The 71,008-nt window shown below is 38.3% G+C and overlaps 6 protein-coding genes, 1 long non-coding RNA gene and 1 pseudogene across 12 annotated transcripts in view; 5 read left to right on the top strand and 3 right to left on the bottom strand.

Moving 5' to 3' along the window:
* The first annotated feature begins 13,870 nt into the window (after positions 1 to 13,870).
* Positions 13,871 to 19,716, top strand: LOC145479605 (uncharacterized). The gene is made up of 5 exons (XM_081458014.1): positions 13,871 to 14,805; positions 16,755 to 16,834; positions 17,314 to 17,654; positions 18,773 to 18,895; positions 19,337 to 19,716. The coding sequence occupies exons 2-5, from the start codon at positions 16,807 to 16,809 to the stop codon at positions 19,472 to 19,474; spliced, it is 630 nt and encodes a 209-aa protein (XP_081314140.1). The 5' UTR covers positions 13,871 to 14,805; positions 16,755 to 16,806; the 3' UTR covers positions 19,475 to 19,716.
* Positions 19,717 to 21,736: 2,020 nt separating this feature from the next.
* On the top strand, positions 21,737 to 24,579 carry LOC145479608 (uncharacterized). Its single transcript, XR_014048436.1, has 3 exons — positions 21,737 to 21,957; positions 23,669 to 23,789; positions 24,489 to 24,579. It is a non-coding gene; the product is annotated as an uncharacterized LOC145479608 (long non-coding RNA).
* Positions 24,580 to 34,318: 9,739 nt separating this feature from the next.
* Positions 34,319 to 39,047, bottom strand: LOC145479590 (uncharacterized). Of its 2 annotated transcripts, none has more exons than XM_081457992.1 (3): positions 37,757 to 39,047; positions 36,144 to 36,514; positions 34,319 to 34,493 (listed from the first exon to the last, which is right to left on the bottom strand). In XM_081457992.1, the coding sequence occupies exons 2-3, from the start codon at positions 36,476 to 36,478 to the stop codon at positions 34,319 to 34,321; spliced, it is 510 nt and encodes a 169-aa protein (XP_081314118.1). In that variant the 5' UTR covers positions 36,479 to 36,514; positions 37,757 to 39,047. The 2 variants fall into 2 exon arrangements, with proteins under 2 accessions (XP_081314118.1, XP_081314117.1); XM_081457991.1 differs by having other exon boundaries at positions 37,828 to 39,047.
* A 6,325-nt stretch (positions 39,048 to 45,372) lies between these two features.
* LOC145473746 (uncharacterized) lies at positions 45,373 to 47,379 on the top strand (annotated as a pseudogene).
* Positions 47,380 to 52,242: 4,863 nt separating this feature from the next.
* On the top strand, positions 52,243 to 58,888 carry LOC145479589 (uncharacterized). Its single transcript, XM_081457990.1, has 5 exons — positions 52,243 to 52,332; positions 54,248 to 54,327; positions 54,803 to 55,134; positions 56,326 to 56,448; positions 56,892 to 58,888. The coding sequence occupies exons 2-5, from the start codon at positions 54,300 to 54,302 to the stop codon at positions 57,027 to 57,029; spliced, it is 621 nt and encodes a 206-aa protein (XP_081314116.1). The 5' UTR covers positions 52,243 to 52,332; positions 54,248 to 54,299; the 3' UTR covers positions 57,030 to 58,888.
* A 123-nt stretch (positions 58,889 to 59,011) lies between these two features.
* On the top strand, positions 59,012 to 63,462 carry LOC145479588 (proline-rich transmembrane protein 1-like). Its single transcript, XM_081457989.1, has 5 exons — positions 59,012 to 59,253; positions 60,964 to 61,084; positions 61,782 to 61,903; positions 62,628 to 62,741; positions 63,294 to 63,462. Exons 2-5 carry the CDS (start codon positions 61,060 to 61,062, stop codon positions 63,444 to 63,446), a joined length of 414 nt encoding a protein of 137 aa, XP_081314115.1. The 5' UTR covers positions 59,012 to 59,253; positions 60,964 to 61,059; the 3' UTR covers positions 63,447 to 63,462.
* Positions 63,463 to 65,470: 2,008 nt separating this feature from the next.
* On the bottom strand, positions 65,471 to 70,314 carry LOC145479587 (uncharacterized). Of its 2 annotated transcripts, none has more exons than XM_081457988.1 (3): positions 69,410 to 70,314; positions 67,811 to 68,181; positions 65,471 to 66,161 (listed from the first exon to the last, which is right to left on the bottom strand). In XM_081457988.1, exons 2-3 carry the CDS (start codon positions 68,143 to 68,145, stop codon positions 65,987 to 65,989), a joined length of 510 nt encoding a protein of 169 aa, XP_081314114.1. In that variant the 5' UTR covers positions 68,146 to 68,181; positions 69,410 to 70,314; the 3' UTR covers positions 65,471 to 65,986. The 2 variants fall into 2 exon arrangements, with proteins under 2 accessions (XP_081314114.1, XP_081314113.1); XM_081457987.1 differs by having other exon boundaries at positions 69,481 to 70,314.
* A 256-nt stretch (positions 70,315 to 70,570) lies between these two features.
* The window catches only part of LOC145479584 (uncharacterized), a 14,214-nt gene continuing 13,776 nt past the window's right edge, over positions 70,571 to 71,008 (bottom strand). For all 4 annotated transcript variants that reach the window (XM_081457984.1, XM_081457983.1, XM_081457982.1 and 1 more), the window contains one exon: positions 70,571 to 71,008. This exon is cut by the window's right edge and continues 2,335 nt beyond it. The gene's annotated coding sequence lies outside the window, so the exon portion shown is untranslated.

Below are 71,008 nucleotides of genomic sequence, written 5' to 3'. Positions count from 1 at the left end.
CTCAGCTGCCGTCTGGGCCACCTATGGCAAGCCGTTTGTAGCAAAATTTAATCCTTGCAATATATGTTTAATCCTTTAAATAACGGTTTTATTTAAAGATAGAAAAAGGCATTCAATCCAATGGTAAATAAAATTTTTGGTTCAATTCAATCTTTTAATTTTCACGATTCAATCCAATACCTGGAATATTGATTCAATCCAATACCTAAAATATTGATTCAATCCAATACCTAAAATATTGATTCAATCCAATACCTGAAATATTGATTCAATCCAATACCTGGAATATTGATTCAATCCAATACGTAAAATATTGATTCAATCCAATACCTGGAATATTGATTCAATCCAATACCTCGAATATTGGTGTAATCCAATACCTGAAATATTGATTCAATCCAATACCTGAAATATTGATTCAATCCAATACCTCAAATATTGATGCAATCTTCCTGGGCCGAGCGCGGCCAACAGGAACGAGAGTAACTAAGCACTAGAGAGCACTGAAAACATGGCGGGCGAAGGAGAACTAGATTTAGAAGTTGAGTTTCCTAAGTTTCTTGCAGACATCTTGGATAAAACGGAAATAATTTTTGAGAATTTTGACTCAGAAGTTGCAGAAGCGCACGCCGAAGTTCTTGATCAAACCATTAGTCTGCTTAGGTAAATGAGGCGTTGCTACAACCGAGACACAAGGGACACGGAAAATTTAGATTCTATTACTGCCGCTTTTGTAGATGTAAGTTAACCAATTTTTATGAGACAAACATATTTGTTTATTAAAAGCTGTGTGTGCTAGCTTTTTGTGGCAAATAACATAAACTGTGGCAAATTTTGCTACCACATTGGTCTTTGGTATTGTGCATATTTCTGCTGTCCAATCATTACTGGCACACTAAACTTTGAACTGTAAACAAAATTTTTGCTGTGCCGTGTGCACAGTCAAACATGTTTCTCACAAAAACTGCTTGTGTAAACCTGGCTTTAAGTTATTTTTGAAATAAGAACCTTTACATTTTACAAGACAGCAATCATTGAACATTGGGATGTGTTTTAAGTTTTTCAATGTTGTTGTCTCATGTTTTGCATTATTTAACCCACATGTGGTACTTCTTTCCTAAAAACGATGTTTTTCTTGATATTCTATTACAAACATGGCACCAATTTGTTGTGAATATTATCGGGTACCCAGGGCTCAAGGCTAACACTACTGCCAACTAGCCACACATTTCAGTTTTGAATAGTAGATTTTGCACTTTCACTAGCCATTGTGACAATCATGATGGAATGGAGTACTGGTCTACTGGATGAAGACAAAATTGAGAATTATCCTGACAAAGTAAAACTGAAGAGAATAGAAACTAATGAAAACAGGGAAACTATGAGTGAATTTCATGGAAATAATTGCCTTAATAAGCATATGATAAATATTTAACTATTAAAGGGAGATAAAAGAAAATGGCAACACTGATAAAAGTACATCAGAGATTGAACATAAGCATATTGAAGAAAAACAGGATTCGTGTTTGTGGGAGTGAAATTTTCTTAGTGATTATTATTAACATTTTAGATGCAACAAGAAATGTTCAAGATTGACCACTCTTATAAAAAAGTCAGTGAAGCTGTGTATGAAAAAGGCTGGCTGGTGCAAGGTTAGTTTTGGCTAGTGACATGAGTCCTGTTAGTAGCCATTACGCCAGTGCACCAAGAGGTTAGTCTTGTCTCCTGGGTACTTTTGAAAATAAGATAACAAATTAACCTTGCCACATTTTAACATCTGTTTTGATAAGCACCTGAAAAATCTACAAGGCAGAGTAGTGCACATGGCAGTTATCAAATGCCCTGATTTCTCTTCAGTTTAGTTGTGTTGCTAGAAGTTAGGCATTCTGTAATTCAAGCAGTTTCTGAGTTTTGTATATCAATGAAAAGGAAGATGAGAAAATAATTTACTTGATACAGGGTGAGGTTTTCTGTTGTGAATTGAGTTGCCAAAATACTTTAAGGGCCATAATCTCCTTTACCCAGCCCACACACATGTAGTATTATACAATTGTCAGTTGCCCAAGTTTAACTGTCACTAGTTCTAGAGCCTCTTGGAAGATGTCTACTCCCATTTGACTTGATTATCTTAAGGGATCTACCCTTTCCAATACAAATGACTGCAATGAATCATGTTGTCCCAGGTCAATTTCTTCAACTATAACATTGTTATCACTGTCCAATGGAGTTGGACCATCAGGATCATCACCATAGTATTCAAAATCATATGACTTTCCATTTGAAAGGGGGTTTTCAGGCTGCATCATATGATTAAGCCACATTTGGTATGGCAACCAGTTTTTTTTCTGTTCTTACATTTTGGTGGTTGAAAGCTTCAGTGAACTGGCAAAGAGCAAGGTTTATCCTTGGTTGAAAAACTAAGTGTAAGGTGGAAAGATGCACTGGATTATCAGTGTCCAGGATGCCTGATAATTCCATACTACAAAAAGTGTAAAAGTACAAGTGGGAAGCACAACGGAAACATCCCTCCACAATCTTTCAATTCGTTGGTTGTGTTGATGGCCCTGCAGTGAAGCTGCCCCTCTTCTCTCTTCTAACCTGCTCCATTGTATCGCACACACCAACGTTTTCAGCACCATGATCTACTCGTACTCTCGAAGGCCAAAATTTTCCGTCTCTCTTAACGGCATCCAGAAAGAATTCAAGAACTGTTTCTGCTTTATTGCTGGCACTACATTTCAAAAACATTATTCTCCGTGAAAATCCGTCTATACAGCCGAATTAATATTTTCCATCGGATCAGAGAGTGATGTCCATCCAGATGCCAAAGCGAATTTACGCACCCCATCTCAAAACAGTATTTTGGGGATCTAATTTTGCTAACCTTTCTCTTATTCTTCTCCGTTGAACCCGTAACCCAATGGACTTAAAGAAACCTGCAATGAAATTATATCCATACTCTTGGATGATTTCGGTTCCTTATCAGGTAAGTTGTTGAAACCCCTCATATCTTCTCAGCCATACTCTGTCAATCTTCTGTGAATTGTCCATCTCCAAACTCCAATCATCTTTGTTATCGTTGTCCAGATGAATCCTAGTCCTCAAAGTTCCTCGAGCACCTCAACAGGAATTTTAAGAAATGGTCTTCCATGATTCCAACTTCTGAGTCAAAGTTCTCAAAAATTATTTCCGTTTTATCCAAGATGTCTGCAAGAAACTTAGGAAACTCAACTTCTAACTCTAGTTCTCCTTCGCCCGCCATGTTTTCAGTGCTCTCTAGTGCTTAGTTACTCTCGTTCCTGTTGGCCGCGCTCGGCCCAGGAAGATTGCATCAATATTTGAGGTATTGGATTGAATCAATATTTCAGGTATTGGATTGAATCAATATTTCAGGTATTGGATTGCACCAATATTCGAGGTATTGGATTGAATCAATATTCCAGGTATTGGATTGAATCAATATTTTACGTATTGGATTGAATCAATATTCCAGGTATTGGATTGAATCAATATTTTAGGTATTGGATTGAATCAATATTTTAGGTATTGGATTGAATCAATATTCCAGGTATTGGATTGAATCAATATTCCAGGTATTGGATTGAATCGTGAAAATTAAAAGATTGAATTGAACCAAAAATTTTATTTACCATTGGATTGAATGCCTTTTTCTATCTTTAGATAAAACCGTTATTTAAAGGATTAAACATATATTGCAAGGATTTAATTTTGCTACAAACGGCTTGCCATAGCCACCTCCGTTTTCTGCTTTAATGTGTTCGTTTCGGATTGACGGCCGCTATTCTTGCCTTTTTTTCCCCTCTGCTCTGCAATGAAGCAATTGAAGCTAAATATTTTTATAAATAGCGATAGAATTAACATTGTTTTTCATTAATCAATTGATCGGGAGTGTATTCTTTTGTAAAGAATAAAGAGCAGTATGTAGGCAATGCGGTAGTGAAGTGTATCGAGCGTGATCTGTAGCTTCAAATCAATTCAGTGTAAACTTTAAGTTACCTCTTCAAAAAGCACACTAACAAGCTATTATGCAAGCATTTCATACATAGGAAATGTGTGTGAATAGTTTCCTCGTTACGGGTGCTAATAAAATCACGAGAACAAACGTTTTTCTTGTGTTTCAGTGATCGCGAAATAAATATAACAACGAAATTTCTTCAGCCACAACATTGATTTCGATTCAAAGATTGAGCAGCTAACTTTAATGTTGAGCAACAATTATGATATACTTACTTTTCTGCGACTTTCCTTTCTTTCACCGAAGCAATCAAGATACTCATTTGAACTTGGACGAATCATTCCATGTTTCTTGCTGCTATTGACAATGTTGGATTCGAAATTGCGCGCAAATAACTGACTCCTTTGGAAAGGGAATCTGCTGGTCAAAAGTATTCATTTATCAGATTCACCGAAGGATTATGGGATCGGATGGAAACAGCAAAATGGCGGGCAAAGATCGTGGTGAATGTTGTTAGGATTCGATAACAAAGCTCTCTGTTATTTTATAGCCTTGCTCTACGTTGGAAAGCAGTCACAAATTGTTTACAGATGTCCGTTGTTATTCCAGTTGAGTCAAATCCCAGTAAAGGTGGAAAAGTATGAAGTTTCGTCGGCAAAACAGTGTGGCAATCAAACTATTTGCCAGCAGCTGGCGGTTTCTCTTACACTCGTCAGGTTTACAGAAAGCTTGTGGTCCCTGCAGCTTTCCAAGGTAAACTGATTTTCTTGCATAATTTGTGAAGGTTCTTGAAATACTGGAAACGTTCTGGCCGGTTAAATTGATCGTGGAAGATTACAGAAGATGCAGATGCTTTAACACACTGTTAAGTCTTGTTGATTTCGTGAATGCAAATGTTCATTTCCTAAAGGAGTTATGAAAGCAACTGTATTCAACACAACAATATACAAACAATTTCGCGTTGGGAAAATCATTCATTGTAAAAGTACAATAAGTGCAATAAATGCGAGCTCTCTCATGTAGTTTACATATACTTCATATAGCTAGTGTATATCTTGTCTAGGATCAAGTGGGCATACATGTATTTATTATACAACAACTAAAACACAAGATATCGAAAAGCAACACCCTTCACCTTTTTGATTTTCAGGTTGATGGTGGTACTCTTGAGGTTATGTTAGATGTGCATATTACATTATCAAGACCTTTTGTTTCCCACTTATTACTTGAGTTGCAAAAGACTGATGTTATTTTCATTAGGGTGGTTGAAGTTCTCTTTAATTGGGCAGTATTTCAAAGGTTTTTTTATAATTTGGCATTTCGTTATGCAAATAGAGGTTATTTAGAACAGCAGATATAATTCACAGCTAGGTTACGGAAGATTACTTTTAACCACTTCCAGAAATTTGTACATAAAGCTTACCATAATTTGAAAAACACATGATTCATGGATAAAATTAATTGAAAAAAATACTTTCATGAAGAAATTAATGTAATTGAAATTTGAAATTCATTTCAAGAATATTTTGTGCTTTTCCGGTCACGAAATCTGTTTACATTTCATGAAAATTTACTGAAGAATGTAAACATTTACTAGACTCCAATTTAAGTAGCTGAGAAGTGTTTCAAACAGGATTTTTGAAAGATATATGTTAAATTTAAGTAAGTTTTGTGATAAATCACAACATAATGGAAACTCATTTCCAGCCAGATTTTGTCCTCCTTTTGCATCTGGATGTGCCTGGTTTTTGGTATTAAATTTTAATGTACAACTGTAGCAGGTTTAAATAAAACTATGAGTTATTTATACATTTTCCTATGTAAATACAGAGATTTCACTTAGGTTTAGGATTTGAAGAGCAGGTATCAAAGTTCAATATAAATGAGTAATGAAGAGTTTTCAATAGTTAGCTATATTTTCACCACCTGTGTCTAAGAAAGCTTTTGGCTAGGTTAATATTAAAGTGCTACGTGTACATGAGTGATGGATAATTTTTAGATTGGCTGCTATCTTTTTACTATCTCTGGCTTTTGGGTAGGTTATCACAGTGCGATATGAGTGATGGGTAGTTTTCAGATAGGCTATCTTTGTACTAACTACAGCAGAGGTAGGTTTCAGATAGGATAATGTTTTATTGTTCAATATAAGGACTAGTCTTCAGATAGCCTAGTTTTTGGCTTACTACAGTAGTGGTGGCTTTTGGATAGACAAGTTAGTGGATAGCTAGGCCATCTAAGTATCTGTTGAATATCTATACAGGAAGCTAGTTTTTAGCTAGTCTATCCATTTCCTAACTATCTGATGGATAGATATTAGTTAACTTTAAGCCATGCCAAAGATAGCTATCCTCTATCTACAAAACCTCTTGGATAGAAAAAAGATAGAGATTTTCATCCGTCAACCAGGAATGAGATAGTTGCAAGTAGCATGAAGTTAGTAATAAACTAGTAATAAGATATGATCGTTTTTGGGAGGGCTTCTTTAACTGAGGACAGCAAACTATTGCCAGCTAGCAGGAAACATCTCCAAGATGAGTGTGCCAAATTAAAGAAGAAAGAATAGAATTGCTTGTAGCATTAGCTACAATACTTGCATCCATATCTGTCAGGTCTTTATAAAAACAATTTTACCCACACCCTTCTCCTTTGAGCATGGTTAAACTGGTTATGTAACTGAAGTCTGAATGAACTGGTAGCCCACTCAAAAAGTTAGATTGAAGATGTAAAAACATGTTGGGCAAAGCTAAAGTCCATGGCCGCTGCTATATGACAACAGGTTTTTGGAGGATACTGTATACATGTATGTAGAGTACATCGACCCACTTAAATGTATCAACTGCAAATTTAAATGTACATGTAAATTGCAGTCCTTAATTGTCATCCCTGTAATGTACTGTAGTGTTCCTGAATGCTCTTTTTGTTTGATAACAGTGAGGTACCTTGTTTCCATGTTAAACAGAAATTGTTAGAAATTTTTCCTTCACACAAGGTGAGCTAACTCCGACAGAGAAAGTGGAGTCTGCATTTATGCCTACAGTTGTGCAGTTTGAGTAATCTCACTTTTTTGGTCAATTCTGAACTTTCCTATCCTCTTAGGTACTGTTTGATATTGTTTTTTTAGACTTACAGCTACTGTAATTTTGAAGTGCATAGATCATTGTAATACAATGTGTGATGTTTACAGTTACTTATATTAATAGACTGCTGTGAAGAAACTTGTTCTTCATCACTCTCTCAGTATAATCTGAGTGTATGGAATCTGTTAAGAATTATGCTATATTTGTATAAAATTTCTAATTGAATATTGTTATCAAGAAAAAATATTTTGATTAGACATTGTTCAGGCAGGCAGCGAGATCTAAACCCTGTCTTCAATGTTATGATTTAATGTGGCTACATTGGATGTAACACTGGTTTTGCAGGGGATCAGAAATTCTGAATCTTCTCCTGTGTTCTTTGGGGGATCAGAAATTCTGAACCCTTTCTAGAGTTCTTTAGGGGATCAGAAATTCTGAACTCTTTCTAGTGTTCTTCGGGGGATCAGAAATTCCGAACCCTTTCTAGTGTTCTTTGGGGGATCAGAAATTCTGAACCCTTTCTAGTGTTCTTTGGGGGATCAGAAATTCTGAACCCTTTCTAGAGTTCTTTAGGGGATCAGAAATTCTGAACCCTTTCTAGAGTTCTTTAGGGGATCAGAAATTCTGAACCCTTTCTAGTGTTCTTTGGGGGATCAGAAATTCTGAACCCTTTCTAGTGTTCTTTGGGGGATCAGAAATTCTGAACCCTTTTTAGTGTTCTTCGGGGGATCAGAAATTCTGAACCTTTTCTAATGTTCTTTGGGAGATCAGAAATTCTGAACCCTTTCTAGTGTTCTTTGGGGGATTTGAAATTTTGAATCCTCTCTTGTGTTGTTTGGGGATCAGAAATTTTGAATCGTTTTCTATGGAGGTACCTCTCGAGACAAGAAATTCAAAAAAATCATTTGGTGTCTTATGCGTGACTTAAACATTACATTTCAATTCAAATAAAGAATAGGAAATTGCTTGGAAGAATTTTTTAATTCCTTGCAAACAGGGAAACTTTTCCTCTGAGTTTTAACACCAGTTTAAGATTCTTAGTATATTGCAAAAATCGTCTTTGGAATTAAATGGCAATCATAGACTTCCGTCTAAGCTCCACGTTTCACTTTAGGCCAATTTTGCACTCATTTCCAACGGAACTTCCAAGCCTGCAACGTAAAAATAACTTTTCTCCGAGACAGGTTTCTATTTTACACCGAAAAAGTAGCCATTTTTGAAGTGGTTCTTAGTATTTACTCTGAATTTTATCAAATTGGAACACCACATTTTAGTTTGGAAGGCGTTTGTTGTTTAATTATTGTTCAATTGTTTGCAACTCTGATGAAAGTGGACAAAAGCCACCAAAAATTCGTTATAGCAAAAAACAGATTGGCTGACGAAAAACCTTAACGAACGTTTAATTAGAGTTCACCACTAAATTTTCCCCGATTCTTATTGGTTTAAATTGTTCACGTGACGCGATAGTGTTCATCGGCGGAGAGGCGCTACCAGCCCATCGTGCCCTTCCGAGGAAAATACCCGGATGAATATTACTCGCCCTTGAAAATTTTTCTGTAATAAATATTTGATTCATAAACATTTAGTGGGTCTTTGTTTTCTTTTTCAAATTTTACATTTGGCTTTCACGCCTTTGATCTAAAATAGTTTTTGAACTGCTGCGCGGAAGTAATTTTGATGGTGAACAATAAAGACAATAGAGTTTTTAAGCAATTCCGAAACTGCCGAGAAGTGGAAAAATATCTACATTGCTGACGAAGAAAGACTTCAATAAAACACATATGTGCAATCTACAACGGTTGTCCCATGCCACGCTTCTAAAAGAAAAACATGTTAGAACCTACCAAAAGAATTGCTGGTTTTCAGTGTCACCAGGAGCCATAATCAGGGACGGAGACCGTAAGCGCGCGCCATTTCAAGTATTGGGGCTGTCCCCATGATATGGGACAATAATTCTATTTTTAGAACAAATTGCGCCATCACCTGCGGCACACGCGCGTGCATGCTGCGAGGATTTTTGCGGATGTCGCGCGGGGGAAATGGCGTCCGAAATTCCCGAAATGTTTCATGTTTTTGCCCCACAACTCAACGCGTTTACGTCTGTTGGAGTTTTGCTTAAGTATTTTCGTCGTAAGCTGCTCCAGTCTGAGTGAAGTAAGACAGTGTCCAATTTAGGTATGTTCCGCTGTAAGCTTATATATATCGCTGACCAAGTTGTGTTCCGACTGATACTTCTTTTACATGAGCTGTACATTACTCCACTTTAAATTTCACATATGTTGAAGATTAACAGCTTTTCCATTACACAGCAAAAAACTAGCTGGATATATTTAGATATAGCAGAGCTTCAGGACTTCATAGTTTCATAGCTCCTCTTGCCACACGCTTGTCAGTCTATCGCGACCGAAAAGTAAAACAAAATAATTGCTACTTTGAGTTCCGCTTGAATTGTAAGCAACGCTTGATGTTTCATCGAGGCTTAATAACTTTACGTCCGTAGATACTGCTCAGTTTTATTCGTGTAAAAATCCAGTAAATTCTCTGTTGTCGATGAATGAGAGCGCCCGCCGATGCGTGTTTTGTACAGTCAGTAAACATGACAAATTGTACTTCCGCCGCACTTTCGTGTGAAAGCGTACATCGAACTCAAACAATAGCTCTATAGTTTTTAAATATGTTTAAGATTGATAAATGTTTGAGAACATATTAAAAGCTAAGCTGAAAATATGTGAATAAAGCAGAAACAATCAGCAAAGTTACGATGACGCTTTCTTTAATCAACTTGGAATAACGATTTCGATTTTATCGAGTTATAAAAACTACTTGTCTATTTTCATTTTCGTAGTGTAAAACTTCACTATGCTTATGTTGAAGAAACACACATGATGTTAGTAGCCTTTTTTGCATTCGTGAAATTTGTTGCAGCATCTCAACACAAAAGATAACGAAAGAAATCTTTGTCAAGATTTGTTGACAATTGAAAACACCGACTCGGACTTGGAAGTGCACGAGCTGCACGATGCAAATGAGCTAATTGTACGCGTCAGACTTTCCTTTCAAAAACCTTTGCAAACTCACCAAACAAGCAGAGACAATAAGAAACCATCAAAACAGGTTTTGGTTATGATTAAACATTGTCTGAGAAACTCACAAATTAACTCGATACCAGAGTAGAGAGTTTTCTTGCTATATTCTTAAGCATACTCGTGAGCTTACAACTAGCGTGAGCAGATCTTATTATTCTTTCCCAGCGCGAGATTGAAGTCTTGTTTTCGACCTTGAAAAACCCACCTTTTCCGTTAGCTCAGAGCATTAAACTACATATAAGCGCCCTGGTTCGTATTCCCTGCCTTATTCCCTGCCATCGCTGTGAAAAATACGCAAGAGAATCTCCAACTCTCACCATTTGATCACGCAACGTGACAACATCCACGCGAGAGCCCCTGACATGTGCGTGAATCCGCGCGGATATATGACGTCAGGATGGCGCAATTTGTTCTAAAAATAGAAAAATTGTCCCATATCATAGGTGCGCGCGAATCCCGAGACTTACGGTCTCCGTCCCATTCTCGTCCCCAGAGCCTCCGTTTCTTTTGGTCACGTGGTCGGAGAAACGGAGGGCTCTGGTAGCAGCCATTACCGGATGTCCGTAAATCACGGACATCCGGTAACGCATGCGTAATTTTGGCCTGCATATCTGCTCATGCTCAGAAACTAATCCTGAGGGAGGGGAGAGAGGAATAGAGAGTATTCAGATGTAAACATATCGGAACGCTGATATGTGTTTTCACTTCGCTGAAGTTAGGTGATTTAGAGTTAAAAAGAGAGTAGAAAGCGGCCTTAAATGCCGTCGCCGCTTCAAACACGATTGCCAGCTTGTGTAATATTTTACCAACGGGTTTCGCGGTGCATTTTGTGGTGGACCGTCTAGAAAAATTCAGGAATCGATAGCTGTGTTCTTGTTGTTTCTTTTCTTCATATTCGATAAAAAGGAGAAGTTTAAAGAGCGGGGTGCAGTTGTGAAAGCTTTCAAGCAACGTAATCAGGATACGGCATGTATTACGTCTATCGATGACACGGTAAAATTTGTTTATGGACACACGGAAGCGTTTGTGGAAATCAGCCGTGGAAATTGCATCACTGACCAGAGGATTTAATTATAAGCCGTGCTGATAGATGAAGGGAAAATTTTTTTAATGGTAAGAACTATTTACTTCCTGGTTATTTACATAAGTTTGTAAGCTGCAGCAGAATAAAAATCTGTTGAACTCAGGAAAGTTTTGTTGTATTGGAGTTTTGCTCATGTTTCCTTGCAAGGAATGTAATAAAGGTGCTCACTTTCATATGATCTTTCATGTCCTCATTTTTCCAAGTAACCCCATTCTGTTCTATTTTTTTTTTTACAAAAAAGGGTCTTACACAATCAACAGATCATTAAACTGTCAAATTAAATCAGTCGATCAACTTTTATTGTGCATTATTTACAGAATTAATTTACATCAGTATTATGATTAAATAAATATGAGAAGAGAAATCTATTTTGCATATGGCTATGGAAAGAAAAAAAAAAATATGTGTGTGGTAACCAGGGTATAGGGTAGCAATTGGCCTTTTGAAGTGGTTACTGCCTTGTTAAGAAAAACGCCAAGAAAAAAAATAAAAGTCCTATGCCAGTTGTTATCAAGTGGTTATATATGTGTGCTGGGGGCTTCTATAATGGCTCTGCAGCAATTTTAATTAGCTTATCTGGAACATCTAATGATGATTTTTGTACATTGAGGCTTAAGAAAAGCCTCTAGACATTACAAAACTAGATATAGGGCTATTCCACCATTTTGTCCTCCATCCCCCACTGCTTTTGTCGATGTAATTGTTTTTGTTCATTTTATACCTTTCAACCAGCTTATATAAAGCTTAATCTTTTGGGTGCTTTCAACAGCAACAACACCAATTTATTTCAGTATTCCCATATGAGTACATGGTGTTACCAAAAATATAATACAGCTAAAATGATGTCACTATAACATTGGTATCTGGCATTGGTATGCATGTAGAGGTTCCTGATGTGAAGAGAGTGATTCATATTGGTGTGCCTCAATGTACATTAAGGAAGATTTTTTTTAGGAAACTGCATGAACAAAATGAATGGGAAACAATGCAATGTCATTGCTCTTTTACAATTCATGTTACTTCATGGTAATAAGGCTCTTCAGCCTGTTATACAACCATGTGCAACAACAAATCTCAATGTATACTTTCTACATCTTGTGGTTGATCAGAACATCAGCCACATAGCTTTACTATCGACAATGGTTCTTTCTCCATCTCCTTTTTTTTCAGTATTATTTATTGAACTGCAAGAGCAACATTCCTATTTGAATTATCCATAAATGGTCATCCTTTGAGGAATTTATGTAGCACTATTATAGTCTGAAAGTTAACAAAGAATAGTAAATAATGGCAGGAAATAAATTATCTTTCAAAGGCTAACAAAAAGATTATGACATTTTTCTTATGGGGATATTAATGTAACTCTGTACACCTTTAATGTTTGATTTGTTTTTAGTAGAGATAATTCCCACATTACATTTGGAAACCCACTAGTCCTGATGATTCGTTATCAGTTATACATGTATAAATAATTGACTCTTATATTTGTTCACAGTTATTTGCATGGATGATAAATTATTGTTATTTACTGATTAATGTTATTGTGACGGAATAAAGTTTTGCTAGTTGCAGTTGCTTCCTAACTGAAGTGGGGAGAGAGGAAAGGGCCTCAAATTTCAGCTATGGTTATTTTCCTTTACACATCATTTCCACAAGTAAATTATAAAAAAAAAAAAATAAATTCGGGTGAAGGCTCTAAAGCAAACTAAACTCTTGCCTGACCACAAAAGGTTTGTTCGTGTTTTTTTGGGGGGAGACTATAGGGGAGGTCTCAATAATAAAGAGAGGGGAGCTAAAAAAAAAGATATTATATATATCTATAACAGCAGAAGCTTCTTAACAGATAGTAAAAGATACATACATAACAATATGTGGATAAAAAAAAACAAACTTAACTTCATGTTCAGACCATTTGCTACATCATCCAGGTACGTAGCAGAGTATTATAACACGGACCTTTGACTCATTTTGGCAATTTAATATCAATACATTTTGGACTGCTAGAATCTGATCTCCTTGATCTTTCAGAGAGAGAAAAACACACTCACCTTCGCATTTCCAGTACCACATTTGCTTAGCAAGAGTGATATTTCTTCGTCTTTTCACCTGGCTCTAAGTTTCCTTTTGAGCTTTTCATAAAGGAAGACGAACGTTTCTTAAAACCCACTGCCGATTCGAAGTTAATTTTATGATTTCTTGGGGTATGGTCAGCGACAAAGTAACTGTTGTATTAGCTGGTTGATTCTCAGAGTTCTAAACGTTTCTTCCCGCCTTCTCCGCTGCTACAACAAAGGACGATGACTACGATCGTGAATGACATCGTTGCAGGCGACGTACTCCTTTGGTTACGTGGAAACTTTGATGATTTCTTCGGATCGATCTGGAAAGGTCACCATTTGTTTTTTCGTAAAGCGCGCCTGTGTCAACTGAGCGAAGGTGCCGCCATCCGGGCTGGAAGTAAAATGGAATGCGTAGAGCTTTGTAATTTTCATTTCTGCTGCGCATTCATTTTTTGTCAGCCAATGAAAAAATTCGAATTTTTGGGTGCGTCCAGAGCTACTCGTCAACGACTTTTTAAGACGAGTAGCACTGGGGACGAGAATGTCTCCGTCCCCAATTATGGCTCCTGGTGTCACGCAATTAAAATTAGATCAAAATAAAAATCAAAACCGGTCAATAGATAAAGTCTAGAATCTGGGAAATGAAAGAAGGTAAATATGCAAAGACTCTCGCCAAAATTCTGGACACAGCAATTTTTTTATGCGAGATATGCGGAGAAATTTTTTACCCAAATTTATAGAGATTTGTATGGAGACGCCATGCTGGTGCCCATCCGTATGGGTACCAACATGGCGGCCGGAAACCAACAGAAACATCTGCCACTGAGTTTTGCCACAAAAGCGTGAATTTATCCCTCGAGGAACTCTAAAACATTAAAATAATACTTTTTCTAATACATGAACCGTTCAGATAGCCAAGTTCCCCGCGGAAATAAGTCACTTTTAACCATCATGACAGCTCTCTTGGCCGTCATGTAAATGCCGCGTCACGCAGAAGCTTAGAAGTTCAAGCGTAGTGTATCACAAAACCAAGAACCCTTTCGGAGCGAACATTTGTACGAATATTAGTTTTCAGCTGCTCTTATACATCATTTAAGTAAAATTTCAGGAAGATCAATAGTTTTGTAGTTCGAATTTTGGTGACGTCATGTGAAAACCAGTTATTATGCTCAGGTATTCTCCACTCGAAAGACAATGGTATGTATGGCGTCTTTGAAAGCTCCGATCAATTTCGAGAAAACATCCCAGACGATCCGAAGTGCCAATCACTGGCCGACTGCGGCTAATCGATATCAATCGCTGTCCCGGTTATCGTCAACACGGGAAATCACGGCCAATCAGTGTCCAGAATCTGTTAGGGCTCACGTATTTGTATTAATGAGCTACTTATTCAAGGCGTTGCCTTGTGCAATGTAGCTGGTCTAGACAAACCTGTAAGATATTCCGGTATCAGTTCAGTTTCGCTTGCGCTTTTCATCCATAGCTCCGCTTTACAAGCTTTGACTTCTCTCGCCAGAGAACGGTAAGTAAACCTTGTATTCTCAGTATTCTGTTACTCAGTGCAAGTCTCGTAATTTGAGGTTATCATATGATATCATACTAAAATGTGCCTGTTTGAGTCACTTTGAAAATGCTGATAGGCTTCGCGTGTTCCGGCACGCACGACGTACTTGACTGGGTGGAAACTGTTAGGCTTTAGTACCAAACTTAATTAACAAATGAAACCCTGCATGAATAGGAAATCATTGTAATAATTCTGCTGCCAAAATAAGAAGACTATGTACCTATTCATCAGTTAGAAATTCTCAAACTTTTGCGCAGGTTTTCTGATAGTTGTTCCTGTAGTTGCTTTGCGTCACTGATTTCAGTATAATGACTAGTCCGTAATCTGAATGAGTCAGCGCAAAGTAAAAACACTCGCATCCTTGCTAAATGTGGGCATTAGTTATCGCGAGCCAGTAAGCTTGGCGGTAGATTGTACTGTGCTTAAATTAGCTTCGCTCACGGACGCATTAGCCGATCGAGTTCTTCGAACTGATCATGATTTCCGGGTACAACAATGTTTCATTGTAAACATCGCATATGTTATTTAGAGCTCTCCTTGTGTTCTCTCGACATCGATCTTGCGTGGGTTTTTCGCGCGCGTAAACCCCAAGAAAGTGCACTCTATTATTTAAATACAAAGTAATCTCTAAAAACGTTTGTCAGAGAAAGACATTAATTGTACTTTCGTGATCAAGTTGCTTATTCTCAACAAACTCATGAATAAAAGCGCAAGCTCAAGTCCACAAACAAAATCGGAGGAGCATAACGACGAAAGCGCGTAGTCCTACAAATGTTTTAAAAAGGCTATCGGTTAACGGAAGAAAATGCATTCAACGTTTCAAAAGTACCTTGACGGGAAAATGCAGGAAGTTGTAGCTGGAATCAGTCATCACAAGAGTAAAAGGCTGTAGAGAACAAACTTCATACCTTGGCGAAGTGATTTGACGAATGGAGTAAAGGTCAACCCTATATCTATGCTCAATCTAACACTGGTACTGAAAAACTAACCTATAAGCTAACTATATAAGTTTATATATTTCAATGTACTTCTGCAATGCAGAATGCGGTCTAAAATTCTGCTTTTTTCTTTTTTTTTTTTTCCGGGTTTATTTTTAGGTAAAGGGTTAGTAATAGAGTTATACTTTTACTTTATAAATCGTCAAATTCCTCAAAATCGTCAACAAAATTTCGTCAAATCTGCCATTTTCGTTACTGCATCAGTGCATTTCTGGACATATCTCCATTTGTTGAACAAATTGAATGCTTTTTAGCAGGAGTTTAAATCCGTAGCTCGCTGTGCAAATCAATCAGCGGTTGACTGTGAGTTCTTCAAATAAAACACAAAATCATAGCGCCTATCTTGTTTGTAAAGTTACCCTTAGATGAATAAATAAACGAATAAATAAGTGAATAAGTAAATAAGTAAGTAAATAAATAAACACTTTAACAAATAATTAAGACGAATTCCGATTGAAAATCGAGCAATTTTAGTTTTTAATGAACAAGAACCTAACGACAGAATAACTGTAAGTATATTACAGTCTATTTTGTATTTTCTAAAAGCTTAGATATAAATAGTTGCCTGAAACAACACAATAACAAATTTCCCATCGACACCCGAGAAATTAAATCTCAAAGTTCAGAGAAATTGTGCAAACACAGGAAAAATTTCATCATCAGTCTAATTTCACCAGTACTTTCAAGTGTTTCATATGAACTTCAAACTTGTTTTCGACATTTGGTGTGTTAAAAATGATTTATTTTGAGAAGATATTTAAAACTGTCGCACAGAAGTTTGCAATACAATGTAAATAATCTTGATACAAAGTTTTTGTCCTCTTGGTACTCGAACTTCTGGCGGATTCCTTCTTAATGTCTTTACGAAATATACATAACAAGTGTATTTTTTTCCCTTTTTAACGTCAGGTAAAACGTGGTTTAGATTATCTAGTACAGATATCTATTGGGATTTCAAGAAATGGCAAGCAGTGAGAAAGCTTCCCCAGGTATGGTAAAAAATAGGCCAGCCGCTTATTCAAAGCTTTACCACCAGACAGTAGGTGGTCAAAGTACAAAATTATACATGCATCTTGCTTTAAGGTGGCTGGGAAGAGTTTCCGGAACTTTTCCAACAGCATTACTTTGATCGATCAATGCCACCACTCTTTATCAAGTGATGCTACGATATTGGTATCACACAAACCCCAGCCATTGGTGAACCAATGACAGTAATCTTTTTGGCATAATAGGTTACCATAGGAACGATACAGCCTGTTGTACACACCCTCAAAATTAGCTTTAAGTGCTTATAACTCAAAAACGAGCTCGGTGACCACCCACGTTTAATTTTCGAAAATTTAAGGTGGCTCTGAACCCTTCAACAAGAATTTTTTGAAACTTTGCAAAAAGTTGCATCTTATCATGCTTACCACAATTCGTATACTTAACCAAAAATTTATCCTTCATATGTAATACATTTTTACAGGTTCATTAGACCCTCCTACCTACACAGAGCAACCATCTCCCCAGCCTCAACCTGGTTACTCAGGTCAGCCGCAACCTGGCTATCAACCCCAACCGGGTTATCAGCCTCAGCCAGGTTACCCAGCTCAGCCTGGCCAGCAGCCTCAGCCTGGTTACCCAGCTCATCCTGGTCACCAGCCCCAACCTGGTTATCCAGCTCAGCCTGGTTACTCAGCTCAGCCTGGTTACCCAGCTCAGCCTGGTTACCCAGCTCAGCCTGGTGTCCCACCTGGAGGTTACCCACCACCACAGCCTGTCCAACAAGTCCAACAAAGCACAACTGTGGTCAATATGGGCATGCCTGTAGGTTCTTTTCTTTTGATGCAAGTGTTAACTTCGTTCAGTTTCTTGATATGCACACTTAGCTGTTCTCCAATGTACAATGTCAGAAGCATAAAATCGGCAGCATCCCCCCCAAAAACGGAAACATGACTAGAAACAATGAGCGGGTAGAAAAATTAACTGAATAAAATGCGACTTGGTTTGGCTATATTGAGGACGAAAAAGAGCGCCTAGCCAAGAATCCTTTTCCACAAGACAAGCCATCGGGGACAGTAAACACCCACATATAAGAACAAGTGGATTAAGAACATCAGGCTGAAAGTTGGCCAATAAAGCTCCATATATGTAAGAACCAATTCAGCCTGATAAATACAACATGTTCTTATATAACCAAAAGAGGACCCCAGAATACGAAAGCGTTCATATCAAAGCGCTATATAATTACATTAGTAATGGTATTTATTTACTTTTTATTTGAATATTTTAAGAACATTTTCAGGCTGATTTCTCACCAAATACCTGATAAATAAGAACTTGATCAGCCTGAACCCCGAAATCATAGGTTCTCATATGCTGGTGTTTACTGTATTTGCTGTCATTTATTAGTGGTAAATCTAAATACCTCTTACTAACCGCGTTCGAGGGCCGTACTGTAAGTCACAGACCGAGTATTTTCCCCATCGATTTTTGGCTCAAGCGCGAAGCTCGCGGGACATAAATGAAAGGGGAAAAGCTAGGATCCGTAACTTACAGTACGGTCCGAGAAAACGAGGTTAGTAACATATTTATTATATCTCTACTGTGTTTCTGCTGGGTTCGGGGACGATTTCTATTTACGCGGAACGGCTTCAAATTTCTGACGCACCTCCAATGGAAAACGAGTCAATTTGAAATCGTTGTTAGGCGACTCTTTTGTCGTTAGCGAGTTTTAATACAAAATTTTGGAAGTAAAAGATAGTTTTAAATTTTTTACTTGCTACAAAAGTTAAGAACACTTGGCGATAAATCATGGAACATTTTGGCAACAAAAGAGCTTTAAATTTTGACGGGCCGTACAGGAGAATACGGCCCGCTAAATTGACCAATCACAATGTGCAAACTAACTGGGAGATATAATAATTACTGTTATTCTATCCTAGGCCACCCAAACTATCATCTTGCCGGCGAATCCTCGGCCTCAAAGTTATATTGGCTTATCAATATGTACGTGCCTGTGCTGTGTTTGGCCTATTGGATTAGCCGCCATTGTGTTCTCTTGTATGGTAAGAGGAAAATATACACCTTGACCATGACCTAGTGTAAACCGATAAGAAAGAGGCTACGCCCTGTAAAGTCAAAAGTGAAAGCCAGCCTTCACGCAGCCGTTAAAGGGCCGAAGTGTTACCAGAGTGTGAGGTTAATCACTGAATACGAAATAAACAACTGACTCTATTTCTGTTCAAAAAGATAACGCGACGAAACGGAGAACTATCATATTTCCTGCAAAATCATTAGATTTATCTAGGCAATGATGAAATGAACTTTTGCATTTCATAGTTTTTTTGCCATTCTTGCTTGTTAACTTGGCTCTTTTTGCGTAGTTTTTGTGGTGCAATGTCCTTATAACCGTCATCGCTGGAAACATTTGTTATTCTGACTTGAAAACAAAGTTTGCCCCTGTGATTGTGGTAAAACAATTATTTCTGTTTTCCTGTCTCTAACAGGTGGACAGCTCTTATGATGCAGGAGATTATGATGGCGCCCTGAGAAACTCAAACATCGCCAAGTGGTTGAATCTTGCTTCTATCCTCTGTGGGATTATCCTAGTTGTCATTATAATTGTTACAAGCGCTAGCGGTTAACTCAGAGCTTCCTTAACTTGTTAGTATAGTTGTTTGGCCAAGTCTGATATTGGTAAATGTGTACGAGAACTAAGCGAAGTAAGTTTAATTTGGTCTTTAATCATCAAATGCGGTTTCCGTCCTTTCTGAGTTGTTATTGTCGTTTTAATGGCTACCGCCATTAAAATCATTGCTGGTTGGTTTCTTAAGCTTATATTATAAAAGTAGCTAGCCGTGTGCTAATAAAAACCATATAGTGGCCAGCACTTGGATGAAATGCTTTTGTCCTCGATCTCTGATACAAATGATCAGCATGCAACAAAAATTAGAATGTTTCGTTTCTTGTCCAGTTCGGTCTGCAATCTTGTTCATAAGACTGCAGACTGGATTAGTCACGAAATCTTGCAACAAATTAATCATAACACAATTTGAGAATAAAAAACAACCATAACCAAACGGTAAACATTTTAGTTAATAAAAGTTCAGCAGCTGATCATGAGTTTGTTCTCGAGTTCCATGAAAAAAGAACCTATTTCACTGCCTTCCAATAACGAACTCTAAGGTGGTACTTTTAACTGTTCAATAAATGCTCAAATAAGGCCTGCTGATATAACCAATTAAATTCGAGAATTTGTTATAATTGTGAATCGACTGGGGAGTCGGATTTCGAAGCCTTCCATCGCAAAGACAAAAATGTGATAACAAGTAGCCATTTCAAAACCTTAACCACTTCTAACACGTTCGCTGATTGGTGTGCGTATTCTTACTGCGCAAGCAGTTTACAAGCCAAGCCACAACGAGCGCCCACGCTAAGTGGCCCCTGCTACAACTTTGCGTGGATTAAACAGCCTTGGGCCTTCGGTTACCCTCATTTTCCTTACGATAAATCACTTTCTCCACCGTTTCTCCGCGTATTTCGAAAATTAAAGTTTAAAACTTTTGTCCCACACCCCATTGAATTCCACTCTTTTGAGCTCTTTTTGACTGGTCAAAACGTATTGGGGGGTGGACCGGAGCACAGAGGGCCTAGGAGTGGGTCATCAGTTATTGAGCCCTTGGTAAGGGGTGGGTTGTTCAATTTTTAGCTACCCATGGGAGATGCATCATCTTGTTTTATAACAGGAATTGGTACACATTTGACAAAATCGACAAAAGTTCCAAGCGATGAAAATGTTTGGAGTCATGGTTGAAAAACTACTCGTGGATTGGTGGAGATGACAATTTCATGTATCAAAATCTGTACCAAAGCTAAGAAGTCTATAAACGGAATGAGCAAGGAGTCCCAGGGCAGAAAGTTTCAAAATCACGGTCTTTCGACATGCTGATCTCCAAGAAAACCAAAGGCCAACTTGTGTCTACATGCTGTTTGTCCCCAAGGGTACCGGACACATGTTCGTGGATCTGGGACTCGAACTCTTCGGCCTGGGACTCGTAGTTTACTGGCTGTGTGAGTCCCAGGACTCACTACAGGCTTTCAAGATGGATCACTGTTCCACGCATAGCGAGGCGTGAAAGAGTTTACAGTCAAGGTTTTTTAGTGTCTACGGACATGACTTAAAGTGGGAAGAGCAAAGAAAGACTATTATTTTTCAATGATTTTGTATTATTGTTAGGAAATAAATCTAAACCGTTAATAATCGGCCACAATTTCATACACAAAATGTGGTTTTGTTGGATTATGCAATCAAAAATGTCATGTTTATATAGGGAGTGGATGATGTAACTTTCAACCTTCATTTAGGGGTGGGTCTCTCAGTTCTGTGCCAAATGGAAGGGGTGGGTCATTTGTTTTCTAACCACCATATTTTCAAATGCTCCCCCCTCCGCAATCCTTTACTTTTTGACCATTCTCTTACTTCGTTTAGGGGTCCGGACGAGTGTAAATGCCCCATTCAAAGGGTAAGTTATATGAAATGGATGATGACATTGGGAATTAATAACGTTACGCCCCACTTACAAAAAAATATGACAAAGATAAATGAGTTTCCTCCGTTGACACAATATTCTCTAACTAAACTTTGGGGATAATGCTTAGATACATGCGTCAATTTAACGAAACCAGTGGAGTTTTGCTTACGCCGTAATGAAATGTAACACTGCTGAGTAACATTTAAAGTTATAGCTATGTTCCCAAAACTCTCTCGCTTCAATGAACAAGTTGACGCACAATGACTTCATTTAAATTCAGAAATGACGCATTTGTTTGAATCAAAGTCGAGCAATTTGCATCTTACAGTATGTTATTACCCGTTCAACCATGGTACAGTAAATACCTCACATTATTTCACAGGAATTTATACTGTTTGGCGCCTACGTTTCATAAAGCAAAAGAAAGCATTGAACTGGTGCTCTCCAGAAAGCTGTGCACACGTACCGTGGAAAGATACGTTTAGTTTAGGCTACAATAAGCTTCAAACCATTATAAATGCGCTTCATGTAAACGCCAACCGAGTCACAGATTGAGTCGCAAAGTGACGTACGCATTTCACAACCTTGGTGGCCAGGTAAGTCACGAATATCGTTTTTAGGCCGTTGTACATTATTTTATCCCGAGTTTGCAACATTTCTTGATAACTTACATTTCATCTTCTATTACGCCGGTACCCTTTTCCAAAATGATAAATGAACTAATTTGTTTGGCATTAAGAGACTTGAAAATCACTGATGATACTTAAGATGATTTCCGCAGAACATTCGAGCAATAATGGCAAAAATTAAGTTACCAAAAAAACCTTATGGCATGGTAATATTTTGAATACAGTTATGAAGATCTTATCGAGACTTAAGTTCTCAAGCTGACCCCGCGAGAGAAAATTGAACTTGAAGTTATCCATATTTCAATAAAAACAGGCGTTTCGCGTTAGTTAAAAACACAATAACACACGTTTTAAGCATTCTTACGAGGTTTGACATTAACTTTCTCGAAAATGCTTGAGAATGTAATCGCGGGGTCACTTAGAGAAATGAACTAAAGTGAGTTGTTTTAGATAGTATCCTCACAGTTACTGTGCTATGAGTAGATTTTGAGTAAATAATTTTTGCACGTATTGCTCGAACTTTGAGCGAAATCCGTCCTAATTGTTGAGCTTTTACTGTATTATCAAAGCAATTGCTCATTTATGTTCCCACCCCTCACGAAGGGATCAGTAAACGTTTACAAAATTAACGTGGTTACAAAGACTAATATTTAATATAAAGGGATAGGAGGACCTTCTTTAGTATCGACCATCTCCCTCTAATTAACGATCGCCTAAGCTAGTGACGTTTTGTGAGACACAGATCGTTGACGGCGATTTCACTCAAGCTTTATCTTCAAACGTTTTCATTTTTGTCACTGAGAGCCAAAGCACCGATTTGACACGAATTATTTTACGTGACGCGCCAGTTTTGCGGCAAGGATCAGCAGGTTGTGTTATGCAGATCTTATTTTTTTCGTTCTAGAAGAGCGATTCGGAACGAGTTATTTAACATAAGAATTAACAATGTGTAAGGTCAGTGAAGACTGAATGTTTCCTTAGACACAACAAACAATAGCTGTTCTTCAAAACTTGGCGTGAGGACGTCTTGTTAATTCTCAGTCTACTGCCATGGAAACCGTTTATAACTGTGAATGATCGAAACTACACATGATATTGAAGTGCTCGTCAAAATGTCACTGGAAATATTGCAACAGGAAATCGTCATTTTCTCCGCTTAAAACTATACGAATATTGTTAAGATGCCAGTCGTAATAACCTGAAGTTGTGACGACCTGAGCTTTGAAAATAAGATAAAAGCCGACTTGCATATGATCGATTGGAAAACCATTCAGCGCATTTTAAACAGCCAATTGGGTGTGTATTACAGAGCTCAGCATGAGTATAAACAAAATATTCAGAGAATTTTAAACTTCATATTTTTACGACTCTAGTTAGATAAATACCACTAAACATAGTAAATAGAAAGCGTGAAAAAAGGTAGCATTGTTACAAGAGTTTAAAATAACCTTGGAATAAAAGATGGTCTCTTAATACTTCCATTTCCGTCTCCATAGGAACCATTTGAATAACCAGGAACTTTTTTCGATCTCCTCTAAGAGAAACCTTTCTGGTCAATGAAAGCATTGATCAAGTATTACCTTTTCTTTTTATCGATTTTATCGATGGTGATTGCTATACTGTTAGGATAATAAATTTAAGTTCGCAATTTACGAGCTAACAGAGCACCTTTAAGCAGGTCACCAGACGGCCAGACGAGCTCTTGCGTGACAAGAATTCTCCCAATTAATGTTTGAGGTCATCATGAAGTTTATGCCTATGCCGTAACATTGAGATGGAAGGAACTCGAGATTTTGATGGTAAGTTCTGACGAGGTCTGTTCTTCCGGGTTGCTGTATATTAATGACACTTTTTAAGTAACTGCCATTATTTTTTAATCCCTTACTTATTTAAATCCTTCCCGGGCCCAAAATCACAGTAGAAGAGACACCAATAACTACTCGAAACTTAGCACTTCATAATTAGTGACGGAGCGGCCTGTTACCATAACGATTTGTCAAACCTTCAACGCCATTTTGTTTTCTGATAATTATAGTTCATGTGATTGTCCCTCAATGTACATGAACCGCAAGTTTATATTGAGTCATCTGACCCTTGCTAGATCGCTTCTGACACGTCGGTCAAAATATCATGGACCTTAAGAGCTTTTTTAACGAAAAATAAGAAAACATAGAGCAGAATGTGAGAAGGCGAAAATACTGTGAAGGAAAATTCACCTCCCCCCCCCCCCCTCCCAAAAAAAAAAAAATTCGAATTTACTCATCACCAGCCAGTTTCTTACCTTTCTGTGGTTTCTGCCTTTGTTGTCTACACGCGAGGGCATTAGATAACGACTTGCATTTATTGATGTTAAAAGAATGTTTAAAGTGGTCAATGAGCTCAGCTACACCTAGCTAACACCTTCACCTGCGACCTTCGGATTTCAAGTCAGGCTCCCTAACCACTCGGTCACGCAGTCACGCTCCCTCTGACTCTCATCTTTCATTTTCCTGCCACAGACGCGCCAACATCAAACACACAGGCTACGAATTGGCAAGATGTCTCTCAGATCAGAAGTATGATGTCCAACATGTACCCTACAACTCAGCAGCCTGGCCGTACGAGTATAACACAGCCGAACGTAATACACATCAACACTTAACTGCATAGTAGATTTCCGATAAGCTTAGAGTGCAGTCATCTCTGAGCTGGCGATCACTAAAGTTAATATTCATTCGTGTGTACACGTTTTCTTAGTCTCCTCCCAAAACGTGCGTTTTGATACTCAGCTCAACCCTTTCCTCTATATGCGCCTATTCTAAACACAAATCGTGACGTTTGCGATAGCGAGCCCTGGCACCCCTGCATGTCCTGCATACTGGCACATTTACAGTGTCAAAAAGGTTGTGGAGAGCGTTCCATCGAATGATATAAACCATCAGGCTCAATGTAAAAACCTTCGCCAATATTAAAAGCACATGAAAAGTAAATTAACTGAACAAGGCTCAGATAGTTGAAATTTTGCTGTCTGTCTTTTGCGGCCCTTTGTCAGTCAGGGTTAGGGTTTGATTATTTTACCCAAATTCCTACTCATGGGACAACGTGTGCAGTCAATGGTAGCTGAAGATGAACCTTCCCTACTTTGAAGTCCAACCTGCTTCACCCTGGGACACGTCCAACCAGCGACGTCTCGAGCAACCCACAATATACATGTGCTTTGAGAGGAGTCCTTTCAAAGATTACAACTTATAGAAAAACCTTTAGAAACGCTTAAAAAGAAAATCTTTAGGTAGTAATAAGCAATTTTGTTTCAAATAAATTGTTCTTGCTTTGCTTTGCAACTGTTTCGCAGCTGAGAGCAGCACTCAACCAAGACATGCCTCCTAACCACATACTGTTGGCTATACTAAGCACTTTATTCCGCGCATGTCCGTGTGGGGTGATGTCGCTGTGCTATGCTGTGCAGGTATGATATCTTAGCGAGTACATATACCGAGAGGCGAACGGAACATTGCTGTTTTGAAACGTGATCGTGAGAACTACTTTGAACTGCGCCACTGCGCAAAGTAAATGGTCAAAAAGCAAAAAGAGAAGGACTGCGCCCACACCCTGTTTTCTTTCTATAAGAATATTGTTTTTCCGGCCCAGACGGAACATTAGTATTTTTCAGCCGACATTAGGCTGAAAATAGTCTTTTTTTCATAGTGAATATTCTTAGATTACTGATGGCGTATGTCAGTTTCGTTTTATTGACTTCGATGGTGTTAAAGTAATTTTGGAGCCAGATTGCAGGCAACAAAGCCTCATATTACACACATAACATCTTGCAGTAATGCTATAAGTTTCGAACATACGGTTAATGCTGTTTTTGTTGTGTTTTGGCTAGTTCGCCGTTTAAAGAAAGGAAGAATTTTCAGCCTCGGGTTTATTCGCAAAATACTCTAAAAATCTCCCCTAGTTTTCATAATTTAATTTAAATTTCATTGGTTGTTTTCATTTTGCCAACTGGAGTCTTCTTTCTATTAGGTAAAAGATGATTTCTTACGAGGAAATACAGCTGGAGCTCACTATAACTCGCGACAGGCATGGAGATGGGGCATTGTTTCTGTAGCAGTGGGTTGTTTGGCAATAACAGTAGCGCTGATATATTACATGGTCTTGCTATCTCTTCGATTGTAAAGAGGCCATTATCAGTAACGGTTACCACGCGACGCATGGAGAGTCAAAACCTTGAATTGCCTGGCAAATTTTCCAGATGTTTGATTAAACAAGGGTTTCTCTTCGCATACACATTTCGTCTGGCTCCTTGCTGGTCGAGGAAAAAAAAAGAATCAATACAGATGGCGTGGCTAAGTACAGCAATTTGCCCTTATAAATTTAACGAGCGCCACATTCTCATCCAATGAGAAATAAAACCAAAACTCGCTCCTTCGTGTTTTCCCGGGATTTTTGCCGATCCCTCCCCTTCCTTTTCGCATTTTTGCAATATTCATAACATTTAAAAATAGAAAACATGTACCGTGTTTCTATCGAGTTTTAGTATAAATCTACTAGCGTTCTATCACGAATGTCGTTCTCTGATTGGCTACGCTACTCACTATCTATTCTGTGATAGATAGTGAGTAGCTTCGCAGTGTGCCCTTGTTAACAAAATGGCGGTCGCTTCTTGGCGTTTTCGAAGTGTCTGTGAAGAGGATTTAGATAAAGTTTTGAACGACTGGTAGATTTATACTAAAACAATTAGATTATTTGCTCACGATTTCTGTGTGATAGAAATCTCGAACTCATAATCTAATTGTCTAATAGAAACACGAGTGGAAGTTTGAGAGAACGAGAAATGCTGTAAGAAAACGTGCCGAAAGAAGAGTGTTTCTACAGCATTTCCGAGTTCTCCCAAACTTCCACGAGTGTTTCTATTAAAAAATTAGATTGAGCTGGAGATCTCTATCGCGTGACAGTTGACGAGGGCGCAGGCCGAGTCAACTATCACGCATAGAAATCGAGAGCGAATAATCTAATTGTCTTAGTATAAATCCACTAGTCGTTCAAAACTTTATCTAAATCCTCTTCACAGACACCTCGAAAACGCCAAGAAGCGGTCATTTTGTTAACAAGCGCACACTGCTTCGCTACTTACTATCTACAACAAAATAGTGAGTAGCGTAGCCAATCAGAGAACGGCATTCGTGTTAGAACGCTGGTAAATTTATGTTAAGACTCGATAGAAATACAAAGAAACATGTTTTCTATTAAGGAAATTCCGCGACAGAAAAAAGAAAGCAACTTACTTTGATCATCGAAATGTAAATTCTCTTTGCCCGCGCCATCATTACGTCAACAGCTCGTGCTAGATCTGTGTTTCTATCGTGTTTTCGTAGAATTCTACTAGTATACTGATGCAAATGCTGTAATCTGATTGGCTGAGCAATTGAACGCTCAGCCATTATTATATGGTTTGTGTTTGTAGCCGATATAACGCGTGCAACGCCTTCCAAACTAAAATGTGGTGTTCCAATTTGATAAAATTCAGAGTAAATACTAAGAACCACTTCAAAAATGGCTACTTTTTCGGTGTAAAATAGAAACCTGTCTCGGAGAAAAGTTATTTTTACGTTGCAGGCTTGGAAGTTCCGTTGGAAATGAGTGCAAAATTGGCCTAAAGTGAAACGTGGAGCTTAGACGGAAGTCTATGATTGCCATTTAATTCCAAAGACGATTTTTGCAATATACTAAGAATCTTAAACTGGTGTTAAAACTCAGAGGAAAAGTTTCCCTGTTTGCAAGGAATTAAAAAATTCTTCCAAGCAATTTCCTATTCTTTATTTGAATTGAAATGTAATGTTTAAGTCACGCATAAGACACCAAATGATTTTTTTGAATTTCTTGTCTCGAGAGGTACCTCCATAGAAAACGATTCAAAATTTCTGATCCCCAAACAACACAAGAGAGGATTCAAAATTTCAAATCCCCCAAAGAACACTAGAAAGGGTTCAGAATTTCTGATCTCCCAAAGAACATTAGAAAAGGTTCAGAATTTCTGATCCCCCGAAGAACACTAAAAAGGGTTCAGAATTTCTGATCCCCCAAAGAACACTAGAAAGGGTTCAGAATTTCTGATCCCCCAAAGAACACTAGAAAGGGTTCAGAATTTCTGATCCCCTAAAGAACTCTAGAAAGAGTTCAGAATTTCTGATCCCCCAAAGAACACTAGAAAGGGTTCAGAATTTCTGATCCCCCAAAGAACACTAGAAAGGGTTCAGAATTTCTGATCCCCCGAAGAACACTAGAAAGAGTTCAGAATTTCTGATCCCCTAAAGAACTCTAGAAAGGGTTCAGAATTTCTGATCCCCCAAAGAACACAGGAGAAGATTCAGAATTTCTGATCCCCTGCAAAACCAGTGTTACATCCAATGTAGCCACATTAAATCATAACATTGAAGACAGGGTTTAGATCTTGCTGCCTGCCTGAACAATGTCTAATCAAAATATTTTTTCTTGATAACAATATTCAATTAGAAATTTTATAGAAATATAGCATAATTCTTAACAGATTCCATACACTCAGATTATACTGAGAGAGTGATGAAGAACAAGTTTCTTCACAGCAGTCTATTAATATAAGTAACTGTAAACATCACACATTGTATTACAATGATCTATGCACTTCAAAATTACAGTAGCTGTAAGTCTAAAAAAACAATATCAAACAGTACCTAAGAGGATAGGAAAGTTCAGAATTGACCAAAAAAGTGAGATTACTCAAACTGCACAACTGTAGGCATAAATGCAGACTCCACTTTCTCTGTCGGAGTTAGCTCACCTTGTGTGAAGGAAAAATTTCTAACAATTTCTGTTTAACATGGAAACAAGGCACCTCACTGTTATCAAACAAAAAGAGCATTCAGGAACACTACAGTACATTACAGGGATGACAATTAAAGACTGCAATTTACATGTACATTTAAATTTGCAGTTGATACATTTAAGTGGGTCGATGTACTCTACATACATGTATACAGTATCCTCCAAAAACCTGTTGTCATATAGCAGCGGCCATGGACTTTAGCTTTGCCCAACATGTTTTTACATCTTCAATCTAACTTTTTGAGTGGGCTACCAGTTCATTCAGACTTCAGTTACATAACCAGTTTAACCATGCTCAAAGGAGAAGGGTGTGGGTAAAATTGTTTTTATAAAGACCTGACAGATATGGATGCAAGTATTGTAGCTAATGCTACAAGCAATTCTATTCTTTCTTCTTTAATTTGGCACACTCATCTTGGAGATGTTTCCTGCTAGCTGGCAATAGTTTGCTGTCCTCAGTTAAAGAAGCCCTCCCAAAAACGATCATATCTTATTACTAGTTTATTACTAACTTCATGCTACTTGCAACTATCTCATTCCTGGTTGACGGATGAAAATCTCTATCTTTTTTCTATCCAAGAGGTTTTGTAGATAGAGGATAGCTATCTTTGGCATGGCTTAAAGTTAACTAATATCTATCCATCAGATAGTTAGGAAATGGATAGACTAGCTAAAAACTAGCTTCCTGTATAGATATTCAACAGATACTTAGATGGCCTAGCTATCCACTAACTTGTCTATCCAAAAGCCACCACTACTGTAGTAAGCCAAAAACTAGGCTATCTGAAGACTAGTCCTTATATTGAACAATAAAACATTATCCTATCTGAAACCTACCTCTGCTGTAGTTAGTACAAAGATAGCCTATCTGAAAACTACCCATCACTCATATCGCACTGTGATAACCTACCCAAAAGCCAGAGATAGTAAAAAGATAGCAGCCAATCTAAAAATTATCCATCACTCATGTACACGTAGCACTTTAATATTAACCTAGCCAAAAGCTTTCTTAGACACAGGTGGTGAAAATATAGCTAACTATTGAAAACTCTTCATTACTCATTTATATTGAACTTTGATACCTGCTCTTCAAATCCTAAACCTAAGTGAAATCTCTGTATTTACATAGGAAAATGTATAAATAACTCATAGTTTTATTTAAACCTGCTACAGTTGTACATTAAAATTTAATACCAAAAACCAGGCACATCCAGATGCAAAAGGAGGACAAAATCTGGCTGGAAATGAGTTTCCATTATGTTGCGATTTATCACAAAACTTACTTAAATTTAACATATATCTTTCAAAAATCCTGTTTGAAACACTTCTCAGCTACTTAAATTGGAGTCTAGTAAATGTTTACATTCTTCAGTAAATTTTCATGAAATGTAAACAGATTTCGTGACCGGAAAAGCACAAAATATTCTTGAAATGAATTTCAAATTTCAATTACATTAATTTCTTCATGAAAGTATTTTTTTCAATTAATTTTATCCATGAATCATGTGTTTTTCAAATTATGGTAAGCTTTATGTACAAATTTCTGGAAGTGGTTAAAAGTAATCTTCCGTAACCTAGCTGTGAATTATATCTGCTGTTCTAAATAACCTCTATTTGCATAACGAAATGCCAAATTATAAAAAAACCTTTGAAATACTGCCCAATTAAAGAGAACTTCAACCACCCTAATGAAAATAACATCAGTCTTTTGCAACTCAAGTAATAAGTGGGAAACAAAAGGTCTTGATAATGTAATATGCACATCTAACATAACCTCAAGAGTACCACCATCAACCTGAAAATCAAAAAGGTGAAGGGTGTTGCTTTTCGATATCTTGTGTTTTAGTTGTTGTATAATAAATACATGTATGCCCACTTGATCCTAGACAAGATATACACTAGCTATATGAAGTATATGTAAACTACATGAGAGAGCTCGCATTTATTGCACTTATTGTACTTTTACAATGAATGATTTTCCCAACGCGAAATTGTTTGTATATTGTTGTGTTGAATACAGTTGCTTTCATAACTCCTTTAGGAAATGAACATTTGCATTCACGAAATCAACAAGACTTAACAGTGTGTTAAAGCATCTGCATCTTCTGTAATCTTCCACGATCAATTTAACCGGCCAGAACGTTTCCAGTATTTCAAGAACCTTCACAAATTATGCAAGAAAATCAGTTTACCTTGGAAAGCTGCAGGGACCACAAGCTTTCTGTAAACCTGACGAGTGTAAGAGAAACCGCCAGCTGCTGGCAAATAGTTTGATTGCCACACTGTTTTGCCGACGAAACTTCATACTTTTCCACCTTTACTGGGATTTGACTCAACTGGAATAACAACGGACATCTGTAAACAATTTGTGACTGCTTTCCAACGTAGAGCAAGGCTATAAAATAACAGAGAGCTTTGTTATCGAATCCTAACAACATTCACCACGATCTTTGCCCGCCATTTTGCTGTTTCCATCCGATCCCATAATCCTTCGGTGAATCTGATAAATGAATACTTTTGACCAGCAGATTCCCTTTCCAAAGGAGTCAGTTATTTGCGCGCAATTTCGAATCCAACATTGTCAATAGCAGCAAGAAACATGGAATGATTTGTCCAAGTTCAAATGAGTATCTTGATTGCTTCGGTGAAAGAAAGGAAAGTCGCAGAAAAGTAAGTATATCATAATTGTTGCTCAACATTAAAGTTAGCTGCTCAATCTTTGAATCGAAATCAATGTTGTGGCTGAAGAAATTTCGTTGTTATATTTATTTCGCGATCACTGAAACACAAGAAAAACGTTTGTTCTCGTGATTTTATTAGCACCCGTAACGAGGAAACTATTCACACACATTTCCTATGTATGAAATGCTTGCATAATAGCTTGTTAGTGTGCTTTTTGAAGAGGTAACTTAAAGTTTACACTGAATTGATTTGAAGCTACAGATCACGCTCGATACACTTCACTACCGCATTGCCTACATACTGCTCTTTATTCTTTACAAAAGAATACACTCCCGATCAATTGATTAATGAAAAACAATGTTAATTCTATCGCTATTTATAAAAATATTTAGCTTCAATTGCTTCATTGCAGAGCAGAGGGAAAAAAAAGGCAAGAATAGCGGCCGTCAATCCGAAACGAACACATTAAAGCAGAAAACGGAGGTGGCCCAGACGGCAGCTGAGTCCTGATTAAAATTCTTGTTATCTTTGATGTGAACTTTAAATAACAGCTTGTAATTCTGGAGCCTAAATTCATATCTTTTTGAATTAAAAATAAAACCTTTCACTGTCTGGCATGAAACTGCAATTTTTGTCTCGATCCTTTGGCGTGGTTTTAAATCGTTATAAATAATGACCTATCTGTGAATATTTCATTTGTGTACTTTTCTGATGCCCTTTGCTCTGTGATCCATTTTGTCTGTAATGTGTTTAAAGTTACTATCCAATCGTTACTTTTTAGCTATCAGACATCTAGTTAATTTCTTGTGAATTATAAATAGACGGCTATTTCTGTCCTGTCACCTGATAAGGGGGATCAGAAATTCTGAATCCTTTTAAGAATTATAGGTAGATGACCGTTTTGTTCTGATAAGTTATGCACTGGGGGATCAGAATTTTTGAATCCCTTTAAGTCATGTGGGATCAGAAATTCTGAATTGTTGTAGAATTATAAATCGACAGCTCTTTCTATCATGTCAGCAGATTTGGTGGGGGAGGGGGATCAGAAATTCGCAATACTTTTAGAACCATGAACAGATAGCCGTTTTTGTCCCGTGAAGTGATGGGGATCAGAAATTCTGAATGCATTTAGAATTATAAGTAGATGACTGTTTTGCTCTGATGGGTTGTGGACTGGGGATCAGTTTTTTGAATCTATTAAAGTCTTGGGGGATCAGAAATTCTGAATCCTTTTAGAATCATAGATAGATGACCGTTTTATTCTGATAAGTTGTGGGCCGGGAGATCAGAAAATCTTAATCTCTCAAAAAAGGAAAGCGCGATGGGTGCACGATCTTTTTTACATTAAATTGTACATTTTGGTGAAATTGGATGTATTGTCCCTGGCGGACTCAACTGAACACTTCTTTTTCTCCTTCCAATAAGCCAAAACCTTTCGGAAACACAAACTTTTTCCACATCAAATACCAGTACCCTTCGGAATTGTTCCAAATTGGAATGCCACATTTTAGTTTGGAAGGCGTTGTGCTCTGATTGGCCAATTGTAAGGCATTATTCTCCCGTAATGCCCACGGGCCGATTACGGGTCTGCAAAACCAAAGCAAAAAGCCATAATAAGGAGTTATTAGTGTGCAGTGGCTTGGTGTGGTCGACAAAATTTCAACGTTTTCCCGTTTTTCCGAAGTTTTGAAAGAACATTTAAAAACAAGTGGATAATTAAATTCCTGAGAAGACTAAAATAAGGACATTCACGGTTTCTTGAATTAAAAATTTCAAATTTTTTGAAAGAAACTGATAAGTGCGTACACAACTGCCGAAATGTTAAATTGACAATTCAGTCCGCGCGAATTTTCTAAAGCGTGAAGTTAAATACTAAGACCAGAAATAATTGGAATCATTATTTGAAGCAAATTTCAGTTAGCATTCTACTAAAACAATTTATCACTTAATCTCGAACTCATACGCGTATTTTCTTTGAGCTACTTTCTAAAATAATTTATCACCAAGTGGGCCGGGACTTGGAAAATTTTTAATGTTTCCTTTTTCGATGGAATTACCTTAATGCGAGAAAAGACAAGCAAAAACTTTTAAGAAGTACATACTTTTAAGTATTGTGAAAACAGGCTGACAAATGTCTGAAGTATAGTTAGTCAAGGTTGAAATTTATTACATACTCATAATGTGTAATATCTCTAATTTTTAATAAAGTTTATACAGTGATTATAAACAAACGGCCCCTCTGTTTTCCTTCGATTTTTTATTGGTGCACCTCTACCCATTACAGCGATTAGCCAGTTGACGTCACTAGGATAATAAATTGTTTGTGGCTAGTATGACCCAGCGCTTTTGTTTTGTCACGGCCAAAGAACTCTTCAGAGACCTTTCTCCTTGGCAAACTCGTTGACCATCGAGCGCAAAGTCCTGTTTGCTAACAAAACGACTAGCCCCGGAGAATGCACAGGTATTATCACAATTAACTGTCAACTTTTAGTGACATGACTATGGTTTTGGTTTGGTGTGTAAATAAAAACTTTGTGTAAACTGCTATAGTTGCCATACAAAAGGGGCAGATCCTTAAAAGATATACTCGTTCGAGTAAAACTTCAAAAGCGGCTATTACACGTGGATAGGAGTTGTATAGGCCTGTCACCCCCATTGTTAACATGGTATAACTGAAAGCTGCTGACAATCACAGATCACGAGGTCATTTTTAAATCAACCTGTAGATACAAATTAATTACAAATAGAAACACCACATCTTGTTTAGTTAGTCCACTCCCCACTTTGTACTCCATCTTTTAGCTTATTCATGCCTCTCGGCAGCAACAGTGTTGTAAACACCCATAGCAACTGTTCCTCCTACCAGGCCCACTACGGCCCCAGACACGGCTGAGCCCCCCAACAACAAGGACCCACCAGCACCTCCCAAGGCTCCAAGGAAGGAGGCTTGGTCCACTCGCACCTGGTTACGGTTATACCTGTCGATAAAAATAACAAAACGCACCTTAAAGGATAATTTGAAGAAAAATTATTTCTGAACTGAGAGCAGTAAACAACTCACTGTTGACAAGCAGTGTTTGGTGGATAACTGCCTTTGATTCTGTCATGGAACATTGACGGAAAGCTACACCCACTTGTCATTGACAAGTTGTTCCCAAACATAGCATGTTCTTTACATGAGATTTATTTATATACTATAACTTTTCTACAGGAAATAGTGAAAAATTCAAAATTGAGGAAAAGAATTGTTTTTCTTTGAAATGTCACATGTCAAGGGGGTATTTGCCTTCACTACTAGGGCAATTAAGGTACTGAAAAGGCATTTCATTTTAATTTTGTTTTTATGTGGAATAAAAATTGATGTCTAACTGGGTACAAATGCTATAAAACAGGAGAATATTGTACTTCTGTCTGAATAAATAGAACCTACATGTACAATTCGCCCAGCAGTACATGTATCCTGACTATTATGGGAAGCAGGAGTGGCGCAGTGGTGAGAGCGCTCGCCTCCCACCAATGTGGCATGGGTTCAAATCATGGACCCGATGTCATAAGTGCGTTGAGCTTGTTGTTGGTTCTCGTCCTTGTTCTGAGGGTTTTTCTTCGGGTTCTCCGGTGTTCCTCCCTCCACAAAAATCAACATTTCTAAATTCCAATTCGATCGGGAATTTGAGGGCCACAGGTTTTGTCAGTTGTAAGACTGTTGTGTGTTACCTTTGTTAAACACAGTTAATTTATTTTATTTAATTTTATCCAAGCCCTCTTTGTGGAAGCGTTTTTTTGGGGGATTTTGAAACCCCTCAGCCCTCCAGAAATTCTAGTTTCGCTACTTTATTTTGTCTTTAAAATTTTTGACTTTTGAGACCCCCCACTCTGTCAGAATTTCCAAAGACCTTCCATGGGGGGTGAACATGGATACTCTCTGTCCTTAACTGCACATTCACTGCTTTTGCCATATCGCAGTAATTTTCATTTGTAGTAGGGGGATGCCAGTGACCAGGAAATCCATCATTATTTCAAAGGCACCTGCTATATCCTAGCCATCCCCTCTTAGTTAAAGTTAAAGTTCTCCTGAATCCCCACACAAGTCAATTGATCATGACAGGCCTATTTGCAAATAGTCGGTTACCATGGTAATGATAAAGAAACAATTATGCAACGGTATGGCATCAAAGAAACATAAATCATACAAGTCAAGTTATGTATTCAAATAAGAGATACTGCAAAACGTAAATGAGCATTAATTCCTGTTAAGTGTTCAATGTAACTAATAGAAGATATTTAATGGCTGCACAGAGATAGAAATTAAATTTTCTCTTCGAGTGTTGAAAAATATTTCATGAGAGAAATAAGAGCAACGAATGAGTGAAATACTTTTAAACAGAAGAATAGAAATTTCACATCTCACAATGGCCATGTAATCTCCTCTTTGTCATTATAAACACCAATGAAATACCAAACCATTTCAATTGATTATGAAACCACAATAGCAGTCAGTGATCTTTTCACGTGTGACAATAACATACCGGGTAATATTTTCATGTGTGAAGATGTCTTGTTTTTGCGCAAAAGCTCACCTGACCGGTATTTCATTGCTGTTTAGCATAATAAATTACTTTATTTCATACCTTAATCTGTATGCACGATCAAACATTCCATCATCATTTATGCCTTCACCGCTTGTGGCTTTGGCATAAGTCATAAGAGGACCCAGTGGAATGCCAATAATTGCACCATTTCTTCCATAACGAAGTGCAGTTTCTTTGATAACCAATAGTGTGCGAGGACCGGCAGCAAGGCGGAAAACAGGAGCAATGACAACCATTCCCAACAGAGCTCCAGCCTGAATAGTCTTGAAGGTAACATGAGTGTAGAGCTCCACTGCTGGGTGCTTTATTACTCTCATTTCGTCATCAGTAAGCTTTTGACCCAGCATGTTTCTACACCAGCCAAAGTTACTCATTATGATTAAAACACAGCTGTGATGAACAACACTGATCTAAAATAAACCATACAATCAAGCACTGACAATAATCTTCCAGGAAATAAAAGCCAATCATTTGGCCACAGTTGACTACTGATAAATTACACTTGTGGTACATGTATGTCACTTAGCTGAATGAGAAGTCATGGTACAGTCTCTTCATGTACTATACCTCACCCAAACCATCCCCATACTCAGTTGTGTAGTTGCAGAAAATATCTATACCTCCCCCACGGAAGGGAATTTTTCTAAGTCTCCCCCCACCCCTCTGGAAATTCCGATTGAGCTTCATACATTTCTTTAAATTTCTAGGTCTTACAGAGCCCCCCACCCCCCAGGAAATTCCAATCCCTTCTGCGGTAGGGGGGGGGGGGTATGGATATTTTCTGGAACTGAACATTATAATTAAGCACCACCCTAATAATTAAGAGCTGCCCTCCAATAAGGCCGCACATTACTGCAACAACTTGAATATTAAAAAAGTGTCACCTGAACAAACACCACATATATAAGAAACAACATGGCATTAAAAGATCATTGTGATGTCTTCAGAAATGATTCAAAAGTGTCTTCCCCCTGGGTTCCTCTTTCTCTAAATATTGATATATATTTGGATTTTATGACCATGCACTGTTCTTGAAAAATAGAATCTCACATTAAAATGGCAAAATAGCAAATGAATGGGCAACTAGAACCTTTGTTACATGGAGTGTATGCTTTTAGCAGTCTAGTCTGTAGAATTAAAGAAAGTGGTACATTTTCAAAGTGAAAAATTAAGAAAGTGGTACATTTTCAAAAAAAGTGACATTTTCAAAATGTAAAATTAAGGTAAGAATATGCCACCTGACCATTCAAACACAACTGGACAGAACTCACAGAAGACGTGAACTAAAGAAATGATGATAAGGATAAGTAAGTCCAAATGAATGTCAGGAAGACACGTATATCAAGATGAACGACTTGAAGAAAACTTGTGACCACCTTTTCGTTTAATAAAAAAAAATTATGGTTAATAGTAATCTTTACTTCTCGAATGTAAAAAAAAAACAAACAAACAAACAAAAGGCAATAAACGAATGTCACGCAATGCCTAACTGCAAAAATCTGAACCTGTTGCTTTGAATTTTCTGAGCGAAATAGGTGATGATGATAACTTCTCCATGGTAGACATTTTTGCAAAGAAAGCAATCGAACAGCAAATGATTGATTGCTTGGCAATCATTCATTGCACAAAGCTTACATAGAGAGCTTCCTGACCTTCTTGATTCATTTGGGATTAATCCCACGCCATGCGGATCACGGTGGACTAGAAAGCTTTCTTCGCTTACCTGTGAAGATTCGCTGTGATAACCAACAATAAGGGCAGAAAAATCCCTGTCAAGGCAAAGTAGCGAATCTAATGATACAGAATTTCACTGGAGAAAACAAATAAAATTGAAGGTTCGTGAATTTATGCACGCTCACACTCTGCACGCAGTGATACTTATGGTCAGCGGTAAGTATCATCATTGGCGGGAAATGAGGGAAGACTGGCTTTCACTAGCGACGGAGTCGGAGTCTGTGTCGTAGTCGGAGACGTACTTTCGGAGACGTAAGAGCGCTTGTGACCTAGTGAAAATCGAAAATCGGAGTCATAAGCGCAGTCATAAGCTCGACGGAATCGGAGTCGGAAGAATCAGAACGTTTCCATTTCTTCCGGAGCGTTGTAACTGGTTTATTCTTCCGCTTCTGCTTCCGACTCCGACAATCTAGTTTTTACTAGATCGTAAGCGACGGAGTCAAAAGCGTAATGGGTGTTCTGCTTCCGACTCCGTCGGTTTGATTTTCACTGGATCGTATCACTTTACGCTTCTGATTATGACTCCGACTACGACTCCTTCGCTAGTGAAAACCAGCCTTTAGCAGCGAGGCCATCTGAAATCATGAGCATCCATGGTTTAATTCTTGGTTTTCATGTGACGTAGTCATATTCCAAAATTAGAAATTATCCTTCCTTCTGAGGCTTTAGTTTCATCAGATAAAAGGCCCTGTACGTTTGGCAATGTTTTAGCTCGACAGAGTTCTTCTTTTTGTAACAGAGCACTCCAAGCTTTTGCGTTGCGTGACATGAAAATGGCGGCCAGAAAAGACTGTCGCGTAGGTCAAAAGACGAGTTATCGCTTTAGTTTTTGTTAAATAAACGGTGCTTGCACTAGAAGAAACATTTATTTCAATGTGTCGGAGCACTAGAGTAAAAATGTTCGTTTCAATAGCAAAACTCAAGGACGGATGTTTTTGTTATTTTACGGTCGCCATGTTTGTGCCCCTCCGAAGGGCACAAACATGGCGTCTCCATACAAAGCTCTATAAATTTGGATGACACGCTTCTGCGAATAACGGGCGAATGAACAGCAGCAGAAACCTGATTCTTGGCGAGGTTGTTTATATAGCAATCATCTATCATATCCTAGATTCTTGAATTTATTTATTGAATGGTTACGATTTTTAGTTTTGATCACATGACTGGTGAAAACCAAGAATACTCTAAGGGATCACTCTGAGGTCAGGAGCCCACAGCCAAAAAAATCAGTATCGTTTTCCAGAAGTCTTACAAGCAGACAGGAACCCGTGCTGAAACAGCGGGGAAACAAACAAATCAGAACTAAAACGAACGCAATAATTGTCATGGGACTGGAGACGTGTCCACCAACAAAACGTTGTTATCTGTAGCTGGACACCCACGTGATCGTGCGTCTACGGGCCTTTCCCCAAATATTACGTAAAATCGCTTAAATATCCTTCAGGAAATTCTCAAAAAGTTTTCTATATATCATAAAATATTTTCTAAATGTCTCGAAAAACCCTCTAAATATCTCTTATTTTTGTTGCAAAAATGCACCGATTTTGAATCGCTTAGGCCAATATCTTAACAATTATCTTGCATTAGTAGAAGGAGTAGAGGAAGATTTACTTAGCATCCGCCATTTTGGAAAATTGCAACTTTAGTGTTTTTCACGTGCACGGTGATATGAAATATATTCTTAATTGGGAAGCCGCTGTCTGAACTGGATTGTTTCTGGCATAGAAACGAGTATTGTTTCAAGAAAATAGCGAGGAAAAGACAGGGCTAAGCCATGAAAAGTTAATGAATGTTTCCAAGATACTATGATCTGAAGGAAGTTTTATATTGGTACGGGGAACTGAAAAAGAAACGGAAGATTCAGTGGGTATAAGAACGAGATTTAGCCACTGAAAAAGAATTAAATCAGTATAGTATGGCACTTCAAAACCCGTTCTCAAGCAAAAAAAAAAACTTATTTCTACTCCAGCTTGAAAATTTTGAACTCGTGATATTCAGCTTGTTCAGACTAATAAATATTGTGTGGAGATTGGCTTGTTGCAAAAGTCATGTTGCGGCTATTTCGTGTTTTCCATATTTCGTGTTTTCTTTTTGTCTTTTTTTGTTCCGTATGTTAATGTATTTTTTCACATTCTGCATGCTTTTTTTCTCGCGTCGTATGTAAATTTCGTTGCGTATATATTTGTGTTATCCTTTCATGTTCATTTAGTGCTAGTTTATCGTCTGGTACACTCGTAACTTCTTGGTTCCCTGAACCCCATTGCCAGCATTTTGATAAGCCGTTTAGTTTATGGTCTGTTTTGTCTTTTCTTCTTAGTTTTCTGCAGTCTTCGGTTAGTTATTTGTAGTAATTCGTTTTATGTTTATCTTTAGGAATTTACCTTCCTCCTACGGAAAGTCAAATAAATTTGCTGGACTAATTGAAACTCGCTCTAAGTTGTGTCTGAAGTCGGCCCTCTACATCTTCAAGTCAGCTTCATGCTGCTGGCTTTCTAGCATGTCACTACTTATTATGAAAAAAATGCACAATGGAAAGTATTTATAGCACATTTTATTCACTAGTGGTATTTTAACGTATTTAAAACGCAGTCACTCGTTCATTCTACTATTATAAATAATACCCGGCGTGCGCCGGCGCATGCATTGTCCATAGAGTGATCTCTGTATGCTAGGAGCTGTATACACATGCTGTATACGTATATTAGGGTTTGCATTATGCCTACTCCCAGGCTTGGTTGCTCGAAGTTACTGTTTTGAGGATTTGACACTGTTAATCAGAGTCACATTGAAGGCCGCTCAATCTTACTGAAACCTCTCTGAAAATTTACAAGACTTAAATCAAAATTCACCCTAACTAGTGCCTTGATTGAGCTTCGAGCTTAAACAACCGGTCCCAGGTATATAACAACTGTTTCTTCCCCTTATAGTGTTTTGTTAACAACTAAATAAGAGGAATAGTGGCTACAACGACAGATATGCATGTTTTACCGGCTAAAAATAATGAAATGGCAAAGGCTAATGGCGCAGCCTGCGAACGCAGGCGTCAGTTCCAAAAATACGTCTGCGTTCGCAGGCTACTTATGACGTCATTAGTTTGACTGACCCGGTTACCAGAATCCATCATTTTTCTTTTCTTTTTCTCATGCTAATCACAGCGATTTTCACTTGAGTGCTGAAATTAATTCGCAATTGCTCTGGTCTTGCCTTACTACGCTAAGTGATTGGCTTAAAAATTTGGTGCCAGTTTGTCAGTCAATCAGAAGCAAGACCCAAACCAATCGTGACTCACTAGCACAGGTGTTCCCGCGCTTTGGGACGGCCAAATATGGTTTGAGCTTTGATTGGTTCACTGGATTGTCTTGGTATAAAAACGCAACTGCGACTTCAATAAGGAAGGAAAAACTAGATGAATTTAGGTAGTTTTAGTCAAACTGTATGCGACGTCATGTATGGCTGGTTTTAGCTAGAAATCTTTGTTTATCAGCGTGTCAGTCACAAACCGGTGATGAATATGGTATCAAACTAAGTTGATACACTAAATCAATGCCTTTGTCATCTCATTTCAAGTGTACTCATAAGATAAATGAATGCAATAAGAATGGGCAGGAGAATCAGTAATACCGGTAATTCTATGTAGCCCTATGAGCACAACTGGGTAGTCCGCCATTTTCCAATCGTTTTCACTCGTTTCTTCGAGTTTCCGTCACGAAACAATAATTGTATATTAATACTAGTGTCGTTGCCAGAGCACTTAATTCTCCATGTAAGCAACATGAAGTCAATACCAATTGCGTGTCAGTCTGTTTCGCTCAGTACAATAGAGGGCGCTAGAACTGAATGAGATTGAATGGAGTATCAGCGTTCGCCCTCTTTTTATCGGATCACGGATCTTCTGTGTGTGACAAGGTCCAAATTTTCAAGTCATCTTAACCTGCAGCAGCGTGCTTCAGGAGTGTGATTTCTGTTTCTTTTATCTTCCATTGTCCCCTTCCCATCCATCCGTGATCAGTGTTGCAACTTCTGCGATGGAAAAATGTCGACATTGCTGGTTGTGATATACATCTACCCCTGACTTGTATCTTATACAACAATCGGGCCTTCTTATATCCATTCTTTTTTGTTAATATAGAAGTATTTTCATCCTTGCGATTCGAGTTTAGCCACCTCTAACGGCTATGAGATCGCAGGAACGAGGAGAAAGAATATTAAATAGAATGAGATACCAAGAAATCCCAGCATTCCAAAGACAACAGCAGCTAAGCTCCAGTACTTGGCATTCTTAGCCCGCCACACCGCTCCTTCCCTGTTGCCATCATCGTATGCTGTATCAACCTACAAATATATATGCCACCAATAGAAAACGCTTGTTAACATCGAGTATTTTATACAATACTAAAGTGAAAGAAATGAGATTTGCTCAAATGAAACAGTATATCTAAACTCAATCAGGTTGAATTCTTTCACCGTACGGTTTGTGAATCATTTGACCTTAGAGTCAAGGAAAGAACTCACTTCTGTGCACATTTATTTCAGTCCAGGAGCACGGGAGCACGACTAGTTGAAAAATAACTGATATGCATTGGTCTTTATCTGATTAAACATTTTTACTTTTAATCCTTGAAGAAACTTTTATATCGCTAAGAAAGACGAGAGCTTATTGATTAAGCTACACTTCGCTTTCGGAGGCAACACAGGACATTCCATAACATGTACAAAATCATCGGTATAGTAAGCTATGGCAACTACGATAGTAAATTCATAGGAAGATTACACAAGTCAAAAAGACTTCATCTACATCTACATCTACATTTGTAATCTGCAAAGGAATTTACTCCTCACCGCAGATGTGAGGGAAAAAATAGGAACTAAATGTAGCTAAATCACCATTTTTAAAAACTTCTTTCGCTTATTTTTATCCTTTTAAGGATAAATATAAGCGAAAGAAGTTTTACACATTTCGATGACTCCATGTCATCATTTTCAAGTGAAGAGAGAATAAAATTGATAACTTAATATGTACCATGCAAGGTGATAAAACGTAAAGGTGTAAATCACCATTGGGATAAAGAAGAGACGAGATTGGCCCTAAACGCCTCAACACTCGGTTGGTCTATCTATCATTTCAGCAGGATGTGAGTTCCACTCAGGACACACACCCTAATACAGTTCTTATGAATCTCATGCATGATATTTGGAAAAAAAAAATAGCCCCTTCGCCTATCAGAGCTCTTTTCCCTAGGTCAAATGAAATTCATGGGTAAAACACAAGGCATGCCGCAAAAGGGAATTATCTTCGGAAAGAAGCTAAGTCGGAAATTTTCAAACGCTCTTTTTCGCGGAGAACTGGAGCGATATTATGGAATCAAATTTCTCCAGACTGGAGAGATTTATCTAAACCAATCTTTAAGAAAAAAATTCGTAAATTTTCATTTGAGACTCTGTCAGATAGGGATGACTATGTTGAAGTCGACACCCTGACTCAAGTTCTTAAATTTAGTTCCTGATTAATTTCAACCCTTAGTTTAGTTTATCTTTAGTAAATCATAGCTCCTAGTGTCAATCAAAATATGTAAATGTACTTGTATTGAACGGTTTCGTAAATCCTTTTATAAGTAGTTGCATAACAATCTTATTGATGTATTAATGGTCTAATATAAATATAGATGTGGCCCGCCTAGATTAGCCCAGGCTACCTGCTGGTTCGTGCTGTTGCTATTGTCAAGCTTTTTTAACTCGATGTGTATATATTTCTGTAAAATTGTAAATATGCGAGTCATAATAAAGTTGTTGTTGCATAAAAACTGAATGGTTTAAAAAAAAATTGTTTTTTACCTGAAGTGCACAAATGAATCCCACAAAGCCCAGAGGTAAACAGCAGCAGATTGCAATGAGTGCTAAACAGATGTGATTATCTGGACGGGGAATGAGTCGTGGAGGCGTCTGGTTATATGTTGAATAACGAGATTTTCTTCTGGGGTCGTCCTACGTGTAAAGTAGAAACAGAGATGTCAGCACAAAAGATCGTGATCTCAGTGTCTACTTTAGAGAAATAAATAAATAAATCCAGACATACACTGTATATATAGTAAGTAGCAAGCTATGCTAGTTTTCAATTCTTATAATTGAGCGGTATTTCAATTGAGTGTCGAAAGTAATCTAGTCTGTGAGCATGCTCACCTTTGAGTCACATGCGCGAGCGGCGAAGAGCAAAGCGATCCGGCGGGAAGGAGTCTGGTGAAGAGGCGCCAAGAAAGTGAGCCTGCCCTGATCTCTGTAATTTTTTCATTTCTGCTTCGTCCGAGCGAAGTGAAATACCATTGGTTGAAAAGCGGGAAAGGTGAGAAAACTGTCAATCTATTATGTTTGATGAGGAGCGATTAAATCCCCATGGAGTCTGTAATTTACCGCACAATAAAAAACAAGTCGTCCACATTTGGAGTCAGAGGAAGAGTTGAGTGCGCGTATTACTGATGTTTTAACAAAGTTCCAGTCTATTTCTGGTTAAATTTCAATCTAAAGAGGGAGCAGGAAATAGCAGTTGAAAGCATGTTAATGAATCAAGACCTACTTGTCGTGTTGCCGACTGCATATGGGAAGAGCTAAATATTACAAACGTATGTGACTGCAAGCGGGCAACGAAACAACACGAAGGCGTTTGCCCGTTTACCAGCATCTTCAAAGACCAGATTGCCAAAGCAAGATCATTGGAATCAAGTGTGTGTCCTTAGTAGACATAAATTTTGACAGTTTTTCTTCGGCAAAACTTTATCAACAACGGATATCGCGCCTACAAGTTGCTATGAAAAAGATATACAATTTTCCCGAGAAATCTGAGCTGCCAAAGTTCATACTTCCGTTGAAAATTAATTGACTTATTCTTTTCTGCGGTTTCCGGGGTGGAAATAAAAAATGTGCAGAGATCAGAGCAGGCTCACTTTCTCGTCTAGCGGCTTCACCGCTCAATTTCGCGCGCTTATGCTCCAACGTGAGCCTGCTCGCAGGCTAAAAGTAATCAGGAAATTATTTTGCTTTTGCTTTTGGTTTTACTACGGTTTGAGATTGACTGAGTAGTCTAATTGGTAAGTAATTTGTTTGGTTTTCGTTTTACGACACTCGGTTGAAAACCGTTCTAATACCTTTATCCATACCGGAATGGTACTAAGACCTTAAATATGTTTCACAGTAATCAAACTATTTGTTTTTAACTTTTTCAAAGGATGAAAGTTAATTTTTAACTTTCCAAAATTAATTATTTTTGCAATTATTTTTAAGATTTCTGCTCACCGTAAGGAAAATAAATTAACCGTTCGCTGTAAACAACAACAACAACAACAACAAATAAAAAGCCAGAATAAAAGCCGCCACCACATTGAGACCCTTCTACTTGGGGTGGGGAAAAGCGAAATTCTTCCAAACTTTCACTAGCAGGTAAAGCTGTATATACTTTTGACTACATGTACGAATCATTTCAGTTAATTCCTGCAAAGTAAGGGATAGTTTTTCTGTTGTTGTTGTTGTTGTTGCCATATGCATAATGGGTAAGAAGTCGCCAAGCCATGTTCACGATGTAATCTTTACAGTTCAGCGGTATTTCATCCGTCCAAACATAGTCACCATGCTTTCATGATTACCATAGAGTACGGTTGCTTGCATTTGGCTTTCACGCTTTTCTTCTAAAAGAGTTGAAAATAATTCAAAATGATTTTCTGGCGCGCAGAAGAAAATTTAGTGGTGAACAACAAAGACAATAAAGTGTTCATGTCTCGAAACTATCGGTCTGATGGTTGCCCATTGGAAATTTGATGTTGTTAAAACATGCATATGTTAAAACTAGTTTCATATTTTCCGGAGAAATGAGGGTTCGGGGGCAAATATTTGTCTTTCAAAACCATTTTAAAACATAAAGAAGTAGTCTGTATGAGAAGAAAACTGCTGTTTACTATTTTCAAATATCTCTTTTCGTTCCAGAGATTCCAGAGATTTAAAATATGCAAATTAGCCAAGTGATGACGTCATGCACTCTACCAGATTTTGATCTGAATATGATGAAGGAAGATATCACAGCCAATTTGTATCAGAAATGTTTTATTCTTTGCAGTACGATTCTCCACAATACGAGCTTGACAGTTTTGTTACCATGGCAAAATACTGGGTTCTAGACCTCCCCAATATTTCTATAATTTCCTCCCCTATTTCTATAATTCCTGTTGTGGCTAAGGTCTTTGAGAGAATCTTATACAATCAATTTTACGAATATTTAACTGAAAATAATCTAATTTCCTGTAATCAGTCGAGGTTTCGTTCACTTCACTCCACTGCTACTGCCTTACTCGAAGCCACAGATAATTGGGCTTTCAATACCCGTCCGATAAAGATAATGTTAATGCAGTGACAGTTTTCTAGATCTGAAGAAAGCTTTTGACACCGTCGATCACTCCATATTGCTATCTAAATTAAAAGCCTATGGTGTCGGAAGCAACTCGTCTAGCTGGTTTAAATCCTACTTGGATAATCGTACGCAGACATGCTTTGTAAAAGGCTCTCTCTCGAATAGCCAACCTTTAACTTGCGGTATTCCTCAAGGTACAATCCTTGAACCTCTCCTCTTTAGACTCTATATAAACGATCTATCAACTCACATCCTAGAATGTATGCGGATGATACTCATTTGACCTTTGCCAGTAACGATGTTTTGCATCTAGAGGAAAATATGAACGATGATCTAACTAAAATTACTGAATGGTTAACGGCAAATAAACTCACTCTGTGATAAGTCAAAGACTGAATTTAAATACTTTTACTAGACTCCAGTCTTTTACTCATCGACAGTACCTCTGTAAAACAAGTAGAATTTACGAAATCTCTTGGAATATATATAGATGAAAACTTAACTTGGAACGTACATGTCGAACATATTTCCAAAAAAACTGCCTCCTACTTTGGCATCTTGAAGCGAAGCAGGTCTTTTGTTCCTTTTGAGACGCTCTTATGCATCTATAATGCTTTAGTTCAACCTCATTTCGACTACTGTAGTGTGGTATGGGGGAATTGCGATAAATCTCTTTCCATTAAACTACAAAAACTACAGAATCGCGCTACGCGTATTTTGACCTCTTCTTCATATTATGCCAATGCGGATGATCCCTTTGTTAGACTTGGCTGACAAAAACTTATTCTTCAACGAGAATTAAAAACAGCCACTATGGTCTATAAATCTCTTAATGGTCTAGCCCCTGGTCATCTGAAATCAATGTTTACTGACCTCAGTGCAATATCTACCTATTCTCTCAGGAATTGTGAGGGCAAACTAGCTTTTCCACTGCTCCGCACCAAAAAACCGTTTCAGCTATACTGGTACGGTGATGTGGAACAGCTTACTTACCAATCTGCGGCAAGCACAAACTCTTGCTAGTTTTAAATCCGGCTGCAGGGGTTTCCTTTTTGATAATGAATAAGTTAATTTATCACACAGCATTCATGGAAAGTAGGCACTTTGTTATTGTTTTTATTTTTGTTGTTATTAGATTTAATTAGTAGTAGATTAGTATCTTAACATCGCAATTAATGTTTTACTGTTTTACCCGTGTATAAATAAAGTTGAATAAATAAATAAATAAATAAGTAAAAAAATAAAGGCTTTTCTGGCCACCTTTGGCGTTCCATTTTGATATTTGCTAATGGTGCCTCATACACATGTATGATCCAGCAAGCATATAAATATGTTAGCTCGAGTTCGTGGCCTTGTTTAATGATTTTCGAGCTGAAAATCACTAACATATTGAAATCAAGTGGGTGGGGACTGGAAAAGAGTGAATTTCCATGGGAACAGTATTTTTTATAGCCGTAGGTGTGTTTCCTGTAGGACTCTTAGCTGCAAATTGGCCAAGGACGGCTCCATTTATATACTTGATATAATATTGACATCACCAGTCATCTCATTTGCATATTTTACACATTTTTCAAACTTAGTAATGTAGATATTTGCAAACGGTAACGGCGTTTTTATTCTTTCATGGAATTCTATGTGATACACATTAAAAATCACGGGGTAAAAATTTCATCATAGTACCACTCTAAGTATACTATCAGCCGATAGTTTCTCGTCAGAAGCACTCTATTGTTTAATTATTATTATTATTATTACTATTATTATTATTATTATTATTATTATTATTGCGTTCGCGTTCGACGAAGTAGAACGCAAGCCTAATTTTGACATGTGGCTTTCCAGAGTTGGTTGCCCTGTGCATGGTTATATGCTGAAAAATCCACATTCCTGTAAGGACACCAAAATGGCCACCCCGCTTGATTTTTGCATGGGCATGTCACGGCCAGTAAACTGGTACCGTTACTAAGGCATATGACAAGACATGTGACGGACATACGGAGCATGTGGGCAGGCCATGTGTGCTCGTTTTTGCGGTTGATCTTTGGTCTTTCTTTCCATGTGCTCTCAGCGTTAACTTTGGACGTATCTTTTGCGGTGGAACTCTGTATCTTTTGCGGTGGAACTTTGAGAGTGGGTACTGGTACTGTTTACTACTAAGACATGTGAAGAGACACGTAGCGAACATGTGAGCTCGTCTTTCCGCTGGATCTTTCTTTGATTTCTTTCTATTCAGTCGCCGTACGCTTCGCTATTTAATATGTGCTCGCAGCGTTGTATTTTGATAAATTTAAACGCTTCGACGGTGGCATTTACCGAAATCTGAGGGAATTGTCCTCGTTTATTAACACGGCTTTGAGTCGCCTTGGCTTTGGGATTTTAACCGTGGGAACAGCTATATTTTGATTGCATTTGTTGATTAGTTCCAGTCGCGACAGATAGCTCGGTACTCTGAATGCAAGATCGATAAGGATGAGCCTGAGCCAAGGAACGGCAAATTATGTAAATATGGTCTACTTTATTCATCAGGGGAAATACTCGAATCAGTCCCACGGAGTTTGTTTACGATAAACGAGCACGCGATTGCAAATGATAGCTTAAATTTGTGCTTTACGTAATTTAAATATACTATGAACTTATTAATCTTGCGAGTCTGGAAACTCACGTCGTCACCCAACGTATCAACAAATCGTGACCTCTTCACTAACATGGACTTTGACACTATGCATATCTATCTGAAAAACCTTGGTTGCTGAAGAATGTTGATTTTAGCAATAGACAAAGGTAGAAAGTCAGCTAGTGAAATCATTTAAGGTATATATTTTAAAGTGACAGCGTCAAACGCACTCTCATAATCTTTGATTATTCAGTTTAATTGTTGTTTAATTATTGTTCAATTGTTTGCAACTCTGATGAAAATGGACAAAAGCCACCAAAAATTCGTTATGGCAAAAAACAGATTGGCTGACGAAAAACCTTAACGAACGTTTAATTAGAGTTCACCACTAAATTTTCCCCGATTCTTATTGGTTTAAATTGTTCACGTGACGCGATAGTGTTCATCGGCGGAGAGGCGCTACCAGCCCATCGTGCCCTTCCGAGGAAAATACCCGGATGAATATTACTCGCCCTTGAAAATTTTTCTGTAATAAATATTTGATTCATAAACATTTAGTGGGTCTTTGTTTTCTTTTTCAAATTTTACATTTGGCTTTCACGCCTTTGATCTAAAATAGTTTTTGAACTGCTGCGCGGAAGTAATTTTGATGGTGAACAATAAAGACAATAGAGTTTTTAAGCAATTCCGAAACTGCCGAGAAGTGGAAAAATATCTACATTGCTGACGAAGAAAGACTTCAATAAAACACATATGTGCAATCTACAACGGTTGTCCCATGCCACGCTTCTAAAAGAAAAACATGTTAGAACCTACCAAAAGAATTGCTGGTTTTCTGTGTCACCAGGAGCCATAATCAGGGACGGAGACCGTAAGCGCGCGCCATTTCAAGTATTGGGGCTGTCCCCATGATATGGGACAATAATTCTATTTTTAGAACAAATTGCGCCATCACCTGCGGCACACGCGCGTGCATGCTGCGAGGATTTTTGCGGATGTCGCGCGGGGGAAATGGCGTCCGAAATTCCCGAAATGTTTCATGTTTTTGCCCCACAACTCAACGCGTTTACGTCTGTTGGAGTTTTGCTTAAGTATTTTCGTCGTAAGCTGCTCCAGTCTGAGTGAAGTAAGACAGTGTCCAATTTAGGTATGTTCCGCTGTAAGCTTATATATATCGCTGACCAAGTTGTGTTCCGACTGATACTTCTTTTACATGAGCTGTACATTACTCCACTTTAAATTTCACATATGTTGAAGATTAACAGCTTTTCCATTACACAGCAAAAAACTAGCTGGATATATTTAGATATAGCAGAGCTTCAGGACTTCATAGTTTCATAGCTCCTCTTGCCACACGCTTGTCAGTCTATCGCGACCGAAAAGTAAAACAAAATAATTGCTACTTTGAGTTCCGCTTGAATTGTAAGCTACGCTTGATGTTTCATCGAGGCTTAATAACTTTACGTCCGTAGATACTGCTCAGTTTTATTCGTGTAAAAATCCAGTAAATTCTCTGTTGTCGATGAATGAGAGCGCCCGCCGATGCGTGTTTTGTACAGTCAGTAAACATGACAAATTGTACTTCCGCCGCACTTTCGTGTGAAAGCGTACATCGAACTCAAACAATAGCTCTATAGTTTTTAAATATGTTTAAGATTGATAAATGTTTGAGAACATATTAAAAGCTAAGCTGAAAATATGTGAATAAAGCAGAAACAATCAGCAAAGTTACGATGACGCTTTCTTTAATCAACTTGGAATAACGATTTCGATTTTATCGAGTTATAAAAACTACTTGTCTATTTTCATTTTCGTAGTGTAAAACTTCACTATGCTTATGTTGAAGAAACACACATGATGTTAGTAGCCTTTTTTGCATTCGTGAAATTTGTTGCAGCATCTCAACACAAAAGATAACGAAAGAAATCTTTGTCAAGATTTGTTGACAATTGAAAACACCGACTCGGACTTGGAAGTGCACGAGCTGCACGATGCAAATGAGCTAATTGTACGCGTCAGACTTTCCTTTCAAAAACCTTTGCAAACTCACCAAACAAGCAGAGACAATAAGAAACCATCAAAACAGGTTTTGGTTATGATTAAACATTGTCTGAGAAACTCACAAATTAACTCGATACCAGAGTAGAGAGTTTTCTTGCTATATTCTTAAGCATACTCGTGAGCTTACAACTAGCGTGAGCAGATCTTATTATTCTTTCCCAGCGCGAGATTGAAGTCTTGTTTTCGACCTTGAAAAACCCACCTTTTCCGTTAGCTCAGAGCATTAAACTACATATAAGCGCCCTGGTTCGTATTCCCTGCCTTATTCCCTGCCATCGCTGTGAAAAATACGCAAGAGAATCTCCAACTCTCACCATTTGATCACGCAACGTGACAACATCCACGCGAGAGCCCCTGACATGTGCGTGAATCCGCGCGGATATATGACGTCAGGATGGCGCAATTTGTTCTAAAAATAGAAAAATTGTCCCATATCATAGGTGCGCGCGAATCCCGAGACTTACGGTCTCCGTCCCCAATTATGGCTCCTGGTGTCACGCAATTAAAATTAGATCAAAATAAAAATCAAAACCGGTCAATAGATAAAGTCTAGAATCTGGGAAATGAAAGAAGGTAAATATGCAAAGACTCTCGCCAAAATTCTGGACACAGCAATTTTTTTATGCGAGATATGCGGAGAAATTTTTTACCCAAATTTATAGAGATTTGTATGGAGACGCCATGCTGGTGCCCATCCGTATGGGTACCAACATGGCGGCCGGAAACCAACAGAAACATCTGCCACTGAGTTTTGCCACAAAAGCGTGAATTTATCCCTCGAGGAACTCTAAAACATTAAAATAGTACTTTTTCTAAGACATGAACTGTTCAGATAGCCAAGTTCCCCGCGGAAATAAGTCACTTTTAATCATCATGACAGCTCTCTTGGCCATCATGTAAATGCCACGTCACGCAGAAGCTTAGAAATTCAAGCGTAGTGTATCACAAAACCAAGAACCCTTTCGGAGCGTACATTTGTACGAACATTAGTTTTCAGCTGCTCTTATACATCATTTAAGTAAAATTTCAGGAAGATCAATAGTTTTGGTGACGTCATGTGAAAACTAGCTATTATTCTCAAGTATTCTCCACTCGAAAGACAATGGCATGTATGGCGTCTTTGAAAGCTCCGATCAATTTCGAGAAAACATTCCAGACGATCCGAAGTGCCGATCACTGGCCGACTGCGGCTAATCGGTATCAATCGCTGTCCCGATTATCGTCAACACGGGAAATCACGGCCAATCAGTGTCCAGAATCTGTTAGGGCTCACGTATTTGTATTAATGAGCTACTTATTCAAGGCGTTGCCTTGTGCAATATAGCTGGTCTAGACAAACCTGTAATATATTCCAGTATCAGTTCAGTTTCGTTTCCGCTTTTCATCCATAGCTCCGCTTTACAAGCTTTGACTTCTCTCGCCAGAGAACGGTAAGTAAACCTTGTATTCTCAGTATTCTGTTACTGCAAGTCTCGTAATTTGAGGTTATCATATGATATCATACTAAAATGTGCCTGTTTGAGTCAGTTTGAAAATGCTGATAGGCTTCGCGTGTTACGGCACGCACGACGTACTTGACTGGGTGGAAACTGTTAGGCTTTAGTACCAAACTTAATTAACAAATGAAACCCTGCATGAATAGGAAATCATTGCAATAATTCTGCTGCCAAAATAAGAAAACTATGTACCTATTCATCAGTTAGAACTTCTCAAACGTTTGCGCAGGTTTTCTGATAGTTGTTTCTGTAGTTGCTTTGTGTCACTGATTTCACTTTAATGACTAGTCCGTAATCTGAATGAGTCAGCGCAAAGTAAAAACACTCGCATCCTTGCTAAATGTGGGCATTAGTTATCGCGAGCCAGTAAGCTTGGCGGTAGATTGTACTGTGCTTAAATTAGCTTCGCTCACGGACGCATTAGCCGATCGAGTTCTTCGAACTGATCATGATTTCCGGGTAGAACAATATTTCATTGTAAACATCGCATATGTTATTTAGAGCTCTTCTTGTGTTCTCTCGACATCGATCTTGCGTGGGTTTTTCGCGCGCGTAAACCCCAAGAAAGTGCACTCTATTATTTAAATACAAAGTAATCACTAAAAACGTTTGTCAGAGAAAGACATTAATTGTACTTTCGTGATCAAGTTGCTTATTCTCAACAAACTCATGAATAAAAGCGCAAGCTCAAGTCCACAAACAAAATCGGAGGAGCGTAACGACGAAAACGCGTAGTCCTACAAATGTTTTAAAAAGGCTATCGGTTAACGGAAGAAAATGCATTCGTTTCAAAAGTACCTTGACGGGAAAATGCAGGAAGTTGTAGCTGGAATCAGTCATCACAAGAGTAAAAGGCTGTAGAGAACAAACTTCATACCTTGGCGAAGTGATTTGACGAATGGAGTAAAGGTCAACCCTATATCTATGCTCAATCTAACACTGGTACTGAAAAACTAACCTATAAGCTAACTATATAAGTTTATATATTTCAATGTACTTCTGCAATGCAGAATGCGGTCTAAAATTCTGTTTTTTTCTTTTTCTTTTCCGGGTTTATTTTTAGGTAAAGGGTTAGTAATAGAGTTATACTTTTACTTTATAATTCGTCAAATTCCTCAAAATTGTCAACAAAATTTCGTCAAATCTGCTATTTTCGTTACTGCATCAGTGCATTTCTGGACATATCTCCATTTGTTAAACAAATTGAATGCTTTTTAGCAGGAGTTTAAATCCGTAGCTCGCTGTGCACATCAATCGGCGGTTGACTGTGAGTTCTTCAAGTAAAACACAAAATCATAGCGCCTATCTTGTTTGTGAAGTTACCCTTAGATAAATAAATAAACGAATAAATAAGTAAATAAGTAAGTAAATAAATAAACACTTAAACAAATAATTAAGACGAATTCCGATTGGAAATCGAGCAATTTTAGTTTTTAATGAACAAGAACCTAATGACAGAATAACTGTAAGTATATTACAGTCTATTTTGTATTTTCTAAAAGCTTAGATATAAATAGTTGCCTGAAACAACACAATAACAAATTTCCCATCGACATCCGAGAAATTAAATCTCAAAGTTCAGAGAAATTGTGCAAACACAGGAAAAATTTCATCATCAGTCTAATTTCACCATTACTTTCAAGTGTTTCATATGAACTTCAAACTTGTTTTCGACATTTGGTGTGTTAAAAATGATTTATTTTGAGAAGATATTTAAAACTGTCGCACAGAAGTTTGCGATACAATGTAAATAATCTTGATACAAAGTTTTTGTTCTCTTGTTACTCGAACCTCTGGTGGATTCCTTCTTGTCTATCACAAGTGTATTTTCTTCCCTTTTTAACGTCAGGTAAAACGTGGTTTAGATTATCTAGTACAGATATCTGTTGGGATTTCAAGAAATGGCAAGCAGTGAGAAAGCTTCCCCAGGTATGGTAAAAAATAGGCCAGCCGCTTATTCAAAGCTTTACCACCAGACAGTAGGTGGTCAAAGTACAAAATTATACATGCATCTTGCTTTAAGGTGGCTGGGAAGAGTTTCCGGAACTTTTCCAACAGCATTACTTTGATCGATCAATGCCACCACTCTTTATCAAGTGATGCTACGATATTGGTATCACACAAACCCCAGCCATTGGTGAACCAATGACAGTAATCTTTTTGGTATAATAGGTTACCATAGGAACGATACAGCCTGTTGTACACACCCTCAAAATTAGCTTTAAGTGCTTATAACTCAAAAACGAGCTCGGTGACCACCCACGTTTAATTTTCGAAAATTTAAGGTGGCTCTGAACCCTTCAACAAGGATTTTTTGAAACTTTGCAAAAAGTTGCATCTTATCATGCTTACCACAATTCGTATACTTAACCAAAAATTTATCCTTCATAATGCATTTTTACAGGTGCATTAGACCCTCCTCCCTACACAGAGCAACCATCTCCCCAGCCTCAACCTGGTTACTCAGGTCAGCCGCAACCTGGCTATCAACCCCAACCGGGTTATCAGCCTCAGCCAGGTTACCCAGCTCAGCCTGGCCAGCAGCCTCAGCCTGGTTACCCAGCTCATCCTGGTCACCAGCCCCAACCTGGTTATCCAGCTCAGCCTGGTTACTCAGCCCAGCCTGGTTACCCAGCTCAGCCTGGTTACCCACCTGCAGGTTACCCACCACCACAGCCTGTCCAACAAGTTCAACAAGTCCAACAAAGCACAACTGTGGTCAATATGGGCATGCCTGTAGGTTCTTTTCTTTTGATGCAAGTGATAACTTCGTTCAGTTTCTTGATATGCACACTTAGCTGTTCTCCAATGTACAATGTCAGAAGCATAAAATCGGCAGCATCCCCCCAAAAAACGGAAACATGACTAGAAACAATGAGCGGGTAGAAAAATTAACTGAATAAAATGCGACTTGGTTTGGCTATATTGAGGACGAAAAAGAGCGCCTAGCCAAGAATCCTTTTCCAGAAGACAAGCCATCGGGGACAGTAAACACCCACATATAAGAACAAGTGGATTAAGAACATCAGGCTGAAAGTTGGCCAATAAAGCTCCATATATGTAAGAACCAGTTCAGCCTGATAAATACAACATGTTCTTATATAACCAAAAGAGGACCCCAGAATACGAAAGCGTTCATATCAAAGCACTATATAATTACATTAGTAATGGTATTTATTTACTTTTTATTTGAATAAAATAAAACATTGTATGTTAATTTAACCTCTGTAATGTATAGTGAATGGTATTTTAAAGCCATGTTAAGAACATTTTAAGAACATTTTCAGGCTGATTTCTCACCAAGTACCTGATAAATAAGAACTTGATCAGCCTGAACCTCGAAATCATAGGTTCTCATATGTTGGTGTTTACTGTATTTGCTGTCATTTATTAGTGGTAAATCTAAATACCTCTTACTAACCGAGTTCGAGGGCCGTACTGTAAGTCACAGACCGAGTATTTTCCCCATCGATTTTTGGCCCAAGCGCGAAGCTCGCGGGACATAAATGGAAGGGGAAAAGCTAGGATCCGTGACTTACAGTACGGTCCGAGAAAACGAGGTTAGTAACATATTTATTATATCTCTACTGTGTTTCTGCTGGGTTCGGGAACGATTTCTATTTACGCGGAACGGCTTCAAATTTCTGACGGGCCTCCAATGGAAAACGAGTCAATTTGAAATCGTTGTTAGGCGACTCTTTTGTCGTTAGCGAGTTTTAATACAAAATTTTGGAAGTAAAAGATAGTTTTAAATTTTTTACTTGCTACAAAAGTTAAGAACACTTGGCGATAAATCATGGAACATTTTGGCAACAAAAGAGCTTTAAATTTTGACGGGCCGTACAGGAGAATACGGCCCGCTAAATTGACCAATCACAATGCGCAAACTAACTGGGAGATATAATAATTTCTGTTATTCTATCCTAGGCCACCCAAACTATCATCTTGCCGGCGAATCCTCGGCCTCCAAGTTATATTGGCTTATCAATATGTACGTGCCTGTTCTGTGTTTGGCCTATTGGATTAGCCGCCATTGTGTTCTCTTGTATGGTAAGAGGAAAATATACACCTTGACCATGACCTAGTCTAAACCGATAAGAAAGAGGCTACGCCCTGTAAAGTCAGAAGTGACAGCCAGACTTCACGCAGCCGTTAAAGGGCCGAAGTGTTACCAGAGTGTGAGGTTAATCACTGAATACGAAATAAACAACTGACTCTCTGTTTCTGTTCAAAAAGATAAGGCAACGAAACGGAGAACTATTACACTTCCAACAAAATCATTAGATTTATCTGGGCAATGATGAAATGAACTTTTGCATTTCATAGTTTTTTTGCCATTCTTGCTTGCTAGCTTGGCTCTTTTTGCGTAGTTTTTGTGGTGCAATGTCATTATAACGGTCATCGCTGAAAACATTTGTTATTCTGACTTGAAAACAAAGTTTGCCCCTGTAATTGTGGTAAAACAATTATTTCTGTTTTCCTGTCTCTAACAGGTGGACAGCTCGTATGATGCAGGAGATTATGATGGCGCCGTGAGAAACTCAACCATCGCCAGGTGGTTGAATCTTGCTTCTGTCCTCTGCGGGATTATCCTGGTCATCATTCTGATTAGTACAAGCGTTAGCGGTTAACTCAGAGCTTGCTTAACTTGTTAGTATAGTTGTTTGGCCAGGTCTGATATTGGTAAATGTATACGAGAACTAAGCGAAGTAAGTTTAATTTGGTTCATATGACTGCAGACTGGATTAGTCACGAAATCTCGTAACAAATTAATCATAACACAATTTGAAAATAAAAAACAACCATAACCAAACTGTAAACTTTTTAGTTAATAAAAGTTCAGCAGCTGATCATGAGTTTGTTCTCGAGTTCCATGAAAAAAGAACCTATTTCACTGCCCTCCAAAAAAGGAACTCTAAGGTGGTACTTTTAACTGTTCAATAAATGCTCAAATAAGGCCTGCTGATATAACCAATTAAATTCAAGAATTTGTTATAATTGTGAATGGACTGGGTAGTCGGACTTCGAAGGCTTCCATCGCAAAGAAAAAAATGTGTATAACAAGTAGCCATTTCAAAACCTTAACCACTTCTAACACGTTCGCTGATTGGTGTGCGTATTCTTACTGCGCAAGCAGTTTACACGCCAAGCCATAACGAGTGGCCCTTGCTACAACTTTGCGTGGATTAAACAGCCTTGGGCCTTCGGTTACCCTCATTTTTCTTACGATAAATCACTTTCTCCACCGTTTCTCCACGTATTTCGAAAACTAAAGTTTAAAACTTTTGTCCCACACCCCATTGAATTCCACTCTTTTGAGCTCTTTTTGACTGGTCAAAACGTATTGGGGGATGGGCCGGAGCACAGAGGGCCTAGGGGTGGGTCATCAGTTATTGAGCCCTTGGTAAGGGGTGGGTTGTTCAATTTTTAGCTACCCATGGGGGATGCGTCATCCTGTTTTGTAACAGGAATTGGTACACATTTGACACAATCGACAAAAGTTCTAAGCGATGAAAATGTTTGGAGTCATGGTTGAAAAACTACTCGTGGATTGGTGGAGATGACAATTTCATGTATCAAAATCTGTACCAAAGCTAAGAACTCTATGAACGGAATGAGCAAGGAGTCCCAGGGCAGAAATTTTCAAAATCACTGCGGTATTTCGACATGCTGATCTCCAAGAACACCAAAGGCCAACTTGTGTCTACATACTGTTTGTCCTCAAGGGTACCAGACACATGTTCATGGATCTGGGACTCAAACTCTTCGGCCTGGGACTCGTAGTTTACTGGCTGTGTGAGTCCCAGGACTCACTACAGGCTTTCAAGATGGATCACTGTTCCACGCATAGCGAGGTGTGAAAGAGTTTACAGTCAAGGTTTTTTAGTGTCTATGGACATGATCAAAGTTGGAAGAGCAGAGAAAGACAATAGTGTTTTTCAATGATTTTGTATTATTGTTAGGAAATAAATCTAAACCGTTAATAATCAGCCACAATTTCATACACAAAATGTGATTTTGTTGGATTATGCAATCAAAAATGTCATGTTTGTATAGGGAGTGGATGATGTAACTTTCAACCTTCATTTAGGGGTGGGTCTCTCAGTTCTGTGCCAAATGGAAGGGGTGGGTCATTTGTTTTCTAACCACCATATTTTCAAATGCTCCCCCCTCCGCAATCCTTTACTTTTTGACCATTCTCTTACTTCGTTTAGGGGTCCGGACGAGTGTAAATGCCCCATTCAAAGGGTAAGTTATATGAAATGGATAATGACATTGGGAATTAATAACGTTACGCCCCACTTACAAAAAAATATGACAAAGATAAATGAGTTTCCTCCGTTGACACAATATTCTCTAACTAAACTTTGGGGATAATGCTTAGATACATGCGTCAATTTAACGAAACCAGTGGAGTTTTGCTTACGCCGTAATGAAATGTAACACTGCTGAGTAACATTTAAAGTTATAGCTATGTTCCCAAAACTCTCTCGCTTCAATGAACAAGTTGACGCACAATGACTTTATTTAAATTCAGAAATGACGCATTTTGTTTGAATCAAAGTCGAGCAATTTGCATCTTACAGTATGTTATTACCCGTTCAACCATGGTACAGTAAATACTTCACATTATTTCACAGGAATTTATACTGTTTGGCGCCTACGTTTCATAAAGCAAAAGAAAGCATTGAACTGGTGCTCTCCAGAAAGCTGTGCACACGTACCGTGGAAAGATACGTTTAGTTTAGGCTACAATAAGCTTCAAACCATTATAAATGCGCTTCATGTAAACGCCAACCGAGTCACAGATTGAGTCGCAAAGTGACGTACGCATTTCACAACCTTGGTGGCCAGGTAAGTCACGAATATCGTTTTTAGGCCGTTGTACATTATTTTATCCCGAGTTTGCAACATTTCTTGGCAACTTACATTTCATCTTCTATTACGCCGGTACCCTTTTCGAAAATGATAAATATCAACTAATTTGTTTGGCATTAAGAGACTTGAAAATCACTGATGATACTTAAGATGATTTCCGCAGAACATTCGAGCAATAATGGCAAAAATTAAGTTACCAAAAAAACCTTATGGCATGGTAATATTTTGAATACAGTTATGAAGATCTTATCGAGACTTAAGCTCTCAAGCTGACCCCGCGAGAGAAAATTGAACTTGAAGTTATCCATATTTCAATAAAAACAGGCGTTTCGCGTTAGTTAAAAACACAATAACACACGTTTTAAGCATTCTTACGAGGTTTGACATTAACTTTCTCGAGAATGCTTGAGAATGTAATCGCGGGGTCACTTAGAGAAATGAAATAAAGTGAGTTGTTTTAGATAGTATCCTCACAGTTACTGTGCTGTGAGTAGATTTTGAGTAAATAATTTTTGGACGTATTGCTCGAACTTTAAGCGAAATCCGTCTTAATTGTTGAGCTTTTACTGTATTATCAAAGCAATTGCTCATTTAAGTTCCCACCCTCACGAAGGGATCAGTAAACGTTTACAAAATTAACGTGGTTACAAAGACTAATATTTAATGTAAAAGGATAGGAGGACCTTCTTTAGTATCGACCATCTCCCTCTAATTAACGATCGCCTAAGCTAGTGACGTTTTGTGAGACACAGATCGTTGACGGCGATTTCACTCAAGCTTTATCTTCAAACGTTTTCATTTTTGTCACTGAGAGCCAAAGCACCGATTTGACGAATTATTTTACGTGACTCGCCAGTTTTGCGGCAAGGATCAGCAGGTTGTGTTATGCAGATCTTATTTTTTTCGTTTTAGAAGAGCGCTTCGGAACGAGTTTTTTAACATAAGAATTAACAATGTGTAAGGTCAGTGAAGACTGAATGTTTCCTTAGACACAACAAACAATAGCTGTTCTTCAAAACTTGGCGTGAGGACGTCTTGTTAATTCTCAGTCTACTGCCATGGAAACCGTTTATACCTGTGAATGATGGAAACTACACATGATATTGAAGTGCTCGTCAAAATGTCACTGGAAATATTGCAACAGGAAATCGTCATTTTCTCCGCTTAAAACTATACGAATATTATTAAGATGCCAGTCGTAATAACCTGAAGTCGTGACGACCTGAGCTTTGAAAATAAGATAAAAGCCGACTTGCATATGATCGATTGGAAAACCAGTCAGCGCATTTTAAACAGCCAATTGGGTGTGCATTACAGAGCTCAGCATGAGTATAAACAAACTATTCAGAGAATTTTAAACTTCATATTTTTACGACTCTAGTTAGATAAATACCACTAAACATAGTAAATAGAAAGCGTGAAAAAAGGTAGCATTGTTACAACAGTTTAAAATAACCTTGGAATAAAAGATGGTCTCTTAATACTTCCGTTTCCGTCTCCATAGGAACCATTTGAATAACCAGGAACTTTTTTCGATCTCCTCTAGGAGAAACCTTTCTGGTCAATGAAAGCATTGATCAAGTATTACCTTTTCTTTTTATCGATTTTATCGATGGTGATTGCTATACTGTTAGGATAATAAATTTAAGTTCGCAATTTACAAGCTAACAGAGCACCTTTAAGCAGGTCACCAGACGGCCAGACGAGCTCTTGCGTAACAAGAATTCTCCCAATTAATGTTTGAGGTCATCATGAAGTTTATGCCTATGCCGTAACATTGAGATGGAAGGAACTCGAGATTTTGATGGTAAGTTCTGACGAGGTCTGTTCTTCCGGGTTGCTGTATATTAATGACACTTTTTAAGTAACTGCCGTTATTTTTTAATCCCTTACTTATTTAAATCCTTCCCGGGCCCAAAATCACAGTAGAAGAGACACCAATAACTACTCGAAACTTAGCGCTTCATAATTAGTGACGGAGCGGCCTGTTACCATAACGATTTGTCAAACCTTCAACGCCATTTTGTTTTCTGATAATTGTAGTTCATGTGATTGTCCCTCAATGTACATGAACCGCAAGTTTATATTGAGTCATCTGACCCTTGCTAGATCGCTTCTGACACGTCGGTCAAAATATCATGGACCTTAAGAGCTTTTTCAACGAAAAATAAGAAAATATAGAGCAGAATGTGAGAAGGCGAAAATACTGTGAAGGAAAATTCACCCCCCCCCCCCCAAAAAAAAAAAAAAAAAATTCGAATTTACTCATCACCAGCCAGTTTCTTACCTTTGTGTGGTTTCTGCCTTTGTTGTCTACACGCGAGTGCATTAGATAACGACTTGCATTTATTGATGTTAAAAGAATGTTTAAAGTGGTCAATGAGCTCAGCTACACCTAGCTAACACCTTCACCTGCGACCTTCGGATTTCAAGTCAGGCTCCCTAACCACTCGGTCACGCAGTCACGCTCCCTCTGACTCTCATCTTTCATTTTCCTGCCACAGACGCGCCAACATCAAACACACAGGCTACGAATTGGCAAGATGTCTCTCAGATCAGAAGTATGATGTCCAACATGTACCCTACAACTCAGCAGCCTGGCAGTACGAGTATAACACAGCCGAACGTAATACACAGCAACACTTAACTGCATAGTAGATTTCCGATAAGCTTAGAGTGCAGTCATCTCTGAGCTGGCGATCACTAAAGTTAATATTCATTCGTGTGTACACGTTTTCTTAGTCTCCTCCCAAAACGTGCGTTTTGACACTCAGCTCAACCCTTTCCTCTATATGCGCCTATTCTAAACACAAATCGTGACGTTTGCGATAGCGAGCCCTGGCACCCCTGCATGTCCTGCATACTGGCACATTTTCAGTGTCAAAAAGGTTGTGGAGAGCGTTCCATCGAATGATCTAAACCATCAGGCTCTTGTCCAAATGCAATGTTAAAAACCTTCGCCAATATTAAAAGCACATGAAAAGTGAATTAACAGAACAAGGTTCAGATAGTTGAAATTTTGCTGTCTCTCTTTTGCGGCCCTTTGTCAGTCAGGGTTAGGGTTTGATTATTTTACCCAAATTCCTACTCATGGGACAACGTGTGCAGTCAATGGTAGCTGAAGATGAACCTTCCCTACTTTGAAGTCCAACCTGCTTCACCCTGGGACACGTCCAACCAGCGACGTCTTGAGCAACCCACAATATACATGTGCTTTGAGAGGAGTCCTTTCAAAGATTACAACTCATAGAAAAACCTTTAGAAACGCTTATAAAGAAAATCTTTAGGTAGTAATAAGCAATTTTGTTTCAAATAAATTGTTCTTGCTTTGCTTTGCAACTGTTTCTTAGCTGAGAGCAGCACTCAACCAAGACATGCCTCCTAACCACATACTGTTGGCTATACTAAGCACTTTATTCTGCGCATGTCCGTGTGGGGTGATGTCGCTGTGCTATGCTGTGCAGGTATGATATCTTAGCGAGTACATATACCGAGAGGCGAACGGAACATTGCTGTTTTGAAACGTGATCGTGAGAACTACTTTGAACTGCGCCACTGCGCAAAGTAAATGATCAAAAAGCAAAAAGAGAAGGACTGCGCCCACACCCTGTTTTCTTTCTATAAGAATATTGTGTTTCCGGCCCAGACGGAACATTAGTATTTTTCAGCCGACATTAGGCTGAAAATAGTCTTGTGAATATTCTTAGATTACTGATGGCGTATGTCAGTTTCGTTTTATTGACTTTGATGGTGTTAAAGTAATTTTGGAGCCAGATTGCAGGCAACAAAGCCTCATCTTACACACATAACATCTTGCAGTAATGCTATAAGTTCCGAACATACGGTTGATGCTGTTTTTGTTCTGTTTTGGCTAGCTTGCCGTTTAAAGAAAGGAAGAATTTTCAGCCTCGGGTTTATTCGCAAAATACTCTAAAAATCTTCCCTAGTTTTCATAATTTTAATTTCATTTTCATTGGTTGTTTTCATTTTGCCAACTGGAGTCTTCTTTCTATTAGGTAAAAGATGATTTCTTACGAGGAAATACAGCTGGAGCTCACTATAACTCGCGACAGGCATGGAGATGGGGCATTGTTTCTGTAGCAGCGGGTTGTTTGGCAATAACAGTAGCGCTGATATATTACATGGTCTTGCTATCTCTTCGATTGTAAAGAGGCCATTATCAGTAACGGTTACCACGCGACGCATGGAGAGTCAAAACCTTGAATTGCCTAGCAAATTTTCCAGATGTTTGATTAAACAAGGGTTTCTCTTCGCATACACATTTCGTCTGGCTCCTTGCTGGTCGAGGAAAAAAGAATCAATACAGACGGCGTGGCTAAGTACAGCAATTTGCCCTTATAAATTTAACAAGCGCCACATTCTCATCCAATGAGAAATAAAACCAAAACTCGCTCCTTCGTGTTTTCCCGCGATTTTTGCCGATCCCCACCCCCTCCCTTTTCGCAGTTTTGCAATATTCATAACATTTAAAAATAGAAAACATGTACCGTGTTTCTATCGAGTTTTAGTATAAATCTACTAGCGTTCTATCACGAATGTCGTTCTCTGATTGGCTACGCTACTCACTATCTATTCTGTGATAGATAGTGAGTAGCTTCGCAGTGTGCCCTTGTTAACAAAATGGCGGTCGCTTCTTGGCGTTTTCGAAGTGTCTGTGAAGAGGATTTAGATAAAGTTTTGAACGACTGGTAGATTTATACTAAAACAATTAGATTATTTGCTCACGATTTCTATGTGTGATAGAAATCTCGAACTCATAATCTGATTGTCTAATAGAAACACGAGTGGAAGTTTGAGAGAACGAGAAATGCTGTAAGAAAACGTGCCGAAAGAAGAGTGTTTCTACAGCATTTCCGAGTTCTCCCAAATTTCCACGAGTGTTTCTATTAAAAAATTAGATTGAGCTGGAGATCTCTATCGCGTGATAGTTGACGAGGGCGCAGGCCGAGTCAACTATCACGCATAGAAATCGAGAGCGAATAATCTAATTGTCTTAGTATGAATCCACTAGTCGTTCAAAACTTTATCTAAATTCTCTTCACAGACACCTCGAAAACACCAAGAAGCGGTCATTTTGTTAACAAGCGCACACTGCTACGCTACTTACTATCTACAACAAAATAGTGAGTAGCGTAGCCAATCAGAGAACGGCATTCATGTTAGAACGCTGGTAAATTTATGCTAAGACTCGATAGAAATACGAAGAAACATGTTTTCTATTAAGGAAATTCCGCGACAGAAAAAAGAAAGCAACTTACTTTGATCATCAAAATGTAAATTCTCTTTGCCCGCGCCATCATTACGTCAACAGCTCGTGCTAGATCTGTGTTTCTATCGCGTTTTCGTAGAATTCTACTAGTATACTGATGCAAATGCTGTAATCTGATTGGCTGAGTCATTGCACGCTCAGCCATTATTATATGGTTTGTGTTTGTAGCCGATATAACGAGTGCTCTGATTGGCCAATTGTAAGGCATTATTCTCCCGTAATGCCCACGGGCCTGTTATTAGTGTGCAGTGGCTTGGTGTGGTCGACAAAATTTCAACGTTTTCTCGTTTTTCCGAAGTTTTGAAAGAACATTTAAAAACAAATAGATAATTAAATTCCTGAGAAGACTAAAATAAGGACATTCACGGTTTCTTGAATTAAAAATTTCAAATTTTTTGAAAGAAACTGAGAAGCGCGTACACAACTGCCGAAATGTTAAATTGACAATTCAGTCCGCGCGAATTTTCTAAAGCGTGAAGTTAAATACTAACACCAGAAATAATTGGAATCATTATTTGAAGCAAGTTTCAGTTAGCATTCTACTAAAACAATTTATCACTTAATCTCGAACTCATACGCGTATTTTCTTTGAGCTACTTTCTAAAATAATTTATTACCAAGTGGGACGGGACTTGGAAAATTTTTAATGTGTTTCCTTTTTCGATGGAATTACCTTAATGCGAGAAAAGACAGGCAAAAACTTTTAAGAAGTACATACTTTTAAGTATTGTGAAAACAGGCTGACAAATGTCTGAAGTATAGTTAGTCAAGGTTGAAATTTATTACATACTCATAATGTGTAATATCTCTAATTTTTAATAAAGTTTATACAGTGATTATAAACAAAAGGCCCCTCTGTTTTCCTTCGATTTTTTATTGGTGCACCTCTACCCATTACAGCGATTAGCCAGTTGACGTCACTAGGATAATAAATTGTTCGTGGCTAGTATGACGCAGCGCTTTCGTTTTGTCACGGCCAAAGAACTCTTCAGAGACCTTTCTGCTTGGCAAACTCGTTGAGCATCGAGCGCAAAGTCCTGTTTGCTAACAAAACGACTAGCCCCGGAGAATGTACAGGTATTATCACAATTAACTGTCAACTTTTAGTGACATGACTATGGTTTTGGTTTGGTGTGTAAATAAAAACTTTGTGTAAACTGCTATAGTTGCCATACAAAAGGGGCAGATCCTTAAAAGATATGCTCGTTTGAGTAAAACTTCAAAAGTGGCTATTACACGTGGATAGGAGTTGTATAGGCCTGTCACCCCCATTGTTAACATGGTATAACTGAAAGCTGCTGACAATCACAGATCACGAGGTCATTTTTAAATCAACCTGTAGATACAAATTAATTACAAATAGAAACACCACATCTTGTTTAGTTAGTCCACTCCCCACTTTGTACTCCATCTTTTAGCTTATTCATGCCTCTCGGCAGCAACAGTGTTGTAAACACCCATAGCAACTGTTCCTCCTACCAGGCCCACTACGGCTCCAGACACGGCTGAGCCCCCCAACAACAAGGACCCACCAGCACCTCCCAAGGCTCCAAGGAAGGAGGCTTGGTCCACTCGCACCTGGTTACGGTTATACCTGTCGACAAAAATAACAAAACGCACCTTAAAGGATAATTTGAAGAAAAATTATTTCTGAACTGAGAGCAGTAAACAACTCACTGTTGACAAGCAGTGTTTGGTAGATAACTGCCTTTGATTCTGTCATGGAACATTGACAGAAAGCTACACCCACTTGTCATTGACAAGTTGTTCCCAAACATAACATGTTCTTTACATGAGATTTATTTATATACTATAACTTTTCTACAGGAAATAGTGAAAAATTCAAAATTGAGGAAAAGAATTGTTTTTCTTTGAAATGTCACATGTCAAGGGGGTATTTGCCTTCACTACTAGGGCAATTAAGGTACTGAAAAGGCATTTCATTTTAATTTTGTTTTTATGTGGAATAAAAATTGATGTCTAACTGGGTACAAATGCTATAAAACAGGAGAATATTGTACTTCTGTCTGAATAAATAGAACCTACATGCACAATTCGCCCAGCAGTACATGTATCCTGACTATTATGGGAAGCAGGAGTGGCGCAGTGGTGAGAGCGCTTGCCTCCCACCAATGTGGCATGGGTTCAAATCATGGACCTGATGTCATAAGTGCGTTGAGCTTGTTGTTGGTTCTCGTCCTTGTTCTGAGGGTTTTTCTCCGGGTTCTCCGGTGTTCCTCCCTCCACAAAAATCAACATTTCTAAATTCCAATTCGATCGGGAATTTGAGGGCCACGGGTTTTGTAAGTCGTAAGACTGTTGTGTGTTACCTTTGTTGAACACAGTTAATTTATTTCATTTAATTTTATCCAAGCGCTCTTTGTGGAAGGGTTTTTTGGGGGATTTTGAAACCCCTCAGCCCTCCAGAAATTCTAGTTTCGCTACTTTATTTTGTCTTTAAAATTTTTGACTTTTGAGACCCCCCACTCTGTCAGAATTTCCAAAGACCTTCCATGGGGGGTGAACATGGATACTCTCTGTCCTTAACTGCACATTCACTGCTTTTGCCATATCGCAGTAATTTTCATTTGTAGTAGGGGGATGCCAGTGACCAGGAAATCCATCATTATTTCAAAGGCACCTGCTATATCCTAGCCATCCCCTCTTAGTTAAAGTTAAAGTTCTCCTGAATCCCCACACAAGTCAATTGATCATGACAGGCCTATTTGCAAATAGTCGGTTACCATGGTAATGATAAAGAAACAATTATGCAATGGTATGGCATCAAAGAACCATAAATCATACAAGTCAAGTTATGTATTCAAATAAGAGATACTGCAAAACGTAAATGAGCATTAATTCCTGTTAAGTGTTCAATGTAACTAATAGAAGATATTTAATGGCTGCACAGAGATAGAAATTAAATTTTCTCTTCGAGTGTTGAAAAATATTTCATGAGAGAAATAAGAGCAACGAATGAGTGAAATACTTTTAAACAGAAGAATAGAAATTTCACATCTCACAATGGCCATGTAATCTCCTCTTTGTCATTATAAACACCAATGCAATACCAAACCATTTCAATTGATTATGAAACCACAATAGCAGTCAGTGATCTTTTCACGTGTGACAATAACATACCGGGTAATATTTTCATGTGTGAAGATGTCTTGTTTTTGCGCAAAAGCTCACCTGACCGGTATTTCATTGCTGTTTAGCATAATAAATTACTTTATTTCATACCTTAATCTGTATGCACGATCAAACATTCCATCATCATTTATGCCTTCACCGCTTGTGGCTTTGGCATAAGTCATAAGAGGACCCAGTGGAATGCCAATAATTGTACCATTTCTTCCATAACGAAGTGCAGTTTCTTTGATAACCAATAGTGTGCGAGGACCGGCAGCAAGGCGGAAAACAGGAGCAATGACAACCATTCCCAACAGAGCTCCAGCCTGAATAGTCTTGAAGGTAACATGAGTGTAGAGCTCCACTGCTGGGTGCTTTATTACTCTCATTTCATCATCAGTAAGCTTTTGACCCAGCATGTTTCTACACCAGCCAAAGTTACTCATTATGATTAAAACACAGCTGTGATGAACAACACTGATCTAAAATAAACCATACAACCAAGCACTGACAATAATCTTCCAGGAAATAAAAGCCAATCATTTGGCCACAGTTGACTACTGATAAATTACACTTGTGGTACATGTATGTCACTTAGCTGAATGAGAAGTCATGGTACAGTCTCTTCATGTACTATATCTCACCCAAACCATCCCCATACTCAGTTGTGTAGTTCCAGAAAATATCTATACCTCCCCCATGGAAGGGAATTTTTCTAAGTCTCCCCCCACCCCTCTGGAAATTCCGATTGAGCTTCATACATTTCTTTAAATTTTTAGGTCTTACAGAGCCCCCCACCCCCCAGGAAATTCCAATCCCTTCTGCGGTAGGGGGGGGGGGGTATGGATATTTTCTGGAACTGAACATTATAATTAAGCACCACCCTAATAATTAAGAGCTGCCCTCCAATAAGGCCGCACATTACTGCAACAACTTGAATATTAAAAAAGTGTCACCTGAACAAACACCACATATATAAGAAACAACATGGCATTAAAAGATCATTGTGATGTCTTCAGAAATGATTGAAAAGTGTCTTCCCCCCGGGTTCCTCTTTTTCTAAATATTGATATATATTTGGATTTTATGACCATGCACTGTTCTTGAAAAATAGAATCTCACATTAAAATGGCAAAATAGCAAATGAATGGGCAACTAGAACCTTTGTTACATGGAGTGTATGCTTTTAGCAGTCTAGTCTGTAGAATTAAAGAAAGTGGCACATTTTCAAAGTGAAAAATTAAGAAAGTGGTACATTTTCAAAAAAAGTGTACATTTTCAAAATGTAAAATTAAGGTAAGAATATGCCACCTGACCATTCAAACACAACTGGACAGAACTCACAGAAGACGTGAACTAAAGAAATGATGATAAGGATAAGTAAGTCCAAATGAATGTCAGGAAGACACGTATATCAAGATGAACGACCTGAAGAAAACTTGTGACCACCTTTTCGTTTAATAAAAAAAATTATGGTTAATAGTAATCTTTACTTCTCGAATGTAAAAAAAAAACAAACAAACAAAAGGCAATAAACGAATGTCACGCAATGCCTAACTGAACCTATTGCTTTGAATTTTCTGAGCGAAATAGGTGATGATGATAACTTCTCCATGGTAGACATTTTTGCAAAGAAAGCAATCGAACAGCAAATGATTGATTGCTTGGCAATCATTCATTGCACAAAGCTTACATAGAGAGCTTCCTGACCTTCTTGATTCATTTGGGATTAATCCCACGCCATGCGGATCACGGTGGACTAGAAAGCTTTCTTCGCTTACCTGTGAAGATTCGCTGTGATAACCAACAATAAGGGCAGAAAAATCCCTGTCAAGGCAAAGTAGCGAATCTAGTGATACAGAATTTCACTGGAGAAAACAAATAAAATTGAAGGTTCGTGAATTTATGCACGCTCACACTCTGCACGCAGTGATACTTATGGTCAGCGGTAAGTATCATCATTGGCGGGAAATGAGGGAAGGTTGGCTTTCACTAGCGACGGAGTCGGAGTCTGTGTCGTAGTCGGAGACGTACTTTCGGAGACGTAAGAGCGCTTGTGACCTAGTGAAAATCGAAAATCGGAGTCATAAGCGCAGTCATAAGCTCGACGGAATCGGAGTCGGAAGAATCAGAACGTTTCCATTTCTTCCGATTCCGTTTACGACTCCGTCGCTTATGATCCAGTGAAAACTCGATTGTCGGAGTCGGAAGCAGAAGCGGAACAACCAACCAATCACAAGGCCCAGAATGGAGCGTTGTAACTGGTTTATTCTTCCGCTTCTGCTTCCGACTCCGACAATCTAGTTTTCACTAGATCGTAAGCGACGGAGTCAAAAGCGTAATGGGTGTTCTGCTTCCGACTCCGTCGGTTTGATTTTCACTGGATCGTATCACTTTACGCTTCTGATTGTGACTCCGACTACGACTCCTTCGCTAGTGAAAACCAGCCTTTAGCAGCGAGGCCATTTGAAATCACGAGCATCCATGGTTTAATACTCTAAGGGATCACTCTGAGGTCAGGAGCCCACAGCCAAAAAAATCAGTATCGTTTTCCAGAAGTCTTACAAGCAGACAGGAACCCGTGCTGAAACAGCGGGGAAACAAACAAATCAGAACTAAAACGAACGCAATAATTGTCATGGGACTGGAGACGTGTCCACCAACAAAACGTTGTTATCTGTAACTGGACACCCACGTGATCGTGCGTCTACAGGCCTTTCCCAAAATATTACGTAAAATCGCTTAAATATCCTTCAGGAAATTCTCAAAAAGTTTTCTATATATCATAAAATATTTTCTAAATGTCTCGAAAAACCCTCTAAATATCTCTTATTTTTGTTGCAAAAATGCACCGATTTTGAATCGCTTAGGCCAATATCTTAACAATTATCTTGCATTAGTAGAAGGAGTAGAGGAAGATTTACTTAGCATCCGCCATTTTGGAAAATTGCAACTTTAGTGTTTTTCACGTGCACGGTGATATGAAATATATTCTTAATTGGGAAGCCGCTGTCTGAACTGGATTGTTTCTGGCATAGAAACGAGTATTGTTTCAAGAAAATAGCGAGGAAAAGACAGGGCTAAGCCATGAAAAGTTAATGAATGTTTCCAAGATACTATGATCTGAAGGAAGTTTTATATTGGTACGGGGAACTGAAAAAGAAACGGAAGATTCAGTGGGTATAAGAACGAGATTTAGCCACTGAAAAAGAATTAAATCAGTATAGTATGGCACTTCAAAACCCGTTCTCAAACAAAAAAAAAAACTTATTTCTACTCCAGCTTGAAAATTTTGAACTCGTGATATTC

Source organism: Orbicella franksi, chromosome 2, assembly GCF_964199315.1.
Source record: "Orbicella franksi chromosome 2, jaOrbFran1.1, whole genome shotgun sequence".
Taxonomy (NCBI): Eukaryota; Metazoa; Cnidaria; class Anthozoa; order Scleractinia; family Merulinidae; genus Orbicella; species Orbicella franksi.
Note: the sequence above shows the minus strand (reverse complement) of the source record. Positions and strands in the feature narration are given on the sequence as shown.

Excerpts from the sequence above, each read along its gene's own strand:
- LOC145479605 (XM_081458014.1), top strand. The coding sequence starts at position 16,807 with ATGGCAAGCAGTGAGAAAGCTTCCCCAG. Across the intron at positions 16,835-17,313 it reads CAGTGAGAAAGCTTCCCCAG|GTTCATTAGACCCTCCTACC; the intron begins GTATGGTAAAAA and ends ACATTTTTACAG. Across the intron at positions 17,655-18,772 it reads TGGTCAATATGGGCATGCCT|GCCACCCAAACTATCATCTT; the intron begins GTAGGTTCTTTT and ends ATTCTATCCTAG.
- LOC145479590 (XM_081457992.1), bottom strand. The coding sequence starts at position 36,478 with ATGAGTAACTTTGGCTGGTGTAGAAACATGCTGGGTCAAAAGCTTACT. Across the intron at positions 34,494-36,143 it reads GATCGTGCATACAGATTAAG|GTATAACCGTAACCAGGTGC; the intron begins GTATGAAATAAA and ends TTTTATCGACAG.
- LOC145479589 (XM_081457990.1), top strand. The coding sequence starts at position 54,300 with ATGGCAAGCAGTGAGAAAGCTTCCCCAG. Across the intron at positions 54,328-54,802 it reads CAGTGAGAAAGCTTCCCCAG|GTGCATTAGACCCTCCTCCC; the intron begins GTATGGTAAAAA and ends GCATTTTTACAG. Across the intron at positions 55,135-56,325 it reads TGGTCAATATGGGCATGCCT|GCCACCCAAACTATCATCTT; the intron begins GTAGGTTCTTTT and ends ATTCTATCCTAG.
- LOC145479588 (XM_081457989.1), top strand. The coding sequence starts at position 61,060 with ATGGAAGGAACTCGAGATTTTGATG. Across the intron at positions 61,085-61,781 it reads AGGAACTCGAGATTTTGATG|ACGCGCCAACATCAAACACA; the intron begins GTAAGTTCTGAC and ends TTCCTGCCACAG. Across the intron at positions 61,904-62,627 it reads CGAGTATAACACAGCCGAAC|CTGAGAGCAGCACTCAACCA; the intron begins GTAATACACAGC and ends ACTGTTTCTTAG.
- LOC145479587 (XM_081457988.1), bottom strand. The coding sequence starts at position 68,145 with ATGAGTAACTTTGGCTGGTGTAGAAACATGCTGGGTCAAAAGCTTACT. Across the intron at positions 66,162-67,810 it reads GATCGTGCATACAGATTAAG|GTATAACCGTAACCAGGTGC; the intron begins GTATGAAATAAA and ends TTTTGTCGACAG.